This window comes from Euprymna scolopes, chromosome 12 (assembly GCF_053919585.1).
Source record: "Euprymna scolopes isolate OS-2025 chromosome 12, ASM5391958v1, whole genome shotgun sequence".
NCBI classification, from domain to species: Eukaryota; Metazoa; Mollusca; class Cephalopoda; order Sepiida; family Sepiolidae; genus Euprymna; species Euprymna scolopes.
The window spans coordinates 75,880,767-75,952,855 of NC_136493.1; the positions used below are offsets into that span (position 1 = coordinate 75,880,767).

Genomic DNA, 72,089 nt, shown 5'->3' on the forward strand with positions numbered 1-72,089 from the left:
AGGAAGTTCCTTTTAAAACTCATATAAAAGAAACGCTATTGGTGGGTAAAGTCAGTTCGTGACATATTTTGGGATGCAAACAGAGGCAACCAACGTCCGAATTCCGGCTTCCTCATAAGGCCGTAAAAACAAAAACCTCACTGAAGAAACTGGCTGTCTGGATTCTGGTAAAGTTTTTATTTATTCTTTGAGTTTGTTGACCGAAGCACATATACATATAAAGCAAACCATTTCAAAACACAATACATTAAGAATTACGATCTTTATGATCTAAGGGAGACAATTTATTAACGAGTTGTCGCCCTTCAAACATGGTAATCTTTTCTTTTGTTTTCCTTGTTAATTTATTTTTAAATAAATTTCTTTTTCGTTAAATCTTTTTCTTTTGTTTTAATTTTATTACATGTGGGTGCTGATAAATCCCTAGACCATACGAGCTATGATCGGCACACATATGTAATAAATGGGAGCTCGTAAAAAACAAAAAAAAAAAACAAAAAACAAACAAACAAACAAAAATCCATTTATTAAGTTAGTCAACAATCTTCCGACAAAAGGAAAATTTATACTAAACTAAATAATAATAAAAAGATTCGTTCTTTCTTTCTTTACTGAAATAATGACATAATATTTATTATTATCTGTGCGCTATTAATATATATATATATATATATATATATATATATATATATATATATATATATACATTGGTCTAACGATAGTTCAAAAAAATAAATAAATAAAACAAAATATATACATATATATATAAATTTATAAAAAAAAATAATAATAAAAAATTGATTTGCTTACGTAATTTCAGATAAATAACAAAGTAAATAACATTTGAAAATATTTCAAATATGAAAATAAAACAATCTGGCCAAAAAGACGCTAGCATTCATAAAAAATTGAAATGTCTACTGAATGACATTGTACTATTTTATAAACATATGCAAGGGAGATAACTATATTATCAAAATAAAAAAATAAAAATTTTTCACCGTGTCAAACAAATGCACAAAAAAAAAAAAATAAAATAAAAATTAAAAATAAAATTAACAAACAATATAACATATAGATATATGTTAAATTTATATCGAAGTGATTACGTAATTTAAAAAAAAAAAAAATAAAATAAAATAAAAATAAAAAAATAAAATAAAAACAGACAAAAATACTATCGGAAACTCAGACGCTTTCAAATTTTTTTTCCACCATAATCTAACGGAAATAACTACATTATTCAAAATAGTTGTTAACATAAGGAAACAGCGTTCCATATTCGGTTAAAAAAAATTTAATTAAATATAAAATATTAAATTATAGCATAAAATGCCTTTCTCGGTAGAAAATTTTTTAGGTTCCAAAACAATAAAAGAAGACTTCTTTAAGTTAAAAAAATCCGAACTATTAGATATCGCTGATTATTTCGAATTGGATATAAATCCGAATATGAATAAAGCTGAAATGGAAAATATAATCGAGGCAAAACTCATAGAAATAAATTTGTTAGACCCTCATAGTTCAAAAATACAGGACAGTACTCTACGGTTACAATTAGAAGTTAAAAAATTAGAAATAGAAAGTAATGAAAGAATGGAATTGCAAAGAATAGAATTAGAAAAAATGAAGCTGGAATTGCAATCCAGAAACATAAATTCCTCACCAATTAATTCATCCTTCGACGTAGGACGGTATATAAAACTCGTACCACATTTTAATGAAGCAAGAGTAGAGAAATATTTCCCTCATTTTGAAAAATAGCAACAACGTTAGGATGGCCGTATGAAAATTGGCCAGCACTTTTACAATCGGGACTAAGGGGACGAGCTGCCGATATATATTCTGCATTAGACAACGAGGATTCCTCAGATTGTTAAACTATTAAAACTGTCATACTAAATGCGTACGAATTGATTCTGGAAGAGTACAGGTTAAAATTCAGGAATTTTAAAAAATTTGAAAATCAAACTTTCGTTGAATTCGCCAGACAAAAAAAACGGATTTATTTCATCGATGGCTTACAGCAAAAAAGGTAAATGGCGACTTTGAGAAATTAACACAACTAATATTATTAGAGGAATTTAGCAGATGTGTCGACAAAGACACACAATTGTACCTAGACGAAAAAGATATTACAAACATAAATGACGCTGCGATACTCGCAGATACTCATAAGGTAACTTTACGAAAACGTTACGAAAAAACAAACCTGTCCCATAAGCATTTAGATGGTTACTCTTATAATAAATCCTCATTAAGGTCTCAAACTCATAATTTTTCTCGCAATAATAACATTCATAACAGACAAAACCCTTTCCCAACTGATTCTATAGTTAAATGTACTTACTGTGGTAGACGCAATCACCTGATATCTGAATGCAGAATAAGAAAAAGAGATAACGAGTCCAATAGAAACTACAAACCCCATGCATTCGCAAACACAAGAAAAATCAATTCTTTCCCTCACTCATCTCTCCAGAGTTCAAATGAATTTAAAAATAATACAGATTCGATCATGCAAACTTATAAACCATTCCTATCCGATGGCTGCGTTTCCACAGGTGACATTAAAAACACTACTCCTATACAAATCCTAAGAGACAGTGGCATCCCAAACACTTCTACAAAAAGACATTTTACATCTATCCAATTCTACCTTCACGGGAGAATACGTCCTATTACAAGGTATCGACTTAAATTCTACAAAAATACCTCTACATAAAATATATATACAATCTAGCTACATAAACGGTTTGGTTGTAGTTGGGGTTCTTCCCACCCTACCAGTAAAAGGTGTCTCCTTAATCTTAGGGAATGATCTAGCAAAATATAACAAATCCGATAATTACAGATAATATAGATTTAACAGACACAAATGAAGAAGATAACAACTTATATCCAATATGTGTACTCACTCGAGCTAGAAAAAATAAACAACTGCTAGAAAACCACAACACTTCATTACAAGACACTTTATTAAAATTAAACGAAACATTTATAGCGCACGACCTAGAAAAATTAAATAATAAAAATAAACATTTAGATATTAGCACTGTACGTAATGGAAACACCACAGGAGAAATACAAAATAATCTTATAAAAGAACAACAAAACGATAACGAACTATGTCTTTTAAAAAATAAGGCACTTCCATTAGAAGACGCAGAAAAAGAACGAGAATGTTTCTATATGACAGATGGCATCCTCATGAGAAAATGGAGACCATTAGATGCTAGTCTAACTGAAGAATGGAGGATAATACACCAAATAGTGATCCCAAAAGTTTACAGAGAGGAAATACTAAATATAGCTCATAATACCCCTATGTCAGGCCATCTAGGTATAAATAAGACACATGACAAAATATTATAACATTTTTACTGGCCGAAATTGAAACAAGATGTAATAGCTTTTTGTAACTCTTGCCACACTTGTCAGATGGTCGGGAAACTAAACCAGAAAATTCCTCCCGCACCTCTAAAACCTATTCCAGCTTTCGGCGAACCTTTTAGTAGAGTGCTAGTTGATTGTGTTGGTCATGTGTGCATCTACCCGCTTTCCGGAGGCAATTCCGCTAAGGAATATTAAGACAAGAACTATAGTGAAAGCCTTAACTAAGTTCTTCTGCTTAGTCGGGATCCCATCATCCATTCAATCAGACCAAGGCTCAAACTTCATGTCTGGTCTATTTAAACAAGTGATGGATGAAATGTTTATAACACAATATCGATCTAGTAGTTACCATCCAGAATCAAAGGGAGCTCTTGAACGTTTCCATCAAACACTCAAGTCTATGATACAAAAATTCTGCTTCGATTATAAAAAAGATTGGGATGATGGAGTTCATTTTGTTTTGTTCGCAGCAAGAGAAGCAGTCCAAGAATCGCTTGGTTTTAGTCCGTTTGAACTCGTTTTCGGTCATACAGTAAGAGGTCCTTTAAAACTACTAAAAGAAAAATGGCTTACAAAGCGGAACGATCTGCATCTCCTAGATTATGTTTCCAAATTTAAAGAAAAATTATATTCGGCTTTCACATTAGCACAAAAAAACTTACAAAATTCTCAGGCTAGAATGAAAACTAGATATGATAAAAACAGTAAACACCGTACTTTCCAAATAGGAGATAAAGTACTAGTATTCTTACCAATTCCATCTAATTGTTTACAGGCAAAATATTTTGGACCATATGTCATAAAAGAAAAAATTAATGATGTAAATTACATTATACACACCCCAGATAGGAGAAAGAAAAATAGGTTATGCCACATCAACATGTTAAAACCTTACTTAAGTAGAAATGCTACAGCAACAACACGGCCAGTTTTTACTTTGAAAACTATTTCAGATATTGACACAAGCAAAACACCTTCGGACCCAGAAAAAAATTTTCTTAAAGAAAAAGAAATAGGTCATTACAGTAAATTAAACAACTCGAAATCCTACACAATCTAAACAGCAAACATACATTTATCTTATGAAAACAGAAAAGATGTATGTGCTTTGGTCAATAGATTCAAAGATATTTTTCCAGATGTTCCTAGGAAAACTACAGCAGCAATACATAATGTCGTCGTGGGCAATGCAAAGCCCATAAAACAACATTTCTACCGACTAAATCCCATCAAGCTCCAAAGTCTGAGAAAAGAAATTAAATATATGCTGGAAAACGACATTATAGAACCAAGCAACAGTGAGTGGAGTTCACCATGCATCCTCGTGCCTAAACCCGATGGAAGTTACAGATTTGTCACAGACTTTCGTAAAGTCAATGAAATCAGCAGGACTGATGCTTATCCAATTCCTAGAATTGCTGATTGTATAGATTCAATTGGAAAATCAAAATATGTCAGCAAATTTGACTTGATGAAAGGTTATTGGCAAGTACCTTAAACCAATGAAGCCAAACATATTTCCGCATTCGTCACACCAGATGGTTTGTACCAATACAAGGTTATGCCGTTCGGATTGAAAAATGCACCAGCAACTTTTCAAAGAATGATGCATTCCATATTACAGGATCTTGACGGATGTGAGGTTTATATCGACGATGTGATCGTTCACAGCAATACATGGGAGGAACATTTAAAAATTTTAACCCAATTTTTCAGAAAATTACAAACTAACAACCTGTGTATCAATCTCAACAAAACTGATTTCTGCCAGGCAAAAGTCGAATACTTGGGGCATATTGTGGGTCAGGGAGAAGTGAAACCCATCTCAGAAAAAGTGGACGCTATTAAAAAATACCCTGCCCCAACCAATAAAAAACAACTTATGAGATTTCTAGGTATGGCAGGATTTTATAGGAGATTCTGCAAAAACTTTTCCACAATAGCAAGTCCACTCACCAATCTTTTAAAAAAGGCTACAAAATATAATTGGACTGATTCCTGCCATAATGCTTTCAATAAGATAAAATCAACTCTTATTGAAAGTCCAGCCTTATCAACACCGGATTTCACCAAACAATTTAAATTACAGGTTGATGCCAGTGATGTGGGTATGGGTGGAATTCTCACTCAAGAAGATGAGCATGGCTTTGAAAAAGCTATTGGTTATTTTTCAAAAAAATTCAATGTTTACCAAAAAAATTATTCCACCATTGAAAAAGAGTGCTTGGCCTTACTATCAACTATACAGCATTTTGACTTTTACATTAATGTGACTGTGCAGCCTGTTTTAGCTCGCACTGATCACAACCCACTGACTTTCCTAAACAAAATGATTAATAAGAACCAAAGACTAACGAGATGGACTTTTCTTTTACAAGAGTACAATATTATAATCGAACATATAAAAGGTAGCGACAACATTATCGCCGATGCTCTATCTAGAGCATAACCTTGTTTCTTTTCACAAAAAAACAAAACCATTAAAAAATAAAATAAATTCACACACTCAAGTATTACATATCTAACACAAAATTTATACAAATTAACAAACTGTACAAATACATATTTATCTATTGTAATACTATTATCCATATTTCTCACTTACAAAAAGAAGAAGAACGAATATTGACTAAAAACTTTCAGTACCTTGTATATTTATTGATATTGACATTTTCTTTGTTTGCTTTCACATTCATTTTTTCCAGGTACCAGACCATAGGCAGCCTTGTGAAATTAAAAGTTTTGATATCTAGATATCAAAACTTTTACCGTGAAGGGGGGTGGTGTCATAGAACATATTCTCTCCTATGATTGCATTAAGAAAAATATAAATATTTCTTATGATATATAAATATGTTTATTGATATATTAATTAAAACATAAAGACGTTTCTAGAATGTCGTTATTCACAAAAATAAATAATAATCGGCGTCTATAAATATAAAAAGGCGTTCTACGCCTTTTTGTTCTTTTTTTGAGTCTCTAGAAGGTTCCAGGAAGTTCCTTTTAAAACTCATATAAAAGAAACGCTATTGGTGGGTAAAGTCAGTTCGTGACATATTTTGGGATGCAAACAGAGGCAACCAACGTCCGAATTCCGGCTTCCTCATAAGGCCGTAAAAACAAAAACCTCACTGAAGAAACTGGCTGTCTGGATTCTGGTAAAGTTTTTATTTATTCTTTGAGTTTGTTGACCGAAGCACATATACATATAAAGCAAACCATTTCAAAACACAATACATTAAGAATTACGATCTTTATGATCTAAGGGAGACAATTTATTAACGAGTTGTTGCCCTTCAAACATGGTAATCTTTTCTTTTGTTTTCCTTGTTAATTTATTTTTAAATAAATTTCTTTTTCGTTGAATCTTTTTCTTTTGTTTTAATTTTATTACATGTGGGTGCTGATAAATCCCTAGACCATACGAGCTATGATCGGCACACATATGTAATATGGACGATATCTCACTTTTGTATAGTTTTCCACATTTACATGAGATCTCATATATACAGTCCTTAGTCATTATTTTTTCTGTCGGGGGCTTGACTTGCACAAGCTTTTTCTGGAGAGTTGTATCGCTTCTGAATATTGTCCTGATGTCATATAGATTTCATATTCCTTGAAGTTTTTTCGACAAGCCCTTCATGTATGGTATAAAAACTGTGGTGACTTTTTGGGGTCTGGTCCAGATTTCTTGGAACTGATGTCTGCTCTCTGGATAGTTGTTTCAGTGGAGGATTTCTCTTGAACTGCCCATCTCCTCTTGATATGTACTACTGTTACTACACATTGCTTTTTCTCGATGCTGTACGAAACCAAGTTGTTGGCTTTAGTGGTGTTGATCCTAACGCCATTTTCCCAAAGTATTCCATCTATGCCTTGTGTAGAAACTACATACTCCGTTACGGGAACTGATATATATATATATATATATATATATATATATATATATATATATATATATATATATATATATATATATATATATTGGCAGGAAGAAGGTCTCGCGGTGGGATCAGCATTGTTTTTTTAAATTTTTATTAATAATGATATGTACACACACGCACGCGCACACACACACACACACACACATATAGGTTTGAGATGTTCAAAAGTCGGAACTAATACAACGAGGTTGTTAGATAGTGCTCAACAACAATAGCAAAATATTTTTTATTTGAGGGTAAACAGTTACATATGGTCGCTACAAACAGCCATCTGTTTCAGTCAATGAAACTTCCTCAGGCGACCTTGAAGGCATCTACACTATATATATATATATATATATATATATATATATATATATATATATATATATATATATATATTATGGCAGTAGAGTTTAGTTTCCTAGATATACATCCAATGAGACAACATTTGTCTACCAAAAAGTGCTCGATGAGTAAACAGAGCAGGTATAATAGATTTATTTATACAAACATTGATGGCTACATATATGCATACATGTTTCTGTTATCACCTGTGCTAGGGAGATTACGTCTTCAGCCCACGAATTATCTTCGGAAACTGACATTTCAAGACACAGAAAAACATTTTCTCATTTCGTTTACAAAATTAGAGATCTTGTCACCTAATATGGGTGGGGGATTTATGTGTGGGAGGATAAGTAAAGTTCTTGAACGATCCATTCCTCACAGTTTTTATCTTTCCATATCTTAACCACCCTCTTAAAAAATTTTTTATACCCTTTTTATATTCTTTTTTATCTTTCTCGTGCTTTGGTCTTGCGTTATAACGTGCTTGAGAGACCAGACATTTTGTCTCACCTCGTCGGTGATCAAAAGAGCATAGATATTTCCGGTGACTACCCAGTGAGATTAGGCTGGTATTCTTCGTTTACATACACATTCTATTCTAGAAGCAAAACACACAGATATACGTATACACTCAGGAGTGGATGTACACGTTTGTTATATTCCAACTTACACATACGCACAGAAATATAAATTATAAGTAAAAATAAAATAAATATAAATATAAAGCTCAAGAAAACTATTGACTTCTGCGCGCATAAATATACATAAATCCATGTACAAAAATCCATACTCTGATACACCCGCGTACATATATACATATATAAATACACACACATATACATAATGTCTAGATATAGTTAAATACATTTAAACTAAACGTAAACACACATCCATACAATCTACATAGATACCCATACACGTAGTTATATCTATACCGGTACTTAACATAAATATCCATACACCTCTGAATATTATATTCTACCCCTATTATTATACTAGTACTAATAAAACTGTATATTGGGAACCTTAAAACCTGTAGACCCCAATCGGATACCCTTTTAATAAAATATATATACACACATACGGGCATAGACACATATACAATAAATATAAATATGAGATATATAGATATATAGATATCCATGTACACACATATATACATCTACACATATACAAATACACATACACAGATACCTGCTTCCCTCTAACGCATAAATATACAATCATACAAGTACATACACAAAAAGCTTTATTCAATGAATTTTATTTAATTTAATACATTATATTTAATAAATTTTATTTAATAAATTTTATTTAATAAGGTGCCTTCTATTTTCGGTGGAGTGGTAACCCCTTTGTAGGAAACCGCGTACTATTATAGTTTACATAGGCGTACATATACATACGTACATACATTCATACATATACATACCCATATACTCTCTGGTAATATATACACTATTGTTACTTCCCTATATATGAGACAGCCTATTTTAATAGTTCATATATATATATATATATATATATATATATATATATATATATATATATATATATATATATATATACATATATATATATATATATATATATATATATATATATATATATATATATAGTCTTTGAAGTTTTGAACCTTTAAAATTATACAAAAAATTACTTTTTATCATTCGTTAAAAAACCATCTAGTCAGTAAGTCATTATATATATATATATATATAGAGAGAGAGAGAGAGAGAAAGAGAGAGAGAGAGAGAAAGAGAGAGATTAGATACACACTTATGTACGCTCACATATCTATGATACATTTAAAATATGAACGCATTCTCAACCTAACTTTTCTTAGCAACATCCTATACGCATATTTATATTACACTCACTCCACCGCTTGTTATTTTTCGCAATTTGTACGTTTTTTTATTAGATAAAACTTATAGTGAATTCAAGTTGAAGTATATAGGTCTATCCACCGATTAAACAACTACTACCTCGAGGTTTATATAGATATATAACAATATATAACAATATATAACAACAAATTCAGAGCATTTAAGTTATACAAACGGAATAGAAAGGTCTATATATTGTAGTACTTATTTTTTTAATTTCATAGCGTTTTACTTACAGATATACATACCGATACACACACCGTAAATACATCTGCTCACACACACACACACACACACACACACACACACACACACACACACACACACACACACACACACACACACACACATATATATAACATATATACATACACATACACGTACATACATCCACGTGCATACATTATTTTGAGGTACACCGTACTATTTATTACCCGTTTGGTTCTGATATACCATTATATATGCATCCGTTCAGATTAGTAATATTATAACTGCTTGAGAAAATCGAATATTAAGATGCTTATGTAATCAATTGGGTCGGATCATAATCATGACCTCACTCATCCTCCTTTATTGGGGGGGGAGGATTGATGGGGGAGAGTTGCTATTGTAGTTGTCTTGATTTTTATAACTTAAGGTCCTTTAAGTGCATGTATTCTGAAATGTTTTCAGGATATAGCAGTTTCTTTTTTAATATTTAATAGTTTATCCATGTCCTTAAACCTAGTTATCTCAAGTTTTTCTGATAAGTGGTGATGCTCTGTTGGTAATATTTGTCTTATATATATATATATATATATATATATATATATATATATATATATATATATATATATATATATATATCAATGTGTCAATGGGATCGCTGGATTCTGCTGAAGCAACAGATCTCGTAGGACTTTATAGCATTTATAATTTAGCAAAAAGTAACACAATTACTGGAAGTGAAATAGGCTTGTATCGTGATGATGGGCTAATAATAGTGAGAAACGCTACAAGTGTTAAATGTGATCAGGTTAGAAGAGCAATCCATAGAGAGATGAATAATTTTGGCCTAAAAGTCGAAGTTAATGCAACTTAAAACAGGTTAACTTCCTCGACGTTACTTTGGATCTTAATTTAAACACTTATAAACCCTTTATGAAAGAAAAATGATATCCCTATTTATATACACCCACAATCTTACCATCCACCATCCATTATTATTTGGTATCATTTTTTTGCGGGGGGGGGGCGGTGATTCGACAATGGGAGGTCATGCGTGATGGGGGTGTAGAACTTGTAGATATGCAGCTTCAGTGTTCTTCATTCCCTGTAACGCTTCTTCATTATATTGTATTCTTGTATTATTCTCCACATTCAAGGGGTTTCGTTAATATTTCAGTCGTTTTCATTATCGTTAGCCGTTGTATTTTTCCAGCCATTTCACTGATTCCAATTTCTGCCATTCTTTTTTCAAAGTTTTTCGGAATTGTTCCTATTATCGGAATTGTTACTATTATCGGTATTATTTTGATTTTCGTCATCATCCAAATCCCTTTTAACTCCCTGGCTAGCTCTGTGTATTTGCCCCGTGTATCCTTTTTCTTTCATACTCACTCTGTGGTCAGCTGGGAAAGCAAAGTCTACGATTTGACAGGATTTTTCTTTCTTGCTAATTATTACGACATCCAGTCTTCTTACTTGGATGGGTTTGTCCGTCTGTATGTCCATGTCCCATAAGATTTTGTGGTTGTCGTTTTCGAGTACTGTTGCGGGTTTATGCTTCTACCATTTATCTGTACGTTCAAAATGCAGCCGTTTACACAATTCCCAGTGCACCGCCTTCCCCGCCTGTTTTTGTATTCCTTTTGGGCCAGTTTGCAGCATTCACTTACTATATGGTTTATCGTTTTGTCTCTTTGTCCACTAAGTCTGCATTTGCTGTTTTCTTGTGTTTTATCGATCTTTGCTTTGGTATGGTTGGTTCTTATCGAGTTATCTTGTGCTGCAGTTATTAGAGATTCAGTTTCTCGTTTCATATGTCCTTTTCGCATCCATGTCCAGGTGTTTTCATTATTCGTATCTTTTGCCATTCTTATTAATCTACTGTGAAGTTGCTTCTCTTTCCATTTTTCTTTTCTCGTTTTGTAATTTGTCTGTTTTCTGTTTTGTTGTTTTTTTTCAGTGTCTCTCGCTGCCATAATTATCCTTTCAGTATTTTGCATTATGTATTTTTCTAGTTCTTTTCTTGTGTCATTCACACAATCTTCTATGCAAACCAGTCCTCTCCCGCCGTTTTTCCTTTTCACGTAGAGTCTGTCAATATCATCCTTTGGGTGTAGTACATTATGCATGGTCATGAGTTCCCTGGTCTTCTGGTCGAGCTGTCTCAGGTCTTCTTTTGTCCACCCTATAAACGGTCCAGAGTATCTTACTAGTGATACTGCCCATTTATTTATACCTTTTATTAGGTTTTTGTTATATAATTTCGTTTCCAGGAGTGTTCTTCTTCTCCTTAGATATTCCTTTCCAATTCTCTCTTGCGTTTCAGTTGCTTTGATGGTGTCTGCTTCCAGAATTCCCAAGTATTTATAGACGTCTTGTACCCCTAGTACTCTCATTTCTGTTTGGTTGGATAGTTCCATGCCTTCAGTCGTTTCCAGGTTTTCCTTTCTTATAACTAGCAGTGCGCACTTTTCCATTCCAAATTCCATTTGGATATCTTGGCTGAAGATCCTGATAATTAGTGTCTCTAGCTCCTTTTCGGTCCTTGCAAAAAATGTCAAATCGTCCATGTACATCAGGTGGTTCATTTTTCCTCTGTATTGGAGAACTTGTATAAGGCTTGGCACTTTCTCAGAATACTATTCAGGGGCATCATGGCTATGATGAATAGTAGTGGTGATAGTAAGTCTCCTTGGAAAATGCCTCTTTGTATGTTAATTTCTGTCATGTGTTGTCCATCAGCTGTCAATTCCAGTCTTCATGTTTTCATTGCATTTTCTATTACGTTGGTGATCCTGCTGGCTATTTTATACATTTTTAGGCATTCTATTATCCATGCTTGGGAGATCCTGTCGTACGTTTTTTTTGTAGTCGATCCATGCCATGGCTAAATTCTTTCTCCTTTTTATCTCCTTTAGGATCTTTTGATCTATATATAGCAGATCATGTGTTCCTCTTTTTCCTTTTTGTCATCCATTCTGTTCCTCAGGGATGAGTCCACGATTATTCAGGGTGTGGTAGATTTGCTACCTCAGTTCTGCTGTTAGTATCCTCCACATAGTGGGTAAGCACGTGATTGGCCTATAGTTGCTAGGGACGGTTCCTTTCTCTGTGTCCTTCTGTAGCAGTGTGGTTCTACCTTTTGTAATCCAGTTTGGCACGTTTGCTTCCTGTATACATCTCAGGTTTTGGGCTAGCCTTTCGTGTAAGGTTGTGAATTTTTTGAACCAGTATGCATGTATCCCGTCATGCCCTGGTGATCTCCAGTTTGCTATTTTTCCTATGGTTTTCTTTAGGGCTTCCTTGCTGATTTCATTCGCTGTTCTTTCTTCTATTTGTTGTAACTCTTCTTTCATGCCTTTCATTCGGCATTTCTATTGGGATCTCGTCGTTCTTCCCATATTTTACTCCAGTAGTGTTTTGTTTCTGTCAGATTTGGTTGTTTTGTTGTTTATTTTTTCCTCCGTTCACATTTTGGTAGAATCGGCTTTCATTAGTTTCAAATGTCCTGTTTTGTTTGCATTGTTTAGATTTATATCTATATCGTCTCAATCTCGCTTCTTTTGCTTTATTTTTTGGTCCAGTTCTTCATGTTTCTTATTTAGCCCTTCCCTGCCAGTCACATTTCCAATGTTCCATCTTCTCCACATTGCTTTCTCCCTGTTGATCATTTTGAGTTTTTACTCTTATTTCCCATCCAGGTTTTGTTGGTTCACTTGTCCCCAGTTGTTTTTCTGATTTGAAATTCATACTTACCATTTTGGCGCCTGCGTAAATTAGGTTGTTTAAGTCTGTGATTGTATATTAATTGAAACGAAATATTGGCTTGAATGATTGAAACTTTATATTAGTAATGCAAACAAGCATGGACTTAATGGAACACTCAAACATTAGACACCAATGTGACTTACTATTTTATTAGTCTAGCAAGTAAATGTTACAAAATGTTACTTGCATACTACTATTGAGTAATGAAGCCGGAGGTACCGCTTGAAAAAACAAATTTTTAAGTTCTTCGCCAAAGATTTAATGAATTTCCTTGGAATAGTAATAATCATAATCTTCATTTAAGATATTATATTATATAATTTGAAAAAATTGGTTCTTAAGGGTTTTCCAACCGAGCGACTATTCATACTATTATAACAAACATTTTTAATAACTGTCCGTTAAAACTACCACCACTACTACTGCTTGCTAGAATTAAAGGGAGAACAAGAAAGAGAGAGAGGTGAGCGAGGAAAAAAGGTAAGGTGTTTATATACACTTTCTCTCTGTATATATATATATATATATATATATATATATATATATATATATATATATATACTCCTATAAATCTGGTTTTCTTTTGTGTGTATCGATATTCATATTAAAAACCCTCTTTTCTATTTATTTAAAAAGAAAATACAATTTTCTTATATCTTGGTTGTGGTATTGCATTCACTAGCAAACGATCTAGCTAATTTGCATATTCTTTTAAAAATTCATTTTAATTAATTCTCTATTAGTTGCTTCGGTTTTTTAATGGGATACTCATCTTTAGTTAACTATTACCTGTAATTATATTCATGCAGATATTCTACATGATTTATACTTGCATAATATTTGCGATAAAAGTTTATAGTAAACACAAAATTGTTTCCATATATATGTATGTATGCGTATATATTTTTGTTAAACAAATCTATCTATCTATCTATCTATCTATCTATCTATCTATCTGTTATTTTTATCCCTATAAAAATGAAAGTGTGTGTGTGTGTGTGTCTGTGTACATTTCCATACGCAATAACTCTGTCAATTTTAAGTCTACAGACTCAAAATTTGATATACAGGTTACTGAGATTTGGGAAAATCGATGTGACCGGATTTCAGCCAGAAATTTAGCAAGTCAGCGGTCAAAGTTCAACGATTTGACCTTTGAGAAATCTACCAAACTCCTCCGCCAATTTTGGGTATAAACAATTGAATTTTAGATATAGGTTCCTTGGACATGGATGTAACTTAATAACTCGATTTGAGCCTAAAACAATAAATGTTAAGGGGTCAAATTTAAAAAAGAAGACCTCTTTGGTCTCTACCAAAATTACTCAGACAATTTCTGGTCTAAACAGTTGAAATTTTGCTTAAAGAATATTCAGAGATAAGAAAAAGTTTTTAATCGGTTTGGGTCGAAAATTTGAGCTACCAATATATAAATGTATGTATGTATGTAGGTTTGCCTGTCTACCAAAAATTTCGGCAGAGCGACGGATTTTCACAAGATCACTATCGTTTTGAAGCTCGATCCTTCAGACGACAAATATCAAAAAATTGGCTAAAAACATTAATTTCTTCACCCCTAACTGGGCACTTTTCTACAGGGAGGGGTCGCTTTTTTATTTTCGAAAGTCATCCCCTCTTTTCGATTATCTAGCCTTAATTTAAACCTACGTCACTTCTGGTAGTTTGGCGGTAGTCGTAACAGCAAAGACGTCACGTTTTTTACTTTTCTTTTCCTCCTTCACGGTACGGGTTTGAGCTTCCCTTTCTACTACCACTTTTTTTGTGCTCAGCACACACCTCCAAACACCCGGCGACCCATGCTAGTATATATATATATATATATATATATATATATATATATATATATATATATATATATTAATCGAGCAAGTAACTGATCGACAAAGAAAATACATTTAATAACTGTCCGATAAAACTATTACTACTACTCTTTATTTCTAACAGCGTCAGACTAACTGCTTGCTAGAATTAAAGAGAGAGAGAAAGAGATAGATAGATAGATAGATAGATAGATAGAGAGAGAGTGAGAGAGAGTGAGAGAGAGTGAGAAAGAGAGGTGAGCGAGGAAACTGCTAACTTGGATGTAAGGAAGGTTGAATCTGCCTTAGATTTTTAGGCGGAGGGAGAGGGTTGCTATTTTTACTGATATTTATTTATTTATTACTTTTCCCGGTAGATATTTACTTTAACTAAAACAGACTACCGATCAATACAATTTGGTTATTTAAAGATTGTCGGGTCGCTGACAAACCCGTCGCAAAATTACTCATATTTTTTTCATTGAAATTTATCAGGAAGACATTTTTTACTTTTTTTCTTTCTCCTTTTTTAAAAAAAAGAATCCCCTTAAGTTTGGGGTTAGTTTTCGAAAGTTTTTTTTTACTCTCTAAAAAAGTTTAATTACATATCAGAAACGACTAGAAAAGTAAAAAAAACAACCTTTTTTATTGGGGGGGTTATTCAGAGTTTTTTTAACATTTATTTGGTAAATGTTTACTTTAAACCTTTAAATAACCAAATTGTATTGATCAGTAGTTAAAGTAAATATTTACCAAACTTTAACTACAACAGACCACCGACCAATAAAATTTGTTTTTTTTATAGGTTTTCGGGGTCGCTGACAGCGAATCTGATATTCAAACCCGTCACAAATTTAACGTTTGCATGGTATTAACCCGTGGACCCTCGCACTATTTTGCGCCATATCACCGTATTCGTTAACGCTACGTGTGAGCAGTTCTTATTGAAATGTACGTTCGTGCGACACCACTTGTCCCCTCTGCTCCTACCCTTCCATCGCCCCCAATACTTTAATTCAACCATCGCCTCGGCGTGGTATGGCGTTGTAACTGCATCCTGCAGGCAAACAATGGCACTGTTATGAATCATTATAACTCAATTGGAAAAAAGATTTCTGCTTCAACAGATAAATGTGCAATAAAATGTTTAACCTGAAAATTATTTTTCTGAAAACTATTGATCAATATTACACTTTAAAAAGGAAGATACTAGAGTTTAAAATAACTATTTTATTTACACTCTAACAATTCAAAAGTTTGCTCAAAACTGACTTTTCAATTCTCAAACATTGTAATGAATGTCAATAAAATACTGAGCACTTGGAAAAAGTCACTAGAACTTTTCCGACTGCAATGAAATATTTGTGTGTTCAAATAAATAGATTTATATTTGCAAATTACAATCCTCAGCGAATTAATTCTGAAATTATGAATTTCAATACAAATATTCTTTTTTCACAAATTTCAATGTAAAAACAGCTATTGTGCACACTTTTATTAAAGTTTATTTTGGGCATTATACTTGCATTGTTAGGAATAATAATAACAAGTGGAATATTATCAGTGACACTAATATTTTTCATAATTTCAATTTTTATTACAAAATGTCCAACAATATTGGCATTTCTTTTGAAAAATTTAAAAGAAACAAATAATTGAGATAAACCAGGCCATATATCCAAATAGCAAAAACATTAGTGCTAGCCTTCTACCTTAAAATCCAACCACTACCTCAGCATGGTATGAGGTTGTAACTGCATCCCTGCAGGCTAACGATGGCACTCCTATGAACCATTTAAACTTAGAAATTTTTTTACTATTTTTTGTAAATATTGCATTATGTGATACTTTTCATGTGATCCTTAGCATGTTCTTTAAATAAATATAATGCTATTATTTCTGTTGTTGTTAATGTTGTTGATAAATATACTTTTAAAAAGTTAGGTATTTTCTTGAAAAAGATTTCTGCCTCAACAGAAAAATGTTCCAAAGAATATTATAAAAAAAGGATTATTATATTGATTATAATTTTTTGACAGAAGAAATAAAATGAATTGCATATAAAACCTTAGAAGAAAATTTTAAATCGTAAGAAAAATCTAAAATCAATAAATTATCAATAAATTTTGTCATAATAAAAATATGTTTATTAGATTAATTATAATTTGTAAAAGAAAAAACGACATTAAAAAATTCCAAAATCAGCGAATTTATTCAATTTTGTCATAAAAACGATTGTTTTAATAATATTGCTAAGAAAACATGTTTTACTTCATTATGCGAAGAAATTTTTTTATAATGAAAAAATTTATTAATTATTTGCTGTTTTTGAATTTTTTCATTATCGTTTTTTGTTTTACAATTGAAAAAGAATCCAATAATGACAATTTACTGATTTTAAATATTTCAATCGTTTTTTTTTAATTACAAAAATTTAAATCAATTTACTAAATAATCATTTTTTACAAAATTTATTTACAAAATTTGATAATATTTATTGATATAATTGGATGATTTAAAAATTTTCCAATTTTTTATATGCAATTCATTTTGTTTCTTCTGTCAAAAAATTATAATCAATATAATAATCGGTTTTTATAATTAGAAAATTTATAAATATTTAAAATCTTAAAAAGTGCAATAAAATGCCAATTACATTTTTATTAGTGCATAAGGCACATCTGATTCAGTGTAAATAAAATATTATTTCTTTTTGATTCTAGTATCTTTTTTTTATATAGTTTAATATTAATAGTTTTCGGTAAAATAATTTTCCGGTTAAACATTTTGTTGAGGCAGAAATCTTTTTCAAGAAAATTTGATTATTGCGTAAAGAAAAATTGAGGAAACCGATAATCGTTTAATTGAACGAAAAAGACAAAAATAGAAAAACAACAAAAAACAACAAAAAACCCTTTTTACTCGAACTTAGCATTTTCACGACACAGAAAGTATTCGTAAATGAAGACAATTATCGAATAAGAAAGAAACAAAAACAAATGTTTAATTAATGAAATTTTATTTTACAAAGAAATAAGCAAATTAGTTCAATTTCAGACGTGAATCGCACACACATCATCAGCATATTAGAAAGTCTGCAGACCGGTGTTCAACCTTTAGTCCACAATCAATTTACTTGGAAAAAGAGAGAATTCAAATTCTATATTATGTCAAATCGGAGCATATATTTAGTAAGTTTAGTCGTATAGTGTCCAACAGCAGTGGCCGGAATTACACATAGATTGATAAATTCTTATAAAGACCTAATCATTGTAAAGGGAGCAATAACAATATTATTTTATAGAAGCTAGTGTTTCATGCTTACGCAATTTTCAGTGTATAGACAACACACACAAATACACACATATAGTATTCAACGCTGTTCTTTTGTTCGTAGGGATTCATAAAAATCCTATGACTCTTACCGTATTCACATAACAGTACTTCGAAGCAAGTAGCTCAGTATGTTTATTTAGTATACATTAGTTTTTATACAAATATTTCTGACTACACATATGCATATTTGTTGCAGCTAAAACCTCGTCAGGTCGAAATATTAAATGGAAAATAAATGTTGACGAAGCAAATTATGTTGTCCAGCAGGGGACGTCATGTGATCAGAATTTCGGGTGCATTTCACATATGTAACCCAAAACATTAATACAGTTGCAAACTTATGTACAACTATGCTTGTCATTCGCACAAAAAATAGCATATTTTTCACTTTTTAGATGACCGTAGATACGGGTTTTGAGCAAAGTAGCTATCTTTCATAGACACTTGTTTACGGGATAGATTTTACTTTCTCTGACAAAACAAGATGTCTATTTTGCTAAACCAGATATTTATGGTAACTAAAATACTTATAGCTTCTGTTAAATATTGAATATCTATTTTTCTTAACACAAATATGTTAAACAATTAGAAGGTGTATTAAAGTAAATTGTTTTTGACTAATTTACCAACTGTAAAAAATAATGTCTATCGCCTGTGTATAAGGAGCGTTAGAGTCTAAGGCAGGAACTTTACAAGCTTACAATATTTATACTTGCACGCGATTTTAAGACGGCCTTTCTCGAGATTTGAGTCGAATACAAAACGTTTTTTAGATGAGGATTGCTTATTTTATTATTGAATTTTTGGGACTACTGTTCTAATTTCCAGGATCATTTTAACAACGTTTTGATCGATGTAACCCCCGACCTTCGTCAGATATATGTTTTTGAACTCGGAATCTTTCTCTTGGAAATCTGCACGGGATTGCCCTGCGGACCGTGGTGCACTGGTTATAGTACTTGGAAAAATTCGGTAGTAAAAGTGCAATTCTTCTGAAGATTAAAAGATTACTCCTCAGTGCTGGTTACCGAAAATACAATTACAAATTACTTTAGAACTCTTTCCAGTCATGGTTGACAGAACAAATGCATGCTGCAAGCGTGAATGAAATTCCGTGCAGATTTCCGAGATTTATGTAGTGATTCCTGAGTTCGACAAGGTAAAAGAGAAAATAGTTGGAAGTTACATCGACAAATGACACTCAAAATGATAACAGTCAATTCGAAGAATCCAAATAAGAGTCCGAAAATTGAGCATGCGTAAATCCATACCCATAAGATAACACCAATGTATATTTTAATGTGAAATTAAAGTGTATCATATTAATGATATCAGGAACAGTAACATTGGACAGATAAAATACGCTACTATGTCATCTCTCTCCTTTTCTCTCTCACTATGTCTCCATCTTTCTCTCTATCTCTTTCTCTCTCTCTGTCACTCTAAAAATATATGTATGTATGTATGTGTGTGTGCGCGCGCGCGCGTGTGTGCGTGCGTGTGTGTATTACGTATTTAAACAGAATTTCTACATTAAATCAAACAGGAAGGACGTTTCACACATTGGAGAATATTAAAAACGAAGACATTTTTCACGGGGAATTTAAGCATAATAGCTAACATTATTTTTTTTATTTGATGTTCCTTTCCATCTAAATGTTCGTATAAATATAAACATTAGCAACAAAAGATTATATCGAAATTCTTAGCGTTAAAATGGATGCGATTTTTTTGCGATTTGTTCTTTTCTCACATTTCTCAACCGATGTTTTCGATTTGTTTGTGGTAGAAAATAATTAAATCAAACAGTTTTTTATTAACAATAGAATCTAAAAATATTACATTTTTTGCTTTCATTTTCATTTTGGGAATATTAATTAATTAACGAATAATAAAATCTGTGTTTATTAAAAATGGAACTGAAATAGATAATATATTTTCTTTAATTTTAATTTAAAATGGCTGTCAGATATCTAATGATTCTAATATTGTGGTGCGTAAGGTATAGAAAAGTTTAGGAAACTAGTACGAATTCTTCTGATATATAATATATGATTACTTACCACGTGGGCTAAAAATAAATTAAGTCCAATCACAACTGATCAATTTTAACCTCTTCCATTAAAAAAATAATCATATTAAAGGAATGCAGCAAGATAATTTGCACGATCAACTAATCCGCAAAAACCAGAAAAAAAACATTTGAACACAAAAATCCACAATATTTGCAACAGCAAAAAAGTAGAAATTCGCAAACAGTCAAACAGAAAAAAACAACAGCAAAAATAGAAATTTTCACAAAGTCAAACAGACATATTATTTTGATGCGACACCTAGTGTATCGCGAAATAAAACTATTGCATTGCAAGACTGCAATATAAAATATTGCGAGATTGCGAAATGAACTATTGTATTGCGATATAAAACTAATTGTAAACATTCTGTATCCATTTTAACAAAGCCAACAATATTTCGTTTTATGGCGAATCGCACATTTTTTAGTGTATAATCATTTTCAATGTGAGACAAACCTCATCGCAAACAAAAATATATTTAGCTTCATGGGAAGTTACAGGTTAGCAATTCTTGATCCCATACAAGCCCATCAGCACAATCCACTTTTTTTAGCTTACGATTATCGCAAATATAATAGGCCTTTTTGTTTCCAGGAAATGGACAATATTCTCCAGCTTTGCATGAATTAGGATCACATTTGCTAGATGGAGGTGTCACATCTCTGATACATGTTTGACCAGCTTGTGACCAAACAGTCGAAGGCGGACACGGCATTACGAAAGCATTGTTGTTTTCATCGCATTGAATGTACACTGTATTGTTTGTAGGATCAGAGTAAAAAAGAACGCTTGACGTCTGACTGCATGGGTTATATGATCTGACAGAATTAGCAACGCACGTATTAGCCTTTTGTGACCAAATTGTATCTGTTGGACAGAATTCAACTAAAGGAATTCCCTGCTCTGTGCACTGAATGAACGCTGCCGAGTTTGAAGGGTGAATAAAATAAAAGTTTCCCCCAACCATGGCATTTCTGGTGCATGGGTTGGGACCATTGAATTCCCCTCCATTGGAAGGAGGAGCGACATAAGGGTTACAGACTGACTGTTGTTCATTGTAATTTGTACTTGCTGGACAAGTGACAATTTCCATTCTTCCGGTAATCTCACACTGAATGAACATATTTTTGTAGTTTGGGTGTGGAAATCGCATTTTGTTCTTCACAATATTGTCATTGGTGCATGGATTTGTGATGTCGGGGTGGTTTGTATTATCTGAAATAAAAGAAATACACTATAGTTAAAATGTACACACACATTTATGTAGATATATATGTACTTGCGGGAGAGGGGGGGCTGGATTTATTCGATCGTAAAATACGCTTAAATATAATATTTTAATTTGTCCAGATTTCGTATATATTATTATAAGAGTCGTGATTTAAAAAAGTAAAACGTATTTGGGTGCAATCAGCTAGAATCGAAGGCAAAATTGTAGCATTCAAAGTTGGTGACGTTACCACTGTACTAACGTGATACGCACATGAACTGATTAAAATTTAAAAAATATAAAATAAATTAAGATGAATGTACAAAATGGAAAACGATTTTTTCAATTTTGACCCATTTTTGACCCCTTTAAAATCTATTTTAACCGACTAAAAACCCATAAAAGAAAAAAAAAATCCAATCATTTGAGGCCCCAAACCCCGCTCTACGACTTTTAGTTTCGGAGGAGATATGGTTTGAAAATATGGAGACAGACAGACTGACATATAGCTTTTTATATATTAGACTAACAAGCCGCCCAGCATTGCCCCGCCGTAAAATACGCTTAAATAAGATATTTTGATTAATGGTGAATTCGTATTTATTATTATATTATATTGGACCCAATATATAGTAATAATAAAAAAAAAAAATGATTCAAACCCTTAGTTATTTTGTACTACTGCCAGGATATTTCTATCTTACACTGGTCCGGTGTTGTTGATTACTTGGAATACGTTTAGAATTGTCATAAATATACATAAATACATAATTAGTCTTTTCTTCCTTGAGCATGTCGTAGAGGTGGCACTCCGAAACTGTATGGTGTAATATTGACAGGTAATGCGTTCCGGGCCAATCACCAGGTCGAGAGAAAGATTTTGAGACAACTCATACCTGGCGCTAAACTCCTTTCGGAGTGGATCAACTCTTCCGAACAACTTATTCGCTCGGCAAAATGATAATCAGCTGCTCCTCTCGTTAATTCCCGGTGAGATTCTTTTCTAGAAAACTGAAAAAGGTCATTGGCCTGATAAATCTATTTGGTAGAGTTTTGCATTCTTTCAAAAACTGAGATTCGCCACACATCCTAGGACAACCCTCGAATGCAGTCGTGAATGGGACTGGGAAAGGCGCTATCGATCGCGAGTTCCATGCAGATTCCTTTGTCAAAGTTCAACTCAAGAAAAGTAATCCTTGAATACAGACTTTTCGGATTTAGTGCATCTTCCAATGCCAGAAAAGTGAGGATAAAAAGCGTTTAAAGACCTTGAGGCTGTTCTCAGGCATGGGAAGTCGGTAATGGAGGGGAAAAGACGTAAGTGGCGCACACTTAAGCTCTACCATTTAAGCAGAATTTCATTCGAATCCAAGTTTTAACTGACGCTTTGATATTTGATGACTCTGACTACTTCCGTTCGATCTAGAGGCTCTGTCTGAAACACGCCGAGGATTCGAAACCGAGTTATCTGTCCAGTAAAGAAGCCTAAAAATGGTATATACTACAATTTAATCTTAGCAAAAAAAAAAAAAAAAAAAAAAAAGAAAGAAAGAAAGAAAGAAAAACTACAAGGAAACAACAAAAGTATTTCTATGTTTAAGCATTTTTAAATGATTGGAAAATTAACCCTGATTTAATTTATTATTGTATTATCAATGAGGGTGTCCAGTGGAAGGGGGTCTAGTGTAGTAAATTTTCTATTGTTATGATACTATCCTTTCGGACATTACCGTCTTTTTATAGAAAGCTCCTCCCAGTATTACTTTATCCATTTTGGAGAGAGTAGCGTAGTATCTGTTGTGTTACCATAATACCATTCTCCCAGGCATTACCCCCTCTTTTGAAAAATATGAAGAGTGAATCCTCCCAAATTCCGTATTTACAGTACAGATTCGTTACTTATAATATTTTCTCAGAGCTAGTTTCTCCGTTTTTAGGGAGAAGTAATATTGTATCTATTCTGTTATCATAATTAACTTTTTTTTGATAGGTCCTCTCATTTATTACTACTTCATTTAATGCGTCAGTGTAGTGTTATACGATCATTCCAGGCTCGCAAACATATTTGCCAGTGTATGAACAAGTAAAATTATAGAGGAATAAAAGACGATTCAAATCAGGTATAGGTTGTTTAAACAGTTACATTCAATTTAGCTTAAATTTGTGGTTTTTGAAAAAATGACAAGTGCAGACTTTCTTTTTGGCGCCATTATATATATATATATATATATATATATATATATATATATATATATATATATATGAGTATTGATTTAATAAAGCGTTATTCTTGTTTTGATTTTTTGATAATGTATATATCTCATGTCCTAAAGTGAATTATTTTATTTCTATTTGTTCAGACAGAATTAAAATCATGAATTAGGACTTCGGTAATACAAAAACAAAAACAAAATCAAACAATATTCATAAGAGCACTTTTGCAATTATAAATTAAAAAGACCAAATACTTCCTGGTCGTTCTTATTTTGCTTTCAAGCTAACTAAAAATCAATTACCTTCAAGTCCACTGTTATTAAATACGCATTGCACTGTTCTCTGCGATAATCAAATTCTGTCCATTCTACCCATAAGTTTGTTCATTGCCCAAATGATAATGTCTTTAACTCTTGTCCTCGAGTGGCCTTTGGATTTTAACAACAGTGTATCAATGCGAAATCAGAAGGATATACGTACCAAAAAGATGTTTAAATAATTCCATAATTTCATCGTCAGTACATTTTCTTTCCACTCCATTGTATTTACAGACTACTTCGATATCTGAAAATAAAAGTGAAATGTGACAATTACATGTTTCTTGATGTAAATAGGCAAACTAGAGGTGTAGTAAATTAACTCAGCAACCAGTAGAAGAGTTACGCATATGAATACTATAAGCTGAACTTATTTTGAAGTGGATTCACAAAAGATTTTTCCCGCCACGCAAACAGTTGAAATTCGGGACCCGTACGAATAGGATATTCTGTGGTTGGCTTTTCTAACAGCCCGCCATGGAATCTACTATAGAGCTTGGCGTCTTACATTTCGTAAAGTTTACCATTGGGTGTTTAATATCGTCCCAGTTCTAATGAAATAAAAAGGTATTTTTATTACATAGCAATACTGTTATTTACTCTTTCTCTTTACTACCAAAAGTGTATTTCATAAAACTGTATTTAACATGTAGCCAACGGAGTCGTTGAATTTTTGTGTGGTCATTTAAGATATCCATTCGTTTTAACTTCAGACATATTAAATGGCTATCTATACTAAATGCCGACGACCTGCAGATTGATTTTCAAGCAAAAATATTATGCAAGCGCAAAAAAGAAAAAAATCAAACAAACACAAACAAACAAAAAACATGATTCTATTTCAATATAATAAAATATTCTCTTAAAAATCAGTATTTAAAGTTCTTTCTTATATGCACATTTCTTTATACTTTAAAGCATAGCTCTCTTAAAGTTAAAATTCCTTTCAAGTTCTCATCTGAAAACTCTCATGCAATAATAAGGTAAAATTTATGTTTTCTCCAATTGAAGTTACAAAGCAAATATTCACTGACGAAAACATCGATTAGTATATGCATGTAAATATCTTTTTTGGGTATGAAAAACTGATTGATATTGTTCTTTCTTTATGTTGAAGGTCAAAAACATTTATTTGCCTTTCACTGGCCTAGTTTGTCAAAAAGACATAAGGTAAATCACTATTACCAGTTGTTCTTGCATTACCCTTTAGGGAGCTTTCTTTTTCGGAACATTACAATTCTGAGTTACCACAATTGAGAAAGAATGATTTAGTCTATCGTACTATTAAAAACTTGAGCTGGAGAGAGAGAATAGAAATATCAAGGAATTAGAATTTCATCTCCAGACTTAAAAACGCTTACAGACTGAAATGATTATTGTCTAAACATGCACGGAGGAAATAATACTATATCTTAAAAATATATTAATATACATTAAATATTAAAATACATTAAGCTGTTTAGTTTGAAATATGGTGTCTGATATACATTTATGTCCAGATAATTGTGTATAAGATCGAACCCTTCCATTCGAACAAAATGTTTAATCTCAAATTAAGTCTGTCAGATCCACGAAATTAGACATTGCCAGTCTCCGCTTGACAAAATCAATATGTAATATTTAATAGCCATTTAATTTTGTAAAAGTTTAACCTATATTATTAATAACTTTTAAAAATTATATTCAAGAAAGTCGTACCAGAAAATAATTTAAATGTTTTCGTATAACTGCTATTAAATATAAAAGATGCTAACGAAATATTCGTCTTTTACGGACTTACTTCCTTTTGGGACAAAATATAAAAATTTAGGAATAAAACCCTCCATGAAACAAAAAGGTATAATTTGAAAATAAGAAACGCAAAGCAAATTTTAAATAAATAAACTACTCGGCTACTCTGTAAAGTCACACACGCACACGCACACGCACACGCACACACACACACACACACACACACACACACACACACACACACACACACACACACACACACACACACACACACACACACACACACACACACATATATATATACACATATATGCACATATATAGAGATATATATGCATGTACATATATACACATATATGCGCATATATATGTACATATATATGCATATACACATATATACTACACATGCATGTACATATATATACACATATATATACACACACATATATACATATATATTCACACACATACACACGCACACACACACACACATATATATATATATAAAATTGTTATCAAGTAAGATCTTTGACTTAGTTGTTGTTTCGTATATATATATATATATATATATATATATATATATATATATATATATATATATATATATATATATATACTATTTTAACGAAAATCCAGACTTCAAAAATGGGATCCTTAATTTTAAATGCAGAATGAGATTGAACTAAGTATAAAGTTATGGTAAACTTTATTTCCTTATTGAATAAGGTAGCCGATATTTTTGTAAATAAATAAAGCTATACGATACGAAACTAACATAGATTCGTAACGATTTAACTTAGTTGATTAGTCCGGATTAAAGATATTAAAAAAAAAAAATTAAAAAATTAAAAAATAAGTTAAATTAAAGAAATATAGAAATCTAATTTAAGAAATCAATGAATAGTATTACTAAAACATATTAAATGAATATAGGTAATCAGTGGTAACATTGTATGATATTTAGTTTGAAATTCTTTTTTTCTAAATAGAGATACGAAAATAGGTAGATATATAAATCTTTAAAAAATACTTTGCAAGGATGCGATAGAGGTAAAATAGTTTCGCTTGTTTTCTTTTCCTTATAAAGGAAATGTTTTCCCATAATGTTTTATTGTTAAAGTGTTTTTTATTCAATAAGTCTGAAGAAAGGCTGTTCCAGTGAAAGTTTTCAAACGACATAATGTTTGAATTTGTGCTAATGGTTTTGAAACAATTTTAAATAACAATGAAATAAACTTTTTATTGCTATCAACCCATTCTTTGAAGTCTTGATTTTTTAAACAGTATATGAATGCTCAATTATAGAAATATGATACAGTTTAAGTCATCTCTTTTTGGCTTAAAATTTATTGGTATATGAACGAATTATATAAACCCAGTATAATTCGGAATACTACAAATAAGACTATATATATATATATATATATATATATATATATATATATATATATATATATATATATATATAGTCTTATTTGTATATATATATATATATGTATATGTATATATATATACTAGCAAAAGTACCCGTCGTTGACTGGGTTCAAAAACAACCTACAGAAAATGGACTCTGATTTATGAAAGTATGATAGGTTATGAAAAGGAAGGGTTGTAAAGAGATAGCTTCGAATTTGGGGGTATCAAAACCAAAGCAAAATATGATGAAAGTAAAAATAAAATAGATAAACCTCATAATTTATTATACCATACCTGTTCACACTGAAGCACTTATCACAATGTTCTGTGGATCAATATTAAGAAACCTTGTTAAACCTTGTGACATGTTTCCATTCTATGAAGGTAAGGTGCGAACGAACACCCCATAATTTTATTATACCATCTTTCTTCAAACTTAAACATAATTATCAAAGTATACTTACGCAGATAGATATGAAAAGTTTTTATTAAAGTTTGTGCCTTCCATTCTATGAAGGCCAGGCGCGAACACAGACCCCACAATTTTATTATACCATCCCTATTTAAGTTAAAACATACTTATCAAAGTATTATTATGTACATTTATATAAAAAACACTTGTAAACGTTTTTTTTTAAATTTTTACATTTTTTATTTCCATACTTTGTGGACCAGGCGCGAACGCAGACCCCACAATTTTTATGAACCACCGTTCTGACAGATCAAACATACCTATTCCTGTGTCTCGATACATCTTCTATCATTATATGTAATCAGTTTTTTAAAAATAGTCAACCATATAGGAGCCTATTCGTGACCACACACACACACACACACACACACACACACACACACACACACACACACACACACACACACACACACACACACACAGTAGAAGTTTGTAAAAAAAAAAATTTTTTTTAATTCACGAACCGGTTTAAAAAAATCAAAATGGCAGCGACTTTGAAATGGAGAGCCCAGTTTTCAATTTGAAGGAGGAGCACCTGAGCATTCTGTGTTTACAATTTAAGAGAGTTCCGTCAACGTAAGGAATACTTATAACCATATTTTAATGTTTTCCATTATTTTGTGCTTGAGGAATATTCGATTATGGCATGTGTAGTTTATATAAAAATTCATTTAAGTAGTTATCGCCTGAAATTTCGTTTTAATTTCAGTTCGCTGAAATTATTTCAAGTAAAGAGCATTAAAAACTATTTCAAAACAAGAAAAACATGAACTGAATTTTTATTGACTATGGTAATATTTATTTCTTGTATATTCATTTTTTCGGGTAGTCATTTGTTGGCTTTTCTGCTAAACACTCTTACTAAATAATATCGACGAAATATCGAAAAACAAAGAAACAAAAAAAGTTTTGAAAAATAACGAAGCTTTACTTACTTTAGTAAAATAATCCGAAACAGCAAAATAGAATATTAAAAAGGTAAACACGTAATTACTTTAAGTCTTTAAAGCAAAAAATCTATATAAATATGAATAACAAGAAAATGGCGCCCTTTTCAAGCAGAATAGCTTCGTTTCAGTTTTACAGTATTGAACGGTGTAGTATTGCGCCGTCGGATTAAGAACGTGAATTCATGAGGTGAATTTATTCGACACAATATGATCCAATTAAAAAAAATAAATAAAAGCTAACGTGAATTAAGATTAAAGTTAAGGTGTTATTGTGGACCCTAACCCCTTTTAAAAAACCTTTTTAAACTTTGTGACATATTTACATTCTATGGAGGTCAGGCGCGAACGAACACCCAATAATTTTATCATACCGTATTTCTTCAAACTGAAACATAATTATCAAAGTATAGTTACGCAGATAGATATGAAAAGCCTTTGCCATATTTCCCTGGAGTACAGGCGCGAACGCAGACCCCACAATTTTATTATACCATCCCTATTTAAGTTAAAATATACTTATCAAAGTATTCTTATGTACATCTATATCAAAACTCGTATACACGTTTTTTGTTTTTCATTTTTTATTTCCATACTTTGGGGGCCAGGCGCGAACGCAGACCCCACAATTTTTATGAACCACCGTTCTGCCAGATCAAACATACCCATTCCTGATCCTCGATACATCTTCTATCATTTTATGTAATTAGTTTTTTTAAAATAGTCAACCATATAGGCGCCTATTCCTGACCACGCACACACACACACACACACGCTCGCGCGTTCAGCATTATATATATATATATATATATATATATATATATATATATATATATATATATTCCTTAGGGAAATTAGTGGAAAAATAGTGCTCAAACATGCAATAAAAGCATAACATTTACTTATTTATAGATATGCAGGTATAGAGTATTAATGAAAACAGTGTTCCACAATGAGACCTGATACAACTTAAAGAGAAATCCCTCAGAACTTATGTCCCGATGATTGGGTAGATAACATTTTTCCCATTTTCTTTTCTTCCGCAAACACGAGCGGCTCCCCTCATGAAACCGCGTTTTTTTCAATGATTATATATTTATAAATTAAGAAAAATATATAAAAGTACGTACGTGTATTTTGTGGATTTACACTTATATTATAATGAGGATTGGTGCAGTGTGGGTTCGCTGAATTCGGGCGTATTTCTGAGACGACACTCACATAAAGCTTTCTCTTCGGATCGCTGTGAATCCACGCGGAGACACCTTCACTGGCAGAGGATTTGTCGTCGTAGAGAGCAGCGTTTGGCTTCGGATATGATGAGGATGTGTACACATGCACTACGCCACAAACAACATTGACCTATAAAAATAATGAAAATCCATTCAATTGTTATAAATCTGTGATTTGGAAAAACTGAGTAGAAAATGAATCTGTAACTAAAAACACCCATTACGAAAAATTATCTTGCAATATTTGACGTTCGTATATATGTGCTGTAGCCATAACGAGCTGAAAATAAATAAAACAACATGGAAGTAATAAACATATTTAGAGAAATTAAAGAAGTAATGCTTACCAGACACAACGACACAAGAGGGATGCTTGCAACACATTCTTCAACACACCACCCACCAACCCCGTCACGCGACCATCAGATGTGTCAATCTGTCATTAAAACTTATATATACAGAAATAAAAAAAAAAACAAACAATATATTTTTATAACAAGCTGCGTGCGTTTTCTATTCCACTGACGAGTGTTTAAGTAAAAAAAAAAAAAATGACAAAAATTGTTATTTTTGAAATTAAATAGATTTAAATGAGATTGACGGCTCGGCCATCATCATCATCATCATCATCATCATCATCATCATCATCATCATCGTGAAATATATAAGGTGTGTAATTGTGTAAAAAAGTTATTCTTTTCATGGTTTAATTGTATACAGTTTTTCTTTTTAACAGTTTTGATAGGAAGCAATATTTATACGTCTAACAATATTTTGAAGCCTCTGGTTTACCACTGTGTAATGGATTCTGTGATAATATTCCTCTATATGCTTTTGAAAATAAATCGAATAGGATAGATTTTTGTATCTTTCCCTTTAGATTCATTGGTATCTATCCTAATTAGTAAATTTTCTGAAGACGTTGGTTGGTCGATACGAAACCGATTTCTTCCTTTTCGTGATTAATTATTTACTTTTCTCTCATACATTATGTCAACATGACATTTTATCTAATGATATACCAAGTATTTTATCTACCTATCCACCATCAGTGCGGGTGTTGATATGTATGCATAAAATAGACTGTTTTGTGGTGTATTGAACGTACATACTGGTTATCAATATATCAGTGCGTGAATTCTGTGTGTTTAACATCAATAAACCGTTTAATCAATATCAAACAGTTCTGTAGATGGACTACAGACTCTAGTTCAGCAAAATGCCCCTTGCTGACGAAAATACATATAGACACGCATACCTTCAGTTGTGTTTCTTTGTCACCGCTTTTATCTTCGAAACCAAATGTGAATTAACAAAGACAATTTTTATTCCAGTTTTAAGTGTAGCAGTCAGGTAAGTCTTTGGGGACTCCATTCTACACACTTCCGTTGATTACATTATTGGAACCTTTGTCGTCTCAGCTTCCCAACTCTGACTCCGCTAGTTCCTCAGTTATCATTATTATATAATAAATTGCTTTCATTAGTTGTTAAACTTCAACCTATTCCGAAAATAGACAAATGCATCATCTTTGACGATTGAAATGAGGCCAGCATTTGTTATTATCATCGACTGTTATTGGAAAATTCTTATCTGGCAACCATTTATCTATTTGTTTCAAAGCTGTATTATCCTTTAATTCCTGAAGCTTAGTTGTGTAAATTTCATATTTAACTAGTTAACCTACTCGATTAGGTCCAAATCTGTCATACACACTAATTAAATTGTATTATTTTATTATTATTATTATTATTGAATTAATGCAATCTAGATGCTATTAATGCATGAATTTCTCACTAAAAATTCATTGCCACGAAAATATCCCAAGTAACCTAATACATTTAAGCGTGTAGAAGTGACGATTAAGGATCCTATAATAGGTATCAAGAACTAATATTCGGCTCATAATTCAGAGGAAGCCATGGAAATCCTCAAATATGCTTAATGTGTACAAATTAATTTTTAAAAATTAAAAAAAAATTCATAAAAATGTCATTAAATTTAGCCAAATATGACGAATAATGCCTTACCCTTATAGTGGTCTTCCCTTTAGGGTTGTTTGATGGGTGAACAATTAATCTTTGCACTTTGGTGTAACCGTTGGGTGCTAGCTTGTTGTTACGACTGAAAACATCAGTTGCGGTTCCATCAACTATAAAAGGGGCTAAAAAAGAAAAACAAATGGTAATAAAATCATCAATCGCATTACTGAACGTGTGTCTCACCTATTTTATCATGTTACATTTTTGCCACTAACTATAATAAAATATACTCCCTTTCTTTCCTTCTCTTTCTAAGTTGAACTCACTGGCTAGTGAAATAATAAACTGCGTATAAATACAATGCTATTTGTATAAACAAGCGAAGTTTTCGGCAGTGGACTATGTTTATAAATGTGATTTCACCTATCTCATCGATAGTCAGATAGCCAAGGACTTATAAACGCCGATTATCGTCTAGATAGTCAAGTTTCGATTTTTGGGGGAAGTTGCTTTGTTTAACCATACTGGAAAACTGCGATACAGCGAAAAAGAAAAATATCATTACAAGCTGTAGTACTATTCAATTGGTAGTTGGAGAGAATATATATATATATATATATATATATATATATATATATATATATATATAATTGTAAATTTAGCAGCCTATGTCCTTTGTGAGAAACAATCGAAAGTCCAATGTATTTCGTCGATTACATTTTCTGTCCAAGGAGTTATTTCTATTAGTAAGACATGCTTCTCGATAAATACATTTCGTTTTCATTGGCTACTCACCTATGTCGATTTGCTAATGAAATTTTTCCGTTTGTCACAAGTATGGAAATTTTAAATTGCATCAAAAATCCCTATTTATTTATATTACTACGATTTAAGTTCATTTCTTCATTAGTAATTATACATTTTATTTCTGGCGATAAATAAAAAAAATCGCTTATTCTAAACTATTTAATCAATTACATTACGATGTCTACAATTATTTGCCGATTTACATTTAAAAACGAAAATGATCTAAAAAGATTATTAAAGTTTAAACAAACACATAAAATTAATTCTTCTTATTTTCAACAAAAAAACGACGTAGATTTTCCCTGTTTATTTCCTCCGGTTGTCTTTTGTAGTAAAGAACAGAAATAATAAAAAAATAAGACGATTGCAGGAAAATAAGGAGAATCCGTGTCGTTGTTTTGTGGAGAAATACATGTTAGTGGATGGAAGACATATTAAAAACATATTTTCTATTCGTGGTTATTTAAGCGATATCTTATGATTTCTTTGTGTGTTAGAGCTTAATAGTATTTTGCTTACATTGTGAATTCTTTTAAAACATTTCTTAAATTCTTACATTTCCTTCTCCTGTTAGTAACATATGCAGTTAACGTTTCAGGAAATCCAACTACCTTTCGAGATAACTATCCAGACCACATTGTTAATCCTCAAACACAAGAAGCAAACGGCAACCATTTCGATGATAGAAACCAGATCGGCTGCACCGTAGAATATCTAATATTAACACCATTTGTGCTTGAATTAAATTGTTCCTGCGTTTTACAGACTAAGCCGGTTATAATCTGCAGCAGAAAAATACTATGGCTATCAATTAAAATTGTCTGGACACATAATACTGACCCTAACCCCAGACACATATCCATAACATTATTTAAATGAAATCTAGTATTTTATTTTAATAGCTTGAAACATTGCATTATTTGTGAATTGGGCATGTCATGGGAAGAATACATAACATTGGCGAAGCAGAGATATAAAACCAGACACTGTGAACAATGTCGACAAAATACATCGAATATTAAAGTCTGACGCAATAGAAGTTGCAGGAATCTTACAGAACAATCGTTGAAAAATATCACAAATACTGTACTTTCAACTTCTTCCAAATTGATTTGGTTAATAAAGAGCCATAAAGAAGGTATAAACGATTTTCAAACCATAGGGATCGTTATTCATAAGAGTTATTTGCCTGGTCATAAAGAGCTCAGTTATACGTAGAGTATTCTTACTTGTTGAGATTGGATAGCTCAGGTCAAGACATGAGATTGAGTCTCTTGTAATCGAAAAGTGTTGTTGCTTTCAAAGAAGCGACCTGAACATGTTAGTGACAAGTCAAGATGGTAAGTTTTCAGTGTTATGTAGTAATTTGGAAAGAAAATGCCGAATCATGCCACGAAGAATCTGTTATATAAAAGACAGTTTTCTCTATTTGTGTCCAGCTAAAGAGGAATCGGTTGTGCGGAAAAGAAAGATATGTTTGAGTAGAGAAAGATAGAGAGACGAATAGAGAGAGTTAGAGAGATATAAGTTTCAATAGAAATATATTACACTTTTGCTCCGTTCAATGCCGGGGAGGTCTGCCAGTTCTATAATATATCATACGGAATTATTCAGTCTTTCGTCACAGAAACTGGTTGCAATTATGCCGCATTACGTGCCAAGTATCTTTTGCAAACGCTGTTTTTTTTCAAGACCCTAAATACGACAATCCATAAAGCAAACACTGCCAATCATCGATAAAGTAAACCGAATTAATCCCCTAATCTACAAAGTGAATCAAACGTATTGTGAACTGAAAATTATAATCTGTTTGTAAAATTTTTCTTTCTAACCTGTAAAATACACGATCTTTAGAAAGTGACTATATTACAGCAATACTTGTCTGGAAAAAGGTTGATGCATCAATCGGACTAAAATAGTAAGTGAGAAAATATGTGATCGTATAAAAAATGTTCTTACATTCACAAGCTTTACGTGTGATCTGCTGAACAATAGCTATTATTTCTGCATATCTTGACATCTTGAAGAAATGGGTGCAACTTGGAACCGATGCAACAGAACGCATTTCGTAATTTCTCACGTGTCCAAATCCAAGGGTGAAAATTGTAACGTTTTTACTTTTTAGTTTATTAGCAGCAATAAGAGTCGAATAATAACTATTCGAATATCCATCGGTGATCATGATAAGTACTTTCGGCACATCTGGACGATCATCTTGAAAGGTTGTATAAGCTAAATTGAGGGCTGCAGCCGTGTTTGTGGAACCACCAGTATATGAAATCGAATCAATTTTTTTTTCCAGGGAGGGTAAGTCACTGTGTGAAGTTAAAGCAATAGAAACGTCAGCTACACTTGCAAAGCGAATGACACCAACACGAACAAAATCGTAACCAATGTTCAAACCTCCGACCACAGCTTTTAAGAACTTGAGTTTTCTACCGAAGTCGTTTCCTGTAATACTACTGGATGCGTCGATTGCAAAAATCAGATCCAATTTTGGGGAGAAGCAAGCTGGAAAAATATAAAAAGATAAATTAATTTTAAAGATTTTTATTCAGTATTTTGAACAGAAGCAACATTCATTTATAAATCACACAAATGATTGACATTCATTGCAGTTGATTTTTATATGACTCGAAGTTAAACATAATTAATTTTTTTACAGCGTTCTCAATTAGTTTAGGAATTATCGAGATCTAAGGTATTTTAAATATATATATATTGTTTTCAATCAAGATTAGTGTTCAGAATCATTTTAAAAATGTATATTGCTTTTAATAAAAAATATAGTGTTCTGAATCACTTTAAAGATATATATATATAGTTTTCAATTAAAAATATAGTGGTCTTAATCATATAAAAATTATATTGTTTTTAATAAAAAATATAGTGCTCTGAATCATTTTAAAAATGTATATTTTTTTTAATAAAAAATATAGTGTCCTGAATCATTTTAAAAATGTATATTGCTTTTAATAAAAAATATAGTGTTCTGAATCATTTTAAAGATATATATATAGTTTTCAATTAAAAATATAGTGGTCTTAATCATATAAAAATTATATTGTTTTTAATAAAAAAAATATAGTGTCCTGAATTATTTTACAAATGTACATATTGCTTTTAATAAAAAATATAGTGTCCTGAATCATTTTAAAAATGTATATTGTTTTTAATAAAAAATATAGTGTTCTGAATCATTTTAAAGATATATATAGTTTTAAATAAAAATATAATGATCTTAATCATTACAAAAAGTATATTGTTTTTAATAAAAAAAATAGTGTCATGAATCATTTTAAAAATGCATATGGCTTTTATAAAAATATAGTGTCCTGAATCATTTAAAAAATGTATATTGTTTTTAATCAGAAATATAGTCCCCTGACTCATTTTAAAAATATATATTATTTTTAATAAAAAAATATAGTGCCCTGAATCATTTTGAAAATGAATAGTGTTTTTAATTCAAAATATAGTGTTCTGCATCATTTTAAAATGTATAGTGTTTTCAATTAAAAATATAGTGATCTTAATCATTTAAAAATGTACATTGTTTTCAATAAAAAATATAGTATTCTGAATCATTTTAAAAATGTATAGTATTTTCAATTAAAAATATAGTATTCTGAATTATTTACAAAAGGTATAATGTTTTTAATCAAAATATAATTTCGTGAATCATTTAAAAATGTATAGTGTTTTCAATTAAAAATATAGTATTCTGAATTTTTTAAAAAATGTATAATGTTTTTAATCCAACATATAGTATTCTGAATCATTTTAAAAATTTATAGTGTTTTCAATTAAAAATATAGTATTCTGAATCATTTTAAAATGTATAGTATTTTCAATTAAAAATATAGTATTCTGAATCATCTTAAAATGTATAATGTTTTTAATCAAAAATATAGTGTCCTGAAACATTTCAAAAATGTATAGTATTTTCAATTAAAATATAGTATTCTGAATCATTTTAAAATGTATAGTATTTTCAATTAAAATATAGTATTCTGAATTATTTTAAAATGTATAATGTTTTTAATAAAAAATATAGTATTCTGAATCATTTTAAAAATGTATAATGTTTTTAATAAAAAATATAGTGTTCTGAATTATTTTAAAAATGTATAGTGATTCCAATTAAAATATAGTATTGTGAATAATTAAAAAAATGTATAGTGTTTTTAATAAAAAATATAGTGTTCTAAATCTTTTTAAAACTGTATATTTTTTAATAAAAAATATTGTGTTCGGAATCGTTATAAAAATATGTAGTGTTTTCAAACAAAACTATAATTCTCAAATACTTAAAAATTTATAGTGTTCTCAATCATTTAAAAATTTAATGAATAGTATTATTCATTCTTTAAAGGCACAATGTTCTCAATTATCAAAACATGTATAGTATTCTAAATTGTTTTAAAATGTATAGTGATTTAAATTATTTAAAAATGTTTAGTGTTCTCTATCATTTTAATAATGTATAGCGTTCTCAATTATTTCAAAGGTATAGTTTTCGCAATTATTTAATTATGTAACGTATTCTTTATTATTATAATAATGTATAGTGTTCTCGATTTATTTCATAATGTATAGTGTTTAAAAATATTTTATGATGTATAATATTTTCAATTACTTTTGAAATTTACAGCATTCGTAATTAATCTAGCAATATATAATATTTACAATCATTTTTGAAGTCTATAATCACAATCATTTTATTAATATATAGTGTTCGCAAATATTTCAAAATGTATAGTGTACACAATCATTTTAGAAATATATAGTATTTATAATCATTTATGAAATCTAAAGTGTTCCAATCATTTGAAAATGTAGTGTTCCCAATTATTTCAGAAATGTATAGATTTCATGAATTATTTCATAAATTTATAGTGTCCACAACAATTTTTTCAATTTATGAAGTTCTCAATCATTTCAGAACTGCATAGTTTTCTTAATAATTTTAAAAATGTAATCTGTTCATACTTATTTTATATATTTTTGAGGTTCTCAATCATTTAAAAAATGTATAGTTTTCTTAATAATTTAAAAATGTATAGTGTTCACAATTATTTTATATATTTTTAAAGTTTTCAATCATTTCGGAAATGCATAGTTTTCTTAATAATATAAAAATGTATTGTGTTCGCAATTATTTTATACATTTTTAAAGTTCTCAGTAATTTCGGAAATGTATAGTTTTCATAATATATTTAAACATGTATAGTGTTCACAATTATTTTATACATTTTTAAAGTTCTCAATCATTTGAGAAATGTATAGTTTTCATAATATATTTAAACATGTATAGTGTTCCCAATTATTTTATATATTTTTAAAGTTCTCAATCATTTGAGAAATGTATAGTTTTCATAATATATTTAAAAATGTATAGTGTTCCCAATTATTTTATATATTTTTAAAGTTCTCAATCATTTGAGAAATGTATAGTTTTCATAATATATTTAAAAATGTATAGTGTTCACAATTATTTTATACATTTTGACAGTTCTCAATCATTTCAGAAATGTATAGTTTTCATAATATATTTAAAAATGTATAGTGTTCACAATTATTTTATACATTTTGACAGTTCTCAATCATTTCAGAAATGTATAGTTTTCATAATATATTTAAAAATGTATAGTGTTCCCAATTATTTTATATATTTTTACAGTTCTCAATCATTTGAGAAATGTATAGTTTTCATAATATATTTAAAAATGTATAGTGTTCCCAATTATTTTATACATTTTACAGTTCTCAATCATTTGAGAAATGTATAGTTTTCCTAATAATTTTAAAAATGTATAGTGCTCACAATTATTTTATATATTTTTAAAGTTCTCAATCATTTCGGAAACGTATAGTTTTCTTAATAATTTAAAAAATGTATTGTGCTCGCAAGTATTTTATCCATTTTTAAGGTTCTCAATCATTTAAAAAATGTATAGTTTTTCTAATAATTTTATAAATGTATAGTGTTCACAATTATTGTATACATTTTTAAAGTTCTCAATCATATAAAAAATGCACAATTGTGAAATATTAAGCTTTCAAAAATCACATTCCTACCTTCTTTCTATGCACAACCTCCCAGTTCAAACTTATTTCGTAAAATATGTCTGATTTACGTTGTGTCATTGTGTAAAATAGAACCCTCTAAGGCACTACTATTATTACTATATACTATTAAAATTTAATGCTTGATATGCAATCAACAGAGAAACAGTCCCACGTTAATGTACTCCACGTCTAGAAACTTCTTTGGATATATCGCTTGACGCTAGGTCCAGGGAGGAAGTGAAGAAAGTTAATTTCAGTTGATGTATTAAGACACGTTCTTGTCTTGAATGTCTTACAAGGAGGAATCAGAGATTGAAGCGAAATCCAGCATTTTCTTTGAAAATAACGATATTGCAATTTTCTTATTTACTCGGCTCTGAATTAACACTGGTTGAGGTATGCGTATGTGCCTGTGTAAATGTTCCCCTTCTGCACATCGACATTGAATTGTAATAAAGTAAGTACGTATGAATCAGCAGAATACAACACAATTTCTGAACTGGTTTGATTTTGTTGTTAACATTAATTTTCTCCATTCTTTATTAAATCAGGTACTTACACAAGGACCACTTGAGTGTTGCAAACCTACTTGAGTCAAAATGGCGACGTGGGTTCGACTGAATTCGAACCATAATAATCGAATCTAAGTACTCAACTCATCACCATGATGGTAAAGTAAATAAATAAAAAAATCAAACATAGCTTATCGTACTAAGCATAGTTGTTGATTGCTTCGACACTTCACGAACTGAAAAACCAGACAGCGTATAAATAATGATAAATAAATAATAAAAAAATACAATAGATAACACACACACACACACACACACACACACACACACACACACACACACACACACACACACACACACACACACACACGCGTTTGTGTGTGTGCGTGTATGTGCATGTGTATACCCAAACAGTCCCGTTTCCTTTGGATTCCTCTGAATTCGTTAAATCTATATTTCTAGTCTTACGTGATGTTATTTTTTCAACTTACTCGTGGCTGGTCGGTAGCATCTGAATATCTAAGTTCGTATTCGTGTTTTATTTCTTTATTAATATTTTAACCGTTATCATCAGTTTAAATAATGTACTCCCTTAATTCCAATCTAGTAATCTCATGAACTGCTTTTAGTATTTCTAAAATTATATTTATTATCGTAAACTTTTCCATAACCTATACTCCTTCATCTCTCTTTGCATTATTGTACATTTCAGCTTTACTTTATTATCTGGTCAGAAGGATAACTATTATTTGCCAGGTCGTGAACACCTTTTTAGCTAGTAATTACATTTATACCAATTATTTCCTTTCTAAGTTAACGCCTCTAGAAAACACCACTTACCTGGTTTAATAGTATTTTTAGTGAGAAATGTGCTTGCTCCTTTATTAGATATCAAAATACTCCACAACCAAGCTTGGCTGCTTTTAGATGCCGGGATGTTTATCAAATAAACTCGTAAATATGTACGCATTATTAAGCTTGATTTCAATGGAATATCCATGTCTTTGTACGCTAATTTTCCGATATCAATGTTGAAGACTCTTGAAATAGCATTGCAGTAACGGCGGAGAAATGTCCGGCAATAATACTTCACCGTCCCTAGCATGTGCAACTTTACCTAAAAAAGAAAATTAAAAATTAAACCACGGAAATATGTTTTGCATTTTTTTGTCTGTAAAATGTATTTCATGGTCAGAGAAATGAATAAAATTCGAACGATATAAACAAATCGTAGCATTATTATAAGCATAAAAAGCATTCTTCACTGTTTTCTATTCTGGTATTTTGATCTCGTGTATGATTCGGAGTTATTTAACTCGTGAAAGTTTTACTTTTTAATGAAAGTTTATGGAAAGCCGATCATAGAAGATAAATAGGGGCTGCATAAATTCACCACAGAATTGCCCCACCCTATATGTAACACGATGTAACTTTATTATAAATTAATATTCAGTATAACTTTTGTACCATTTAAAAGAAGGGCAAAATAAACCAGTAATAATTAAAAAAAAATTTTTCATCGAACGAAAATAATGAAATTGCGAGACGTATATCGTGTTTATATAATTGATGTTTTAAAATAACGTTCCCATGTAGTAGACATTCTGAACGTGAAAACATACACGTGTTTAATAAATCTAGCAAAAATTAACTAATGGTCAGATTTTCGTGAAATTTTCGATACTTATCTATTTTAAAATGAAATTACATATAAAATGCAGTTTCCGTAAAATATATGAGGGCAAATATTTTTTAATGCGTACCCCCCCCATATTTATTTTTTCGAAATTCGAACAAAATATATTTAAATCTATAGAAATTTCTATTTATTATAAAACATAAGAGTTCAAGTAAGTAAAAAATAATTATTTTTTAAAAGTTTAAATACACGTATTGAACAAAAGGTTTACCTTGAAGTTGCAATTAAAAAATGATATAAATTTAATATTATTATGTTTTTTTTAAATAGCGTTTTTTCGAATTAATATATACTATAATCAGTTGAATTGCCAAGAAAAAGAAACTTCGTAAACATTAATCAATTTTTAAAAGATTAAAACGATTAAAATTCCATCATTTCAAAATGTTTCGTTACAACATAGATTTTGATTAATTGTGTTTAAATATTTTTTTAAATATAAAGTTTTTACATAAACATGGCTCTTGTCAACTATTTTATCGCCAGATTAAAACAGATTTGAAAATATTATTGCACAAATATTAAGCATTTTGTAGCCCCCTGCATATTTTGTTCGTTTCTTTTTACCAAACAAAATATGGAAGCCCGTAGGCAACCAAAAGAACATTCGGTAAAACCGTATTTCATATTTAATATACAAATGTTTATAATATTATTAATCATTAAACTGTGTAAATCTTAAAACCCAACAAAATTATAACAAAGATTAATTATTAATTGCAGCTTGAAGAAGATAAACAAAGGTTAAAAAAAAATCATTAAGTCGCTTCTGCTTTTCCATAGTTAATATAGTTAACACAAGTCTGACATCACGGGAGCACCCGCTCCGTTTTTTACATTGTTTTGGGGATACTTAAAGATAAATATCAATAAAATATGTGCTTTCTGTAATTAAATCCAGAAAAAAAAAACTTATTTATAGTGTACATTTTTTTCGCTTATCACCTCATTCTATGCATTAACAGCACACACACATCACTATATAAGAATGGCAATTGTAAATGAGAATATTACAACATAAATTGGAATTGAATTAACCAGTAGTTTTCCATTTTGTGTCTCTCTGCCCGAAGCATATATTCAAATCGGCGATTTGTCATTCTGCTGAGGGAGGCAACTCTCTTTTACTAAGAGATTCGTTCATTTTTTTCATTTCATAATTTATGACGATCGATTCAACGCCACTCTTTTATTAAATCAAAATATATAAAAAAGCTGCGACGAATATTTTTAAATGTAACAAATTTGCTAACATTAATAATACAAAATGTAGTCTGTACACGACTATTAAGAGAATTGTTGCTGTTTTCATAATTTACGACGCTAAAACCAACGAACCAACGATATTTTCGTAACATGAAAACTGTTTTTTAATTAAAAAGTACATGTTATGGTAAGTTTTTTAAAAACATTATTCTTTAACATCGCGAAAATGCGACGATAGGAAATTATGTTGGTAGGTTGGTTGCTTTTGTTTTACGGCATATCAACCCTTTTCAGGTTATTTAATGCCGAATCCAGTGATTTTAAAGAACAATTTTTTAATATATATATATATATATATATATATATATATATATATATATATATATATATATATATATATATATATATATATATATATATATATATATATATATATATATTGTTTTAAGTCGGTTTCTATTTAACCCATAGTTGGGATCCTAACAGGTACTATCAGTCCGGGTCAGAGTGGACCTGGGAGTGATGGCAATTAAAGGGTGGCTCCATACTCCCCAAAGTCCGCAAGCTGGGGCCTCACCATCGGATATAGTTTAAGGTCATATCCAGGACCGGATAGGAAATTATAATTTTTTTCAAACAAAACTTTTTAATAAAACAAGGATGAAAATATAAAAAAAGGCTGAGCCAGCTTTTTTGACTGAACAAAGCTTACAATATTAACAATAACATCTGGTTTTAAACAAAAATAATAAATCGCAGTTTTGTTTGATAAAAATTACAATTCCTATACAACTATCGTTGAATTTTCACTTTTTGTAATGCTAAAAACTAGATGTTGATGTTATTAATATTATAAGCTTTCTTACAGTAAAAAAGTCGTCGCAGCTTTTTTTTTTTGGGGGGGGGGTGTTACCACTTATCAAGGCCCGAAGGCCACTCAGGGATAAGGGTTATTGCGTGTACAGTAATCAGTGAGATAGTATTGTAGTAATCATTAGTATTGGGAGTTTTGATAGAGTGTCTTACTTAAGGGGGCGGTTTGTCAGGAGTTTGTTTATGTTGGACTTGAAGACGTCCAAGTTGTAGTCAGGTGGGAAACAGGCAAGCGGCAGAGAGTTACACTGGCTTTGCTCATGGAATCTACGTTGGGATTTAGGCACAGATAAAGAGTGGAGAAAATTATTGACAGTAGTTTCAGCCAGACGGGTGTTTCTCGCGAAAAATTGGCGAGGGAGGGGCGAGGGATTGGAGCTTAGACGAGCACCTGCCATGGACATAACGATAAAACAAAGACAGGCTCACAACGTCTCTTCTGTGAGAGAGAGGTTGCAGGTAAGAGAAAAGGGCATCCCCACTAAACCACGAAGTCTATTTTGTATTCTGTCAAGGCAGGATAGGCTGTTTTTAGCAGCTCCTGCCCAGATGTGGCAGCAGTACTCCATCCTTGGACGTACTTGGCTTTTATAAAGATAGAGAATTGCATTAGTAGTGAGATATCTTCTGGAGAGGTAGAAGAATCCCACCATTTTCCCAGCATCCCTGGCAACAGATTTTATGTACGTGTTCCATTTCAGATCAGGAGTAAAAGTCAAACCCAGAAGCTTGTCAAAACATGGAGCCTGCCCAAGACGAGAGCTATCCATTTCAATTGATGCCAGATGGGGATCAGAGCGTTGATGATGTAAAGGTAGAAGCTTGGTTTTGGATGAATTAAAAGTGACCAGCCACCTCTTCCCCCATTGTACCACGCGCTCAAGATCAGAGGAGAGAGAATTAGAGAGAACTTTGTCATTTACGGCCTTTGATGTGTTACCATAGATGGTCGTGTCATCAGCATAGATGTCAACGAATGATTTAAGTATGTGTTTTGGGAGATCATTGATGTAGATCAGGAAGAGAGTTAGGCCTAGGATGGACCCCTGAGGGACTCCAGCATTAATACTGTGGACTTCTGATTTCTGCCCATCAACCACTACTTTTATGAGCCTATCAGAGAGAAATGATTTAATTATTGAGAAAACATTTCCAGTAATACCGTAGCTGGAAATCTTGTGAAGTAGGCCCTTATGCCATACCTTATCGAAGGTCTTCGATATATCAAGAGCAATTGCCCTGGAAAGGAAGCCTTTGTCAAGAGATTCACTAATCCTATGTGATATAACCGTTAGCACATCTGCTGTAGATCTTGCAGAGCGGAAACCATATTGCATGTCACTAACAAGGTTGTTTCTGTTGAGGTGGTTGACTACTTCTTTATTTAATATGGATTCCAACAACTTACTCATGACACACAGGAGACGTATTGGTCTGTACTGAGAGGGAGATGACTTTTCACCTGAGTTCTTAAATACAGGGCATACTGATGATGTTTTCCAGGGTGTTGGAAAGCACTTCTCCTTAAGGCAACGCTTTAACAGTTTTGTAAGTATGGGGGCAAGTTCTGGTTGGAGCTTTTTCAGTATAATAACTGGAATGCCATCAGGGCCAGTTGCTTTACTAGAATCAAGGTTCTTGATTAGCTTGACGACCCCACGCACAGATATGTGTATGTTGCATAGCGTGTTGTCTGTTATAGGAGGAAATACAGGGAGTTGATGGTCATTGTCGCATAGGGTAGAATTAGCTGCAAAGTTCTTGGCAAATAGTCTGGCCTTGTCTGATGCTGAAGAGATGACCTCATGTCCATTGATGATAGTTGGGATAGAACGCACGCTTCTGTTCAAGATCCTGTTTGCTATTTGCCAGAACTGGTGGGAACCAAGCCGCTGCTCAGCTACTTTGGATTTAACAAATTGAGCATATAGCTCTCTTGCATGTTTTATTACTCTTTACAGTGGTTCCTGGCAGTCCTGAAAGCAGTTTTAGTCTCAGTACATCTATTACGTTGGTAGCTATGGAAAAAGTGATTTCTGTGCGCGATGGCAGCAACACATTTAGGGGAGAACCATGGCTGGCTGTTAGGTTTTTGTTGGATTTTTTGGATGGTATGAATCGGTCTATGCCTACAATTAACCATTTGGTCAGGTCTGATACTATAGAGGACACATCCTTTTTAAACATGGAATGCAGAGGTAGATCAGATATGAATGTACGGAAGCTATCCCAGTCAGCCATAGAGTATCGACATACAGTACGGTGGAGAGGTACGTCTGAAGACTTATTACATTTCATTTTTATCTTAACTGATACAACAGAGTCGTCAGAGGATCCCAGAGGAGATAGAACGGAACATGAACACAGCTCAGGGGAAGTTGTGAGGAAAAGGTCTAGAAGGCTTGCATATTGACCGGGTGTATCGGGCACACGGGTGGGTTCGTGAACAATCTGAGTGAGGTCATAGGCAATGGCAAAATCATGACAAAACCTCCCCTCGTCATCGGTCTTGTTTGAGTGGGTCAGCCATTCCACATTATGGACATTGAAGTCACCACAAATGTGAATGTTAGCCGAAGGATGAGCAGACAGGATGTGGTCAATTTTCTCAGATATGCTTTTAAAGATAGTAACCCCACTGTTGTGGGGACGATATAGGGCAAATATAAATGCAATGGTGTAAGCTAGTGCAACCCGAAAGCACATATAAGGTAAATTAGGGTCTTCTCTGGAGATATCCCTACCACATGGAAAGCCATCTTTGATGTAGGCACATATTCCATGCCCATGGCGATCTTGGGGGTCAGATTTAGATGTTAAGTTAGAGTATCCTTTAATTATGAATTCGTCTAGAGAAGTGGTTGGCCCTATGCCAGTTTCACTTAGAAAGAATATGTCCGGTTTCGTCTCCTGTAATTGTGTTTCAACCTCAGGAAGATTGGAACGTAGACCCCTGATGTTGACCTGGTAGTAGGGGTCTACGTTGGTGGATGGGGTTCTAGGTTTATTCGTGTTTCTTTGTTTGAGATTTCTCGTGATTGAGGTTTTGGGGTTTGTGGAGCAGGTTGGTAGACTTGGCTGGAGCAGGACAGAGAGGGAAAATAAGAGAGAAAAAGACAATAATTTTTTTTGTGGCACATGCTCGATGCCATACTAGTGGGTAATTGTTACGGCTTTACCTTAAAGCCGTAACAATTACCCACTAGTATGGCATCGAGAGGCCCTGCCAGAAACTACTGTATGGTCCAGAATCCATTCACCAAATGGCAATACAGCAACCCCGGTACTTTGCACCTGCTGATAGGACAGCCTCCTTAGTGGTTAATCCAAGGTTCGGGTCCCTGACTATCAGGCGGGTAACGTCAGCCCAGATGAAACGTTTACCTCCAGCACCCTTACTAGTGACATGACCACAAGGATAGACATAGAAACAAAAAATTTTCGACATCTCAGGCTACTGTTTATAAAGTACTACTGACCTGGAAAGCAGCTTTTTCAGAAAAATCACTCATTGGAAATGAGGACTGAAGGACAAAAAAGGAGAAGCGAGAGTTACTGGAGCTGCCGATAACACATCCAGATGCATTATCTACTCTCCATTGAAAAAAAAAACTAAACTAAAATAATAAAAAAAGGTGAGAAGGACTTATTAATATCTACTTAGTATAAGTCTGTTGCCCCATTCACGGCTTAGGATAGTACTTGAAGATAGTCTCCCCTTCCATGTTAATGCATGGATACTTTTTGTCTTTATCTAGGTAGAGCTGGGATGTTAAACTGTTCCAGCTCCACCCCATAATAAATATGCTATAATGAAACTTTTATCAAATTGAAAAAGTCTGGTTATTTTTAACTCGTTTAAAAAGATGGTTAAGAAGTAATACCTTTAGGATTATGTATTAACTTTAGCTAGAAGTAATGCTTACTTTAGAAGAAAAAAATACAAAAAAGCCACGTGTTTTTGAGTCCAGATTATATGCAAATATAATTTGGGAAATGTTCAATTTCATGGGAGACTTTTTTTTTCGTTTTAAATATAAGAAAAAGTATTGTTTAATAATAATATTTCATCCTTATTTTATTAAAGAGTTTCATTCTTTGTATTTTTTAAGGTTAAAGACTATTTAAAAAAAAAACTACCATAATATTTACTTTTGAATTAAAAAAATAGTTGTAAAAAATGTAGTTTTAGCGTCGCAACTTATGATATAAAAACAGAAATGATTCTCTTAATGGAGACTATTAAAGAATATATTTTGTAATAGTAATGTTATCAAATTTGTTACATTAAAAACATTCGTTGCGGATTCTTTTTTAAAGTTTGGATTTAATAAAAAAAAATATCGTTGTATCGAATGTCCTAAATTATGAGATGAAAAAATGAATTAGTAAAAGAGAGTTGTCTCCCTCAGCACAATGACAAATTGTAAAACAGCACCTCCATATCTAAATAATTGACTACATATATTTGAAGACAATTTTTCATAAAAAATATTTTTAATTAAAGACTATGACATAGTTAGTAAACTTAATTAGTGGAATAATTAATTAGACTAAAATTTTATTTATAATTTGTGATGTTTAAACATGAGCGAAGTATTGTTGTCTATACAAAAAGAACTTGTATCAGCTATAGTGTAATTATTTAGGGGTGTTGGCCGATATAATGAAACTATATTACGTTTATAAATTTTTTAGATGAGGATTTATTATTCGTATTATTTCGATTCCTCGGATTAGTGTTCTCATCTTGAGTGTCATTTTCACACCATTTTGGCCGATGTAAAATTCCCGAGTTCAACAAGATACACCCGAAGAAAATCGGAGGTTATATTGGCCGAAACGTTGTGAAAATGGCACAAGATGAGAAAAGTGGTTCGAAGAATTTAAACAATCCGAATAATAATACGAATAATACGAATATATATTTTACCGATCAAAATGTCTTGTACATGTTATATCTTCGAACTCGTAGCCACACTTTGTCGCGCTCAAGATAATTAAGAAATCAACAAGTCAATATTTTCTCTGGCAAAAACTAGAACTGCAAAGCGTTAAGACAGTTTGTAGATCTGAATACATAGCGTGGGTGTTGGGCTCTTGGTAAAGAAACTGGTTAGAATTTAATTGTCTTCCAAATATTCAATTCTAAAATATATTTATGGCATAATCCTATCGTATTTGGTGCTTCAACCCAAAATAAGATCCCGCCATCACCATTCAGTATGGTTTGTTCAGAATTGAACTATAATTAATATCGAGTCACACCGAAATTTAGACACGGCTTCCGCACAAGATTATCTGGCCATAGACTCACACAACACAAAAAGAACAAGTGACCCCCCAAAGTTTTTACTTCTTCATCTCTTCAATCAAGTCTTTATTTCGATCACTGAAGAATAGAGACGTTATACAAAATTAATAAAATTTTAGGTAAAACTTGCGGAGTGCGCTGTTTTACGGTTGTTGTAAAAATGGAACGGAAATTTAAATTTCGTTCCGTTTTAATTATTTTTAATTGTATCTCGCAAAAAAACGAAAGTAATCGAAAGAATAACATTCAACAATCGTACTTTATCCTAATGGTATTACTGGACGAATGCTTAACATAATTAGATCCTTCTTAAATGAGAGAAGAATCCAGGTTGTCCTCGATGGGCGTACATCCAAAAAATTTGATATAAATGCCGGTGTATTTCAGAGATCGATCCTTGGACCTTTATTATTTCTGATATTTATAAATGACTTACTTGATAAAATTGTTTCTGAGATGGGCATATTTGCCGACGACACCAAGCTCTAGAGTAGGCACGTGGGGAAAACTAATGAGCACATATCTAAGGTAATAGCAGAAACACTAGAGGAAGATCTTCAGTCTGCAGTGGAATTGGGTCAGAAATGGATAGTAACATTCAACGCGTCCAAAACAAACCTCGTTTTCTTTAATAATTACATGAAACCTTACCAACCACCAATAGCTATGGCTAGAGATATTTTACCTGAAAGCACTTCGTTCGAGCTCCTTGGCTTAAAGTTCACAGGAAACATGAGTTGGAATAGATACATCGAGACCATTACTAAGGCTGCTACAAAGAAGATGGGTTCTCTCTTCCGTGCTAGAAAGTTACTTACACCTGAAAGTATCATGCACCATTCGCCCATGTATGGAGTACTGTTGTCACATTTGGGCTGGTGCATCTGCTACTAGTCTCTCACTCCTGGACAGAGTCCAAAAGAGAGTCGCCAACCTAATAGGTCCCGAACTGTCATCTAAGCTTCAGCGACGAAATGTTGCATCCTTCTGCCTGTTTTACAAGTATTTTAATGGTGGATGCTCTGACGAACTACAAGCCCTTGTACCCCCTCGACAAAAATACTCCGACAAATTCGACAAGCAGCGAAGTCCCACCCCTACACAGTCGAGATCCCTGGATGTAAGAAAGCCTTCTATTCTAATAGCTTCTTCCCCAGAATTGCTAGACTTTGGAATTCTTTTCCAGTTTCCTGCTTCCTCAACTGTACTGACATGCAGAAGTTCAAGTGTAATGTGAGCAGACATATTGCTGCTAAACTCCCTATATAGTACCTCTGCAACTTAAGTCCCTGATAGTAGCCTCCTGCATCAAAGTGGCAATGTGCGAATGGGTGAAAATATTAAGAACGGCTTTCAGAATAGATACCCCCAACCTCCCTATGTTAAGAACGGCTTTCGGAATAGACACCCCCAACCTTCCCATATTAAGAACAGCTTTCGGAATAGACCTTGTCAGCATACCCGAAAACCTATAAATGTTGACATGTCGAATATGAACGAAGCGTTAGACGTAATGTAAAAATGTACCGAATTTAAAACAGAACGAAATTTAAATTTCAACAAACTGTAAAACAACATTTTCCGCAAGTTTTACTAAATTTCATTTTGGCGAACATTTTATAGTTTGGTCCTTTTTCATTTCGTTGCTTTCATTATTGACAGAATACACATCAATATATAAATAGAGTATTTGTTTATACTTCTGTGATAATATAGTCTGTCTAATGGCATACTTAGGCCGACCAATATGTGAACATTACCGAAAGTTGAGAACGTTTTGATTGTCAAAAGGTCACAGCCAGAATAATGATAAAAATGAGGCTCTAGAATGATATTTCTAAAATTAATAACCATAAAACAGTGGTATGGACGTATTTTTCATAGAAATAGTTGGAAAAAGGACATCAAGGAGAGATAAATCATTTCTGGGTTCAGAAAAACAAATGACGATATGGGCAATGGACTGAGATGGGTACGTGTGCCCTACTTAGACTTATATTTGATTAGCATGGATACCCGGCGTTGCCCAAGTAACCATGCTAGTCAGGTGTATCAGAATTTTGGGGGAATTTTTGACACATTTAACACAAAACTGCGAATAAAATATAAAAAAAACCCTCGTAATTTCTCTTTTAAAGTGAGTTGTTTATTTTCTTTATGGAATATACTTCCAAAATAAATTATTAAAGTTGTTTTAAAAATAATAGAAATATTATTTTTTATTTTTTAAAAAGCAGTTTTTACAAAGTGCCGGCGCGCCCTCATGCAGGTATTTTGTTTACGTAATGAAATCCATTGAATTTTACGAGTTAAATATTTTTCATTCTTAAACTTTAAAAATCTATCAAAATTTTTTTATTCGTTCAATTTTTACGATATTTCCAGGGTCAATATGAAATTTTATGCCCTTTCCAGTAAATCAAATATCATATTTTAGACAAATGTTTTTTTTTTAAATTCATCCCCCGCATTTTGAAATGTCTATTAAAATTTAAATAATTAATTTACGTACCAAAATTTAATATATCACAAATCGAAGATAAAAGATCAATAAATAAAATATTCTAATTTAAAACAAAAAACAGAAATGTTTTTGAAAATTTACCTGTAAAGTCCAAAGTGTAAAACCTTTGTTTTTTAAACCACGTTGATTTTTTTAAGCTTGGAAAGATAGGAGATCAAAGTATTTAATTTTTTAACGCATTTTTAATATCGATTTCTGACACTGCTAGCCATGCTAGTTAGGTAAAACTTGCGGACAATGCACTGTTTTACGATTTGGACACAGCTGCTAATTCCATCGTTTCCTCCACAACAATTTCAAAAAGGATAAAAACACGTAAATGTAATTGTCCAGAAAAAGGATGTGAAAACCTCCCCACCAGAAGAAAAAAAAGATAAGAAGCTATTCTCTGGATATTGAGCACTAAAGGAAAGTTATTTAATGCTGCCTCGGTCTAGAAAGATTTCGTGCTACGATCTGTTGCAAGGAAAACAAACTGAAAATAATTTAGTTTTATAAATAACAAAGTAGAATTTGTATTAACAAAAAAGAAATGATTAGTTATGACTTAATGTGTTATTAAAAGAAAAACAAATTAGCAGATACGATGTAAAAAAAATCACGTTACGTAACCCTCGAAATAAGAAAAATGTTTTGTTTTAATGTAATTAACCGCCGATAAAAAAAATGCCAAATAAATAAATTTAAACGTTAAAACTGCAAAAAAAAAAAAAAAGAAAAAATGTAAATGATAGAAATTTTTTTTTTCATCACCATTGGATAATGTATATTAACACGTTTGTGTATATTGTATGAATGGGTTCTCTTCTTAATTAGTAATAATAAATAATAACAATAAGTTGGACAAAACAATTTCAACAAGAAAAAAAAAACAACTATCATTCAAGTGATAGAATAAAACAGCAAACTCAGTTTAAAAACCATAGAAGCATCGGTTGCTAATATTCTTTCATTGATCATTGATTAAAAGAAGCCACTAACATTCATTAAGGCCTTATATAACACTTCTTCGTGGAAAAATGGTTCCATTAGTTATTGAATTTGTATACTAGTAAATAAACAAGGACATCTATTACTAAAAATAATGTATTAATTATTGACGAAATTTCTATATTATATATAAATAAACAGTAAATGTATGTATGTATGTATGTATGTGTGCAAATATTTAACCGATAAACTCTTCAACTACTGGTCACATAACACTGAAATTAACAGAAAATAGTAATCATACACCAAGGATGGTTTATAATGAGCAAAATCTTTGTTTGGATGGATGAATAACGCGTACAGAAATATGTTGGCAAATTGAAATGCAAAATGTTCATTTCAACTTGCCGACATATTTCTCTTACTTTTGCGCATGCGCAAATTTATTCATAGCTTGAAGTGATTTACTTTTAAACCTTTCTTATCTTTCTCTCGATAGCTCAAACGGTAGGGAACGTGGCTGAAGCGCTAAATATTTTGATTTCGATTCTAGCTGATGCCCCCCCCAAGTAATTAAAAAAGTCTTTTGAAATCAGTATTATATATTAGGTACAATATAATATTCAATAGAGAATTAGCTCTCTAATAATAAATACGAAATCTGCACGAATTAAAATATATTTAAATGTATCTTACGACCGAGCAATCCCCTCCCAATAGTAATAAATAAAAAAATAGAGCAATTCTGAAAACGATGCAGAAGGACGGTAATTCTGAAATTGGCAAATATTAAACAGTTACATGAGTGCACACACGAGCTAGTGGGAAAGAAGAAATGAATTATAGTTGGGATTTGTAAAGACAAACGAAAATTCTACCGTGTAGATACACTCGTATAAAATAGAGTTATATTTACTATATCTTTAAAAGAGTATGTACTTATTATATAAATGTATGTTCTTGTTAATTATTAATAATAAATGCAGGGCATAATCACATTTTTCACACCGGTTCTCGTTTAATCAACGAAATTAAGCAACGTTGAGCATAACCAGTATCAGATGGGTGACCATTTGGAAATACTAGGTGCTCCATGTCAACACTTCCGGCAGCTCCTGCATCCCACGTTACCCCCAGATGTCTAGTCACTGTCCTGCCGCTGGATCAGGCTGGTTGGAAAGAGAGAGTGAGGCTGGCTCTGCATTAAGTAGCTTCACTAGGAACAAACGCCTGTCATCTATCATTCCTATGATAATCATATGGTCTTCGTCGTTCCATCGCAGGAACTGTTTTTGTTAGTGATAATAAGTAACAACAATACGTTGGACCAATAAAGTTTAAAGGAGGAAGAACCAACTATCACGAAAATGATAGAATAAAAAGGCAAAGCCAGTCTTTCACAAGAGTCGAACAACATCCATTAAGGTATTACATGACAGATTCGCAAAAAATATATTCATTAGCTGCTTAACTTTTCTTACTCGGGAGTCATCGCTTGTCATAACCCAGGGATCACTTGAGTATAAGAGATCATGAATGTCGGGCAGACTGTGAAATAGCACAGTGATGATCGGTAATAGTGTAACTTGGGTAGGGTTTGATTATTTAAGAGGTTATTTAAAAAAATTATATTAGAATTGAAAACGACTATGTTATAGCCAACCAGGAAGCAGTTATACGCTATTGTGTTCCACAAGCAGGCAATTAAAAGAAAGAAACGTTGCTCATGGATTTTTCTTTTGATTTTAGGCACCGACAGAGAGTAATTAAAATTAATAGCGATTGCTGTAGCTGAACGAGTAGTTGTTGCGAAGTAATTACTGTTTTCTGGATCGGAATTCATCCATCTAACATTGTTAGCTATTCATTTTTACTCTAAAGTAGAATCTTTTTGCTTCTTACATCAAGTGGCTTCATGTTTATCTGAAGCTGTTATATACATATCAATGCGTTGCGCATGCGTTTAAACACATGCAATAACAGATGTATACTGTTAGTCTATGCGCGTTTTATACACGTATGTAAAAATCAGAGAGCAACATCCCCACATTTGAACATTCAACATCTGTCTGTCCCCGTTTCTTCGTGGCCGTGTGCCCATTGAGTGGACTTACCGCGTGCACTGTTGTTTGACTCACCTTTTTTTCATTATTGCAAACTTTCGCCACCACAAGTCGCTGCAATTCAATCTTTTTTATATAGTAAGTACGTAAGATAAAAACACACACTACGTTTTCTTGTAAATTTACATACGTTTATTACTTGTGTTCAACATCATGCCCGATTTTTGTCGCGTTGCCGTATGATCCCATGCTCCGTTCGTCGTTTATTAAAAGGTTATGTTGATTACTTATTATTCCCCGATTACTTTGCTAGCTAATTTTTTTTAACCATCTGTTTTCATCGGCTCACAGACTACAACTCAAACTGTTTCGAAAACTCACCTCAAAATACGTGATCTATTCAACTCTCGTTAATGTGTCGTTAATGTCTCGTTAATATCTCGTTCCAACGAATCGCCCCCTAGCATTGCAGGTACCGACACTCATTAAACTTTCATAACCCGTGCTTATCAACAGCAGTCATCTGCTCTTAGCGATCCGTTAGTTAAAAGCTTATTTTAGAAATTATATTTGAATAATTTCTGCTCACTCGCCATCGTAGTGCCTCACTATATAACAGAGCGATTTCCATTAAAAATTAAAACAGATACATAAACAATTAAGAAAACAGAGAGACTGAAAACGCCAGTCAGTTGTGGCAGTTACACAAGTACAACACGTACAATTTTTAGGACAAAAATGCAACAACCGAAACTACATATGTTCATGCATACATATAGCGGGACAGATATTTTTCAAGTGAATTTTCATCACAAACTATCACTGGAAATTTACAAATAAAAAGAAAAGTATATAATTTTAAATATCAGTGGTTCTACTGTATAATCTTCCACAGAAGCCCTTACAACAACTGGATGAATAAGACTAACCGAATATAATCTTCGGAATGGGATAAAAAGGTAATTATTTCATAAATACGATCAAATTATAATTGATAAATAACTGATCTTATTAATCTATGTGATAGGTGTAAAACTGAACCATTTTTCATAACCTTATTAGTCTACTGATGTAAAGAACTAGAAGAATACCCGCCCTAGATCGATTAAAACTAATCCTCTGGACAGAACAGATATGCACTACCGTTATGTCCCATTAGGTAAATTAAGATCAAGATATAAAGCTACGAAGCCTTATGTCTAGAATCCTTATTTCACTTTTGATAAAAATTAATTACATGATTTTGATTCTAAAAATGTCTAATATTTAAGGCCTAAACGGGTCATAAGAAAAAAATGAAATTGAGGGAATCTTCCTTATTTGGTGTTTAATGACAAAATTTAATGTAAATCTGAAATATTTGAAATTTCAAACGTGGTGTCGTACCTATATTATGTTACATAAAACCTTTTAGAATAGTCAAAGAAACAAAAAAAAATTGAGAATATTTATTAATTTCTGTCATACTTATTGACAAAGCTATGAGTTATCTGAATTTGTGTTTTAATAGTCAAAATGATCAGTTAATTAGTCTACGGTGAATTCTGTACATAAAAATACATAAACGTATACATATACACAACTTTACATATATATCGATATATTAGGTTGACAAGAAAGTTATTGTGGTTTTTAACGTTTAAATTCAGATAAACATATCTTAACTCGAACAAAAATTTATTGATCGAAATTAGCACCATAAGAATCAACACATTTTTCCAACGCAAAACAAGTGTATTCATATCAGTAACATAAAAATCTTGCGTTCTAGTAGCGATGAAGTCGCTGAAGGCGTTTTTGATATTACTTAGGTTTTTGAAGCATTTCTCACGCAAAATGTTGTCGAGATGCTTGAAATAGTGATAGTCGGTGAGTAATCTGGAGAGCATGGCGGATAAGGCAAAGTTTCGTAACGCAATTCGTTCAACTTCTGCAGGATCGGTTTAATAACGTGCGGTCGGGCATTGTAGTGGAGAAAAATGAGGCCTTTTCTGTTAACCAATGCTAGGTGTTGTCGAAGTTTCTGATGCATTTCATCCATTTGGTGATAGTACTTCTCCGCCGTAATGGTTTCACCTGCATTAAAAAAACTAATGGATTAGACTGGTTGCACCTCACCTGGCCTTCTTTTGGTGCAAGTCTAGCTTCGGAAAGTGTCGAGGAGCTTCGTCGGTCTCTAATCCCTGAGCTGAGCGTCACCGGTTGTCGTAAAGAACCCACTTTTTATCGCAAGTCACAACCTTGTCGAGAAAAGGATCGTTCTTGTTGCGTAAATAAAGGAAAGCTGGCACCTCATAACGGCGGTTTTTTTTGGTTGTCGTTCAATTCGTGAGGCACACTTTTATCAAGTTTGCTGTCTTTCCAATCTCTCTTAAGTGGTTGAAAATCGTTGTATACTTTACGTCTAATTCAGAAGCAAGTTCTCGAATAGTTGTGCGTAGATTGGCTTCAACTAAGGCTCTTAACTGATAATTGTCAACATCTGATGGCCGACCATTACGCTCATCATCTTTAAGACTCTCGTCGCCGCCACGAAATTTCTTAAACCACCATTGTGTTGTGCATTCAGTAGTGGTTCCTGAGTCAAACGCTTCGTTGATATCGCAAGCTGTAATAGCAACTTTTCGGCCTAGCTTGAAATGACAAAAATTGTACGATTTTTTAAAAAATATTGTATTAATGTTCTGAAAAAAAACATAATTGTTTTAAAACGGTTGTAATTTAAACGATTAGATAGAGCGAAAAAGGTTATTTTAAATAATATATAAAGCAAACGTATTATAACAAATACTTATTTGAAAATACATCATTTGATATCAGAATTAAAAATTCCGCTAGAACTTTCCTCTCAACTTAAGGTAAGAGTTGTGTTATAATCTAAAATAAATAAAGATTGTTTATTTTACCTTCCAGATTCCGCCATCATTGTTTTTCATGTCCTTGCCGTAGTTGGTGTTCACAGCAGCGATTCTTTTCATGAAGTGTTTGTCGTTGGAGAAGATGCATGATGACTGGATCTTATTAATGGCAGCATCCACAACGGCTTCTCCGGAACCACTTGTAAGGGTGTCATCTCTGCAATAAACACTTGCAAAGAAATTCAAACACAGGAGGGCAAAAACCAACTTAGCCATAGTGTAGTTTTCGTTAACAAATGGCGCCTTTCTGTTGAGACGACGCTACTTATATAGAAGCAGTAAACAAAGAAAATTACGTTTTTCATGAAACAGAAACTTCGAATTCACATTTTTCATAGAATATTAGAATTTTTTTTTATTTTACTTTGCATGCAGTTCCACGTGACTCCCAAACAATGAATTAAGTTATTTTCTCAAAGTCATTTTAATTTCTTAAAAAGAAAATCCGGCTTTATTCATTCAACTTCATACATTAAATTCTACGCATGAATGCACTTAACACACCAGCAAGTATTTTATTTGATTCATATCATTTATTCACATGCATTAATCATAAAATATCTTTTAAATAAGTTTTCTTTTATATCCAAACAAATACTGTCGAAAGTTAGTGCAAAGCGTGAATAATTATAAAGATAAAAATTCTGACTAAAAATGCGTGTTTTCCTTACCGATCATAGACTGCCTACTCACATGGGCACACACGTGAATTCATCGAAGTTAAGCTACGTTAAACTTAACCAATACCATATGAGTAACCATGAAAGGATGACGAAACCTCCCGGCAAAAATATTTCTTAGAGGATATCTGTAACAAGTACTTTATATATTCAAATTATCAAGTAGACTCGAATACAATACTTGACTGCCCGAACTTTTAAAAAGTAAATAAAAAACAATCTTTACAAATAGAGCACCACCTTCATCCAAAACTTAAAATATGATCTTCGCCGTGAAGTGAAGCTACTTAATGCAGAGCCAGCCTCACTCGATCTTTCTGCATCGTTATGTATTTTTTCTGCTTAACGAATTGACCAAATTCTTTGTACTTCAATTTTGTACACGTTTAATCCACGTAAATTTTGTAAAGATTGTTTCCAATTCGTTTGTGTAAAAGATTGTTTCTAATTCATTTGCATAAAGGTTGTTTCTAATTAAGAATTAGGTTATTTTTAAGTAATTTTGTAAAGATTGCTTCTAATTAAATTTTGTAAAGGCTATTTCTAATTAATTTCTGAAAAGGTTGTTTCTAATTCAATTTTGTAAATAATTGTTTCTAATTCATATGTGTAAAAGTTGTGTCTAATTCAAATACATAAATGTTGTTTCTAATTAATATTTGTAAAGTTTGTTTCTAATTCAAGTGTGTAAAGGTTGTTTCTAATTCAATTTTTGTAAAGATTGTTTATAATTTAGATTTGTAAATATTGTTTCTAATTAATTCGTATCAATTGTTTCTAATTCATTTGTAAAGATTGTTTCTAATTTATTTGTAAAGGTTGTTTCTAATTCATTTGTAAAGGTTGTTTCTAATTCAATTTTTTAAAGATTACAATAAGAATTCAGATTCGAAAGAGTTGTTTCTAATCTATTAGTAAAGATTGTTTTTTATTTACTTGTTTTTGATTCAGATTTGTATAGATTGTACATAATTTATTTCTGAAAAAGTTTTTTGTTAATTCAATTGTAATAGTTTGTCCTGATTCAATTCAGTAAAGCTTGTTTCTCATTTATTTGTAAAAGTTGTTTCAGATTTGTATAGTTGTTTCTAATTAAATTTTCTAAAGAGTGTTTCTAATTAAGATTTGTGAAAGTTGGTCCTAAGTCAACTTTGTAAAGTTTTTTCTTACTTAATTTTCTAAAAAATTTATATATTTTTTAAAAGTTTTTTTTCTAATTTAGATTTGTAAAGTTTGTCTATAATTCAACTTTTAAAGGATGTATTTAATTTATTTATGAGAAAGACTTTTCTAATTAGTTGGTAAAAGTTGCTTCTAATTAAGTTTTGTAAAGGTAGTTTCTAATTAAAGTTTTTAAAATTTTATATATAATTCAGTTTTGTTAAGGTTGTTTCTAATTCAGATTTGTAAAGGTTCATTTTAATTCAATTTTGTAAAGAATGTTTCTAATGCAATTTTGTAAAGATCGTTTCGAAATCAGTTTTGTAAACAGTGTTTTGTATTCTAATTTTTGTAAAGTTGTTTCTAATTCAGTTTTGTAAAATATTGTTTTTAATTCAATATTGTTAAGTCTGTGTCTAATTTATTTGTAAAAATTTCTTATAATTCAGTTTTTAAAATATATGTCAAATTTGTAAAGATTGTATTTTATTCATTTATAAAGTGTGTTTCTAATTCAGATCTGTGCCTAAGTAAATCTAAAAAATGTTTATAAGCATTTCTGTAAAGTTTCAATCTAATTCAGATTTGTAAATGTTGTTTCTAAGTCAATTTCGTAAAGATGGTTTCTAATTTATTAGTAATGTTGTTTTAAATTAAGTTTTTTAAAGCTTTGTAAAAGTTTTTTCTAAGTCAATTTTAAAAGATTCGTTCTAAGTCATTTCTGTAAAAGTAAGATTTAAATCAGATTTGAAAAGATTGTTTTTAAGTAATCTTTTTAGAGGTTGTTTTTATCTAGTTTTTCAAGGATTGTTTCTAATGAACGTTTTTAAATGTTGTTTCAAAGTCAGTTTTGTAAAGATTGCTTCTGATTTAATTGTGTAAAGGTTGTTTCAATTTCATTTCTGCGAAGGTTATTTCTAATTAAATTTTGTAAAGATCGTTTCGAATTCAGTTTTGTAAGGAGTGTTTCGTATTCTAATTTTTGTAAAGTTGTTTCTAATTCAGTTTTGTAAATATTGTTTTTAATTCAATTTTGTTAAGTCTGAGTCTAATTAATTAAGATTGCTTATACTTTAATTTTGAAAATATATGTCAAACATATAAAGATTTTGTATTATTCATTTATAAAGGTTGTTTCTAATTCAGATCTGGTTCTAAATAACTTAAGAACTTTTTTCTAATTCATTTTTGTAAAGTTTACATCTCATTCAGATTTGTAAATATTGTTTCTAAATCAATTTCGTAAAGATGGTTTCTAATTTTTTAGTAAAATTTGTTTCTAATTCAGTTTTGTAAAAGTTTTTAAAGGTTATTTTTAATTCAATTTTTAAAGGATTTTTCTATAACAATTTTGGAGAAATTTTTTAAAAATCATTTGTAAAGGTTGTTTCAAAGTCAGTTTTTTTTAAAGATTGTTTCTGATTCAATTGTCTAAAGGTTGTTTATATTTGATTTTTGCAAGGGTTATTTCTAATTTAATTTTGTAAAGATTATATCCGATTCAGATTTGTAAGGGTTGTCTCTAATTTAGTTTTGTAAAGATTGGCTTTTATTATTTTTTTTATAATTCAATTAAAAAATAGTTGCTTTTTAAATTTTATAAAAGTTGTTTCTAATTCAAATTTTAGAAGATTATTTTCTAATTTAATTTTAAAAATGCTGGTTTTAATTTAATTTTGTAAAGGTTGTTTCTAATTAAATTTTGTATAATTTGCTTATTATTTGTTTATTAGAAACTTTGAGATCGTTTGTAATTAATTTCTGTAAAGATTATTTTTGTAAAGGTTATTTCTAATTAAATTTTGTATAATTTGCTTATTATTTGTTTATTAGAAACTTTGAGATCGTTTGTAATTAATTTCTGTAAAGATTATTTTTGTAAAGGTTATTTCTAATTAAATTTTGTATAATTTGCTTATTATTTGTTTATTAGAAACTTTGAGATCGTTTGTAATTAATTTCTGTAAAGATTATTTTTGTAAAGGTTATTTCTAATTAAATTTTGTATAATTTGCTTATTATTTGTTTATTAGAAACTTTGAGATCGTTTGTAATTAATTTCTGTAAAGATTATTTTTGTAAAGGTTATTTCTAATTAAATTTTGTATAATTTGCTTATTATTTGTTTATTAGAAACTTTGAGATCGTTTGTAATTAATTTCTGTAAAGATTATTTTTGTAAAGATTGTTTCTAATTAAATTTTGTATAATTTGCTTATTATTTGTTTATTAGAAACTTTGAGATCGTTTGTAATTAATTTCTGTAAAGATTATTTTTGTAAAGATTGTTTCTAATTAAATTTTGTATAATTTGCTTATTATTTGTTTATTAGAAACTTTGAGATCGTTTGTAATTAATTTCTGTAAAGATTATTTTTGTAAAGATTGTTTCTAATTAAATTTTGTATAATTTGCTTATTATTTGTTTATTAGAAACTTTGAGATCGTTTGTAATTAATTTCTGTAAAGATTATTTTTGTAAAGGTTATTTCTAATTAAATTTTGTATAATTTGCTTATTATTTGTTTATTAGAAACTTTGAGATCGTTTGTAATTAATTTCTGTAAAGATTATTTTTGTAAAGGTTATTTCTAATTAAATTTTGTATAATTTGCTTATTATTTGTTTATTAGAAACTTTGAGATCGTTTGTAATTAATTTCTGTAAAGATTATTTTTGTAAAGGTTATTTCTAATTAAATTTTGTATAATTTGCTTATTATTTGTTTATTAGAAACTTTGAGATCGTTTGTAATTAATTTCTGTAAAGATTATTTTTGTAAAGGTTATTTCTAATTAAATTTTGTATAATTTGCTTATTATTTGTTTATTAGAAACTTTGAGATCGTTTGTAATTAATTTCTGTAAAGATTATTTTTGTAAAGATTGTTTCTAATTAAATTTTGTATAATTTGCTTATTATTTGTTTATTAGAAACTTTGAGATCGTTTGTAATTAATTTCTGTAAAGATTATTTTTGTAAAGATTGTTTCTAATTAAATTTTGTATAATTTGCTTATTATTTGTTTATTAGAAACTTTGAGATCGTTTGTAATTAATTTCTGTAAAGATTATTTTTGTAAAGATTGTTTCTAATTAAATTTTGTATAATTTGCTTATTATTTGTTTATTAGAAACTTTGAGATCGTTTGTAATTAATTTCTGTAAAGATTATTTTTGTAAAGGTTATTTCTAATTAAATTTTGTATAATTTGCTTATTATTTGTTTATTAGAAACTTTGAGATCGTTTGTAATTAATTTCTGTAAATATTATTTTTGTAAAGATTGTTTCTAATTCGATTTTGTTAATAAATGTTGTTTTTTATTCATTGTTTCTAATACAATAAAAGTTGCATCTATTTTTATTTTGTAAGAGTTTTTTCCTACTCAAGTAGTTTCTTCCCTAGAACTACTAGACTTCCGGCTCTCTACTTCCCCAACTGTATAGACATGCAGAAGTTCAAGCGTAACGTGAATAGACATCTTGCTGCCCAATTCCTTACATAGTAACCCTGGAGCTTAGATCCCTGATAGTAGCCCCCTACATAAAAATGGCAATGTGCCTTGTTTGGGATGAAAATGTAATAAAAAAAGTTAATTTTGTAGAAGTTGTTTTTAAATCCAATCAATAAAAAGTTGGTTCTAATCAAATCTTCGAAAGTTTGTTTCTAATTACATTTTTTTAAACGTTCTTTTTAGATATTATTTTTATTGGAATACTTTCAGATGGGTAATTTGTACATTTATTTATTTTTTCGCTGACTTTTATCTTTATCTTCATAGTTTAGGCACCGCCAAAACTGGGGGGGGCAGGTAAGTACTTTTTGACGGACCGTCTTTTTAAAAATCTACCAAAAATCAGGTAATTATCCAATCAATACGAAATTTTCAGCGATTATTAAGAGAAGAATGAACTTTATAACAGTGTACTTATTTTTTATAAACGATATTTATATATATATTTTTTTGCTTACAAACCCCCCTTGTTTTGAGGGGGTTCCAAATATGCTTAAAATAATCATCTGAATCTGAACAAAACATATTGTGTTGTTGTAAGGAACAGGATTATAGATTAAAAAAAATGTTTGCATAACTTATTTTGACGTCTAAATATCAGAACTTCGATTGTGTTTAATTATCCCGCTTTTGAGTTTTGAAGTGTGAAATTCGGTGAATATGTTAAGTAAAATAATTAATTTAAGTTAAGCAAAAAAAAAAAAAAAATTTTTTAAATATTTATGCGAAAAAAGCCATTTTAAAATCTTTGATAAATAAATTAACAAATTTTTTTAGCGAGCCGAATAATGCATGACCATTATTAAACAGAGCATGCTTTGAAGAATCGATACAAAAAAAATCGATAAATATTGTGCCGTTTGTGTTAAAAATAGCATCATTTTTTCGATCCCGTTTGAAAACGTTTGCCGCCTTTCGACTACGGTGGACCAAACGCGCTGAAATAATTTTTTTTTATTCTGCTTTAAATTGCCCTCCCTACGGGGAGCCTGGCCCCCACACACATTAAAAACCAAACTCATACAAATGGTCACCTATCTGGTACTGGCCAGCCTCAGCGTTAATAATACATTGAAATTTTCGTCACTGAAAAATAAGTTTTTTTTGGCCTGTTTGGTTTTCCATAGTTTGCGTTTTATTAAGTACAAACGTAAACATTGTCTAGATCAACGCGAAGTAACTGGTTGCCCATATGAATAAGTGGAATTATTTGAAATTCAGGTACTTATATAATAATATTTTTGCATATTCTCATAGAAAATCATCCTAAATCTCAGTTAGACAACAAATAAATAAATTAATCATTTCAAAAACCTTTTTTTAAAACTATTTATGTACGTTTTTTGTGCAAGACAAAAAATGTCAATTGTTAACTTTTTGGGAAAATTTAACATTTAAAATTTAATTAAAAATAGTAGAAAAGGTTTTACATTATTTTGTTTTCTATATGATAAATTTCAGGGTTTTATCTTTCTGGAAAAAAAAGTTACTCAGAAATAATGGATTTTAATAAATGTAATTTCGTTTTAAAAAACAACAACAACTTGATTTTTCGGCCATTTTTGGCGGCGTCCATCATAGTTTTTGTTGTTTAATCACGTTTCAGCCAACTATTTCGTTGGCCTTCTTTAACGAAATGCCAAATTATTTAACTGTATCTTTAGTAATTACACCCTTCTATAGTTGTGGTTGTCTCACGAAGTTTTGACGGACTAATCATCTAGCCTGCTTTGTTATTATAAAGCCAAGTTTTCGTCCTTGTCTAGTTTTCTGTCGTTGTATCACATTTTTTTGTAAAGGTTGTTTCGTACTCAATTTTGTAACGGTTGTTTATAACTCAATTTTTGTAAGAATTGTTTCTAAGTAATTTTTGTAAAGGTTGTTTTTAATTCAGTTTTGTAAAGATTGTTTTAAATTTATTTGTAAAGATTGTTTCTAATACAATGTTGTAAAGATTGTTTTTTAATTATTTGCGAAAGTTGTTTCTAATACAGATTTCTAAAGGTTATTGTTAATTCAGATTTGTAGAGATTGTTTCTCATTAAATGTTTAAAAAATTTCTATTTATTTAATTTTGTAAAATTGTTTTTAAGTCAATTTAGTAACGGCTGTTTTCATTCTATTTTGTAAGAAGTGTTTCAAATTCATTTGTAAAGGTTGTTTCTAATTCAGTTTTGAAAAATTTGTTTCTAAGTGAATTTTGTGAAGATTGTCTCTAAGTCAATTTTGTAAAGGTTGTTTCTAATTTAATTTTGAAACGACTGTTTGTAATTTATTTGTTTCTAATTCAATTGTTTTAAGTTGTTTCTAATTTAAATTTGTAATGTTTGTTTTTAATACAATTTAAAAGATTCATTTAATTAAATTTTGTAACTGTATTTATTAATTTATTTGTAAAAGTTGCTTTTAATACAATTTTGTAAAATCATTATAATAATTATGTAATTTTTGTAAAGGTTGTTTCTAATTAAATTTTGTAAATGTTGCTTCAAGATCAATTATGTAAAGAGTGTTTATAATTCCTATGTGAATGGTGTTTCTAATTTTATTTTGAAAAATTGTTCCTAATTCATTTCTGTAAAGGTTATTTTCAATGCCAATTTGTAAATTGTTTTTTTTCACAGAAGTCAATACTTATCAAGGCCTGAGGCCACTTGAGGATAAGGGTTAATAAGTGTACATTTTGTAATAATGTACAGATTGTTTCGTAGTCAATATTGTAAAGATTGTTTCGTAGTCAATTTTGTAAAGATCGTTTCTTAGTCAATTTTGTAAAGATTTTTTCGTAGTCAAATTTGTAAAGATTGTTTCGTAGTCAATTTTGTAAAAGTTGTTTCGTAGTCAATTTTGTAAAGATTGTTTCGTAGTCAATTTTGTAAAGATTGTTTCTCAATCAATTTTGTACAGATTGTTTCGTAGTCAATGTAGTAAAGATTGTTTTTAGTCAATTTTGTAAAGATTGTTACTTAGTCAATTTTGAAAAGGTTGTTTCGTAGTCAATTTTGTAAAGAGTATTTCTTAGTTTAATTTGTAAAGATTGTTTCGTAGTCAATTTTGAAAAGGTTGTTTCTAATTTAATTTTGTAAAGATTGTTTCTTAGTCAATTATGTAAGGATTGTTTCTTAGTCAGTTTTGTAAAGATTGCTTCTTAGTCAATTTTGTAAAGATTATTTCTTAGTTAATTTTGTAAAGATTGTTTCTTATTCAGTTTTGTAAAAATTGTTTCTTAGTCAATTTTGCAAAGGTTGTTTCTCAGTCAATTTTTTAGAGATTGTTTCTTAGCCAATTTTGTAAAGATGATTTCTTAGTCAATTTTGTAAAGATTGTTTCGTAGTCAATTTTGTAAAGATTGTTAGTAAGTCAATTTTGCAAAGGTTGTTTCTCAATCAATTTTTTATAGATTGTTTCTTAGCCAATTTTGTACAGATTGTTTCTTAGTCAATTTTGTAAAGATTGTTTTTCAGTCAATTTTGTAAAGATTGTTTCTTAGTCGATTTTGTAAAGATTATTACTTAGTTAATTTTGTAAAGATGATTTCTTAGTCAGATTTGTAAAGATTGTTTCTAAGTCAATTTTGTAAAGATTGGTACTCAGTCAATTTTTCAGAGATTGTTTGTTAGTCAATTTTGTAAAGAGTGTTTCTTATTCAATTTTGTAAAGAGTGTTCCTCAGTCAATTTTGTAAAGATTGTTACTTATTAAATTTTGTAAAGATTGTTTCTTAGTCAATTTTGTAAAGATTGTTTCTTAGTCAATTTTGTAAAGATTGTTTCTTAGTCAATTTTATAAAGATTGTTTCTTAGTCAGTTTTGTAAAGATTGTTTCGTAGTCAATTTTGTACAGATTGTTTCTCAGTCAATTTTGTAAAGATTGTTTCTTAGTCAATTTTGTAAAGATTGTTTCTTAGTCCATTTTGTAAATATTGTTTCTGAGTCAATTTTGTATAGATTGTTTCTTAGTCAATTTTGTAAAGATTGTTTCTTAGTCAGTTTTGTAAAGATTGTTTCTTAGTCAATTTTGTAAAGATTGTTTCTTAGTCAATTTTGTAAAGATAGTTTCTTAGTCAATTTTGTAAAAATTTTTTCTTAGTCAATTTTGTACAGATTGTTTCTTAGTCAATTTTGTAAAGATTGTTTCTTAGTCAGTTTTGTAAAGATTGTTTCTTAGTCAATTTTGTAAAGATTGTTTCTTAGTCAATTTTGTACAGATTGTTTCTTAGTCAATTTTGTAAAGATTGTTTCTTAGTCAATTTTGTAAAGATTGTTTCTTAGTCAATTTTGTAAAGATTGTTTCGTAGTCAATTTTGTAAAGATTGTTTCTTAGTCAATTTTTTAAAGATTGTTTCTTAGTCATTTTTGAAAAGATTGTTTCGTAGTCAATTTTGTACAGATTGTTTCTCAGTCAATTTTGTAAATATTGTTTCTTATTCAATTTTTTAGAGCTTGTGTCTTAGTCAATTTTGTAAACATTGTTCCTTAGTCAATTTTGTATAGATTGTTTCTTAGTCAATTTTGTACAGATTGTTTCTTAGTCAATTTTGTAAAGATTGTTCCTTAGTCAATTTTGTAAAGATTGTTTCTTAGTCAATTTTGTAAAGATTGTTTCGTAGTCAATTTTGTAAAGATTGTTTCTTAGTCAATTTTGTAAAGATTGTTTCTTAGTCAGTTTTTAAAAGATTGTTTCTTAGTTAATTTTGTAAGGATTATTTCTTAGTTAATTTTGTAAAGATTATTTCTCAGTAAATTTTGTAAAGATTTTTTCTTAGTAAATTTTTAAAAGGTTGTTTCAAATTTAATTTTGTAAAGATTGTTTCGTAGTCAAATTTGTAAAGATTGTTTCTCAGTCAATTTTGTAGAGATTGTTCTCCAGTCAATTTTGTAAAGATTGTTTCTCAATCAATTTTGTAAAGATAGTTTCTTAGTCACTTTTTTAGAGATTGTTTCTTAGTCAATTTTGTAAAGATTGTTTCTCAGTCAATTTTGTAAAAATTGTTCCTCAGTCAATTTTGTAAAGATTGTTTCGTAGTCAATTTTGTAAATATTTTTTTCTTAGTCAATTTTGTACAGATTGTTTCTAAGTCAATTTTGTAAAAATTGTTTTTGAGTTAATTTTGTAAAGATTGTTTCTTAGTTAATTTTGAAAAGGTTGTTTTGTAGTCAATTTTGTAAAGAGTATTTCTTAGTTTAATTTGTAAAGATTGTTTCTTAGTCAATTTTGTAAAGATACTTTCTCACTCAGTTTTGTAAAGATTGTTTCTTAGTTAATTTTGTAAAGATTGTTTCTTAGTTAATTATGTGAAGATTGTTTCTCAGTCAATTTTGTAAAAATTGTTTCTCAGTCAATTTTGTAAAGATTTTTTCTTAGTTAGTTTTGTAAAGATTGTTTCGTAGTCAATTTTGTAAGGATTGTTTCCCAGTCAAAAATGTAATAATTGTTTCTTACTCAGTTTTGTAAAGATTGTTTCGTAGTCAATTTTGTAAAGATTGTTTCCCAGTCAATTTTGTACAGATTGTTTCTTAGTTAATTTTGTAAAGATAGTTTCTCAGTCAATTTTGCACAGATTGTTTCTCAGTCAATTTTGTAAAGATTTTTTCTTAGTTAATTTTGTAAAGATTGTTTCTCATTCAATGTTTTAGAGGGTGTGTCTTAGTCAATTTTGTAAAGATTGTTTCTCATTCAGTTTTGTAAAGATTCTTTCTCAGTCAATTTTGTAAAGATTGTTTCTCAGTCAATTTTGTAAAGATTTTTTTCTTAGTCAATTTTTTAATGATTGTTTCGTAGTCAATTTTGTACAGATTGTTTCTTAGTCAATTTTGTAAAGGTTGTTTCTTAGTCAATTTTTTAGAGATTGTTTCTTAGTCAATTGTGTAAAGATTGTTTCTCATTCAATTTTGTAGAGATTGTGTCTTAGTCAACTTTCTACAAATTGTTTCTTAGTCAATTTTGAAAAGATTGTTTCTTAGTTTATATTGTACAGATTGTTTCGTAGTCAATTTTGTAAACATCGTTTTTAGTCAGTTTTGTAAAGATTGTTTCTTAGTCAATTGTTAAAGATTATTTCTTAGTTAATTTTGTAAAGATTATTTCTTAGTAAATTTTGTACGGATTGTTTCCGAGTAAATTTTGAAAAGGTTGTTTCTAATCTAATTTTGTAAAGATTCTTTCGTAGCCAAATTTGTAAAGATTGTTTCTTAGTCAAATTGGTTAAAGATTGTTTCTCAGTCACTTTTTTAGAGATTGTTTCTTAGTCAATTTTTTAGAGATTGTTTCTTAGTCAAGTTAGTAAAGATTGTTTCTTAGTCAATTTTGTACATATTGTTTCTAAGTCAATTGTGTAAAGATTGTTTCTTATTCAGTTTTGTAAAGATTATTTCTTAGTCAATTTTGTAAATATTGTTTCTTAGTCAATTTTGTAAAGATTTTTACTTGGTCAATTTTGTAAAGATGATTTCTTAGTCTGTTTTGTAAAGATTGTTTCTTAGTCAATTTTGTAAAGATTGTTTCGTAGTCAATTTTGAAAAGATTCTTTCGTAGTCAATTTTGTAAAGATCGTTTCTTAGTTAATTTTGTAAAGATTTTTTCTTAGTCAATTTTGAAAAGGTTGTTTCGTAGTGGATTTTGTAAAGAGTGTTTCTTAGTTCAATTTTTAAATGTTGTTTCTTAGTCAATTTTGTAAAGATTGTTTCTTAGTTAGTTTTGTAAAGATTGTTCTTAGGAAATTTTGTGAAGATGGTTTTCTCAATCAATTTTGGAAAGGTGGTTTCTCAGTCAATTTTGTAAAGATTTTTTCTTCGTCAATTTTGTAAAGATTTTTTCTTAGTCAGTTTTGTAAAGATTGTTTCTTAGTCAGTTTTGTAAAGATAGTTTCTCAGTCAATTTTGTAAAGATTGTTTCGTAGTTAATTTCTTAAAGATTGTTACTTAGTGAATTTTGTAAAGATTGTTTCTTATTCAGTTTTGTAAAGATTTTTTCTTAGTACATTTTGTAAAGAATGTTTCTTAGTCAATTTTGTAACGATTGTTTCTTATTCAATTTTGTAAAGATTGTTTCTTAGTCAATTTTTTAAAGATTGTTCCTGAGTCAATTTTGTACAGATTGTTTCGTAGTCAATTTTGTAAAGATTGTTTCTTAGTCAATTTTGTAAAGATTGTTTCTTAGTCAATTTTGTAAAGATTTTTACTTGGTCAATTTTGTAAAGATGATTTCTTAGTCTGTTTTGTAAAGATTGTTTCTTAGTCAATTTTGTAAAGATTGCTTCTTAGTCAATTTTGTAAAGATTGTTTCTTAGTCAATTCTGTAAAGATCGTTTCTTAGTTAATTTTGTAAAGATTTTTTCTTAGTCAATTTTGAAAAGGTTGTTTCGTAGTGGATTTTGTAAAGAGTGTTTCTTAGTTCAATTTTTAAATGTTGTTTCTTAGTCAATTTTGTAAAGATTGTTTCTTAGTCAATTTTGTAAAGGTTGTTTCTTAGTCAATTTTTTAGAGATTGTTTCTTAGTCAATTGTGTAAAGATTGTTTCTCATTCAATTTTGTAGAGATTGTGTCTTAGTCAACTTTCTACAAATTGTTTCTTAGTCAATTTTGAAAAGATTGTTTCTTAGTTTATATTGTACAGATTGTTTCGTAGTCAATTTTGTAAACATCGTTTTTAGTCAGTTTTGTAAAGATTGTTTCTTAGTCAATTGTTAAAGATTATTTCTTAGTTAATTTTGTAAAGATTATTTCTTAGTAAATTTTGTACGGATTGTTTCCGAGTAAATTTTGAAAAGGTTGTTTCTAATCTAATTTTGTAAAGATTCTTTCGTAGCCAAATTTGTAAAGATTGTTTCTTAGTCAATTTTGTAAAGATTGTTTCTCAGTCACTTTTTTAGAGATTGTTTCTTAGTCAATTTTTTAGAGATTGTTTCTTAGTCAAGTTAGTAAAGATTGTTTCTTCGTCAATTTTGTACATATTGTTTCTAAGTCAATTGTGTAAAGATTGTTTCTTATTCAGTTTTGTAAAGATTATTTCTTAGTCAATTTTGTAAATATTGTTTCTTAGTCAATTTTGTAAAGATTTTTACTTGGTCAATTTTGTAAAGATGATTTCTTAGTCTGTTTTGTAAAGATTGTTTCTTAGTCAATTTTGTAAAGATTGCTTCTTAGTCAATTTTTTAGAGATTGTTTCTTAGTCAATTCTGTAAAGATCGTTTCTTAGTTAATTTTGTAAAGATTTTTTCTTAGTCAATTTTGAAAAGGTTGTTTCGTAGTGGATTTTGTAAAGAGTGTTTCTTAGTTCAATTTTTAAATGTTGTTTCTTAGTCAATTTTGTAAAGATTGTTTCTTAGTTAGTTTTGTAAAGATTGTTCTTAGGAAATTTTGTGAAGATGGTTTTCTCAATCAATTTTGGAAAGGTGGTTTCTCAGTCAATTTTGTAAAGATTTTTTCTTCGTCAATTTTGTAAAGATTTTTTCTTAGTCAGTTTTGTAAAGATTGTTTCTAAGTCAATTTTGTACATATAGTTTCTCAGTCAATTTTGTAAAGATTGTTTCGTAGTTAATTTCTTAAAGATTGTTACTTAGTGAATTTTGTAAAGATTGTTTCTTATTCAGTTTTGTAAAGATTTTTTCTCAGTACATTTTGTAAAGAATGTTTCTTAGTCAATTTTGTAAAGATTGTTTCTTATTCAATTTTGTAAAGATTGTTTCTTAGTCAATTTTTTAAAGATTGTTCCTGAGTCAATTTTGTACAGATTGTTTCGTAGTCAATTTTGTAAAGATTGTTTCTTAGTCAATTTTGTAAAGATTGTTTCTTAGTCAATTTTGTAAAGATTTTTACTTGGTCAATTTTGTAAAGATTGTTTCGTAGTCAAATTTGTAAAGATTGTTTCTTAGTCAATTTTGTAAAGATTGCTTCTTAGTCAATTTTGTAAAGATTGTTTCTTAGTCAATTCTGTAAAGATCGTTTCTTAGTTAATTTTGTAAAGATTTTTTCTTAGTCAATTTTGAAAAGGTTGTTTCGTAGTGGATTTTGTAAAGAGTGTTTCTTAGTTCAATTTTTAAATGTTGTTTCTTAGTCAATTTTGTAAAGATTGTTTCTCATTCAATTTTGTAGAGATTGTGTCTTAGTCAACTTTCTACAAATTGTTTCTTAGTCAATTTTGAAAAGATTGTTTCTTAGTTTATATTGTACAGATTGTTTCGTAGTCAATTTTGTAAACATCGTTTTTAGTCAGTTTTGTAAAGATTGTTTCTTAGTCAATTGTTAAAGATTATTTCTTAGTTAATTTTGTAAATATTATTTCTTAGTAAATTTTGTACGGATTGTTTCCGAGTAAATTTTGAAAAGGTTGTTTCTAATCTAATTTTGTAAAGATTCTTTCGTAGCCAAATTTGTAAAGATTGTTTCTTAGTCAATTTTGTAAAGATTGTTTCTCAGTCACTTTTTTAGAGATTGTTTCTTAGTCAATTTTTTAGAGATTGTTTCTTAGTCAAGTTAGTAAAGATTGTTTCTTAGTCAATTTTGTACATATTGTTTCTAAGTCA

General features: G+C 30.4%; 1 protein-coding gene across 1 annotated transcript; it reads right to left on the bottom strand.

Moving 5' to 3' along the window:
• Positions 1–18,362: 18,362 nt before the first annotated feature.
• LOC145291349 (uncharacterized) lies at positions 18,363–57,612 on the bottom strand. Its single transcript, XM_080137114.1, has 7 exons — positions 57,199–57,612; positions 40,524–40,800; positions 35,059–35,610; positions 32,341–32,474; positions 30,209–30,440; positions 24,676–24,759; positions 18,363–21,986 (listed from the first exon to the last, which is right to left on the bottom strand). Exons 1-7 carry the CDS (start codon positions 57,424–57,426, stop codon positions 21,256–21,258), a joined length of 2,238 nt encoding a protein of 745 aa, XP_079993240.1. The 5' UTR covers positions 57,427–57,612; the 3' UTR covers positions 18,363–21,255.
• Positions 57,613–72,089: the final 14,477 nt, after the last annotated feature.

What these genes read in the sequence shown, in the direction of transcription:
- LOC145291349 (XM_080137114.1), bottom strand. Translation starts at nt 57,426, where the DNA reads ATGGCTAAGTTGGTTTTTGCCCTCCTGTGTTTGAATTTCTTTGCAAGT. An exon ending in TAAAAATACTATTAAACCAG is followed by an intron (nt 35,611 to 40,523) that starts GTAAGTGGTGTT and finishes ATATTTTTCCAG; the next exon opens with CTTGCTTCTCCCCAAAATTG. An exon ending in AAGGGAAGACCACTATAAGG is followed by an intron (nt 30,441 to 32,340) that starts GTAAGGCATTAT and finishes TTATTTTTATAG; the next exon opens with GTCAATGTTGTTTGTGGCGT.